At 41.4% G+C, this 72,089-nt stretch overlaps 1 protein-coding gene and 2 long non-coding RNA genes across 3 annotated transcripts; all 3 read right to left on the reverse strand.

Annotated features, from left to right (window-relative positions):
* Positions 1 to 3,630: 3,630 nt before the first annotated feature.
* LOC308335004 lies at positions 3,631 to 11,524 on the reverse strand. The gene is made up of 4 exons (XR_013965953.1): positions 11,436 to 11,524; positions 5,704 to 5,788; positions 4,199 to 4,258; positions 3,631 to 3,757 (listed from the first exon to the last, which is right to left on the reverse strand). It is a non-coding gene; the product is annotated as an uncharacterized lncRNA (long non-coding RNA).
* A 29,478-nt stretch (positions 11,525 to 41,002) lies between these two features.
* Positions 41,003 to 58,858, reverse strand: LOC308335874 (origin recognition complex subunit 4-like; the record flags this gene model as incomplete). The annotated part of the gene is made up of 13 exons (XM_080793093.1): positions 58,778 to 58,858; positions 54,503 to 54,627; positions 53,956 to 54,032; positions 53,330 to 53,420; positions 53,128 to 53,203; positions 52,796 to 52,881; positions 52,095 to 52,143; positions 51,684 to 51,835; positions 49,952 to 50,125; positions 49,665 to 49,751; positions 47,424 to 47,603; positions 47,161 to 47,321; positions 41,003 to 41,063 (listed from the first exon to the last, which is right to left on the reverse strand). Exons 2-13 carry the CDS (start codon positions 54,563 to 54,565, stop codon positions 41,003 to 41,005), a joined length of 1,257 nt encoding a protein of 418 aa, XP_080649219.1. The 5' UTR covers positions 54,566 to 54,627; positions 58,778 to 58,858.
* A 10,386-nt stretch (positions 58,859 to 69,244) lies between these two features.
* On the reverse strand, positions 69,245 to 71,687 carry LOC308334924. Its single transcript, XR_013965937.1, has 3 exons — positions 71,601 to 71,687; positions 69,818 to 69,877; positions 69,245 to 69,371 (listed from the first exon to the last, which is right to left on the reverse strand). It is a non-coding gene; the product is annotated as an uncharacterized lncRNA (long non-coding RNA).
* Between the last annotated feature and the right edge of the window lie 402 nt (positions 71,688 to 72,089).

A 72,089-nucleotide genomic window follows, 5' to 3' on the forward strand; every position in this document is an offset into this window, starting at 1 on the left:
CCCCAGCCACTGCAGCGAATATCGAACGTGCATGGTCAGTTGGTCACGGACGGACTACAGTGATAGAGAGAGACAGACAGACAGGACAGGATCAGAGCACCTATGCAAAACAGCAGCGTGTGTGTGCCTAGCGAGAGGAGAAACAGACAGCTTTATTTAATTCATGCAGGTTTATTTATTTAAGATACAACAAGTTGCGTGTGCGTGCGTGTGTGTGTGTGTGTGTGTGTGTGTGTGTCTGCACCCATAATGTTTATGTCCTTGTATGCATTTTTCCTTTTAAAGTGTGGACCAAATAAAATAATTAAAATGTGTGTGTGTGTGTGTGTGTGTGTGTGTGTGAGGTCAGTATCTCTTGTCCTGCAAGAAACACAGACAGACAGAAATTATTATAAAGAGGTGTCCAATATTAAAGTCTTTTTCCCCCTGCTGTCATTTTAACATCTGACTTCTGTGTTGCTTGATTCAATATTTAGATATTTGATATTAACTTTACCTTCCTATATAAACCAATTGTAACTTCACACACGTCTCTGCTTCTGGTGACTGATATTGTCCTTCTAATGAATGTTAGACTGGTTGAAAACACACGTCTCTGCTTCTGGTGGCTGATATTGTCCTTCTAATGAACGTTAGACTGGTTGAAAACACATGTCTCTGCTTCTGGTGGCTGATATTGTCCTTCTAATGAATGTTAGACTGGTTGAAAACACACGTCTCTGCTTCTGGAGACTGATATTGTCCTTCTAATGAATGTTAGACTGGTTGAAAACACACGTCTCTGCTTCTGGTGACTGATATTGTCCTTCTAATGAATGTTAGACTGGTTGAAAACACACGTCTCTGCTTCTGGAGACTGATATTGTCCTTCTAATGAATGTTAGGTCGCATTCTCACCAGAGAGCTTTGCTGCGATTAAAACGAATCCTGCTGCGCATTTTCAGAAAGTGCGCTTCGTTTGGCAGGTGTGAAGGCTCTTTCGAATCCTAATGCGCAGCAAAGAACCGCATTTTACTCCGAGCAAAAACGGGGGTTTCGCTTCGCTTCCAAGCGCACTTGACTACGATTCGGTGCAGGTGTGAATGCAATCCGCAGCAAATAAAGGAAATGAAGCAAACAATGTGGCGGGTGAGGAGCTGAACACAGTTGGAGACGGAGAAGGCATATTTTACGCAGCACAAAGATGTCCCGTTACCGTGGATAGACGTGGTCGAATGAGGAGAGTGGAGACTGAAGCCCTGATCGAAATGAGGACGAGTACATTAATCAATTGCTTAAGAAAACACAAACACTGCAGTGCAGTGTAATAGTATTATAGCCTACAGAATATTCTGTCTGTCTGTGCGTGCCGTAAACATGGAGTGCTGTCACTGTGTGGGGACTAGTGGGGAGTAGGAACTTTCATCTCGATAAACTTGTAAACATTTTGCGCTGCTGTCTGTTATATCAGTGCACTCAGCGCTGTGCCTCCATGCCCAAAAGAACAGTGCGTGGCTGCGTGCTATATAGTGAGAGAGCGAGAGAGAGGGGGGGGGGGGGGGGGGGGGCAGTCCCAGACGGCACGACACATATGCACGTTATGAGTATAATTTTATCACCATAGATTTATCATTTCACTGTGTAGGCTAGTTTATGAATGGAACACATTGATAAAGGTCCCCCCTGCTGCGTTTCCAATTGCTGCGGATCATGACAGTGTGAAGGCAAACCGTAGCCAATTAAATATCCCATAATCCCATTTCTCCGCCCATACGCATTCGAGTCTACCGAAGTATTAGGTGAGAATGCGACCTTAGACTGGTTGAAAACACACGTCTCTGCTTCTGGTGACTGATATTGTCCTTCTAATGAATGTTAGACTGGTTGAAAACACACGTCTCTGCTTCTGGTGACTGATATTGTCCTTCTAATGAATGTTAGACTGGTTGAAAACACACGTCTCTCTCTCGATTTAGGTGGCAGAATAAGAGCAGTCAAAATGGTAATTTTGCCCAGACTATTATGCCTTTTTTTGTCACTGCCAGTAGAAATACCTTTAAAACAATTCAGGAAATGGAATAAACATATCTCACGTTTTATTTGGGATAAAAAAAAAGGCCAAGGGTGAAATTTTCTACCCTACAACTGCTCCGAGAGAGAGGAGGCATGTCTCTCCCATCTTTAAGGGACTATTATCTAGCAGCTCAGCTAAGACCCTTGGTATATTGGTGTAACCGACCCTACATTGCAAAATGGAAAAGCATAGAGTTATCCCTGATGGATGTACCAATACAGTCACTATTAGGTTGCACTGACAGAGAGAAAGGAATGTTTCAGACAAGGAGTCAGTGGGTAAATTTATCGTTCAAAATATGGCTGGAAGTTGTTAAACGCTTCCAGCTTCAGAGGGAGGCAAAACTTTTAAGTTGGCCAGCATATGACCCTGACTTCATACCAGCAGTATTAGACAATAGGTATAAACAATGGCACCACAATGGCATCACTTCTATATGTACTATGATTAAAAATGGAAATATTGACAGTTTTGAAAACCTAAAGCAGAAATATGGGTTGGCTAACCAGGACTTCTTCAGATACTTACAAGTAAGGGATTGTTTTAGTAAAAAGGTAAAAGGGTCTACTCCAGGTATTAAACAGGGGTCTTGTGAGTAAACTATATAATGGACTTATGTCGTTGAAAAAGGACTCTACGATATATGTGAAAGAGCGATGGGAAAAAGAGTTGGGAATTGATATAAGTGAATAAGTATGGATGAATATATAAGAAAAGCAATCAACGACCACTAATTCCTTGACTTGGAGAGACTTTTGTTGGAAAAACCAGATTCGCTTCTTTATTACTCCAAAACAGAAGTCCAAACAGACTGGCAACCATATGGACTGTTGGAGAGAATGTGGAGATACAGTGGTTGATCATGCACATGTCTTTTGGTCTTGTCCTGTAATTCAGCCATTTTGGAAGGAAGTGACCACACTTATCTCAAACATTATGGGTTTTAGAATAGATGATTCATTCACATCTTTGTACCTAGGATAACTCCCAGATGGGCTAAACCGGGATGACTCCTACTTACCGGTACTTAAGATTCTACTTGTAGCAAGTAAAAAATCTATTACAAGAAACTGGTTACAAAAGAACTGTCCTACTGCCGACCTTTTTATCAACATTGTGAAACAACTGCATCACCTAGAACAGATGACCTATTCGTTAAGACTGCAAAAAGAGCTGGGTGAAAGAAGATGGGAGAAATGGACAGAGTACTTAGCTGGGGGTGGATGTGGAGTGAATATGGGTGGTGTCTTTCCGGTTGTCATTTAATGTAAGGAACCCAAAAATCTATAATATGTATTATATTGCTGCTGCTGTACATTGTAATATATTGCTGCTGTTGTACATCCCATGACCTCTTGTTTTTTTTTGTAGTTTGTTTTTATTTACTGTTGATGTTTCTGTCCTATTGTATGTCTTGTATTGTTTGTCTTTTTTGTTTGTCTTGCATATTAAAAAATCCTAAAATAAAGAGTAAAAAAAAAAAAAAGTAAAAGTATAATCACGTTAACCCACACCCTCGAATGTAATATTGCAATTCTACCACAGACTGACAGTCACCCTTAAAACAAAGAAAATCACCTTCTCCTTCAGGCCTTCCACCTCTGCCTGGAGGCTCTCAGCTCGCTCCTCGGCCATCTCTTCCACCTCTGCCTCTGCCTCGTCCAGCGTGGCGTCCGCTGTGTCCACCATCTCATGTAGGGTTATCTAGGGTTAGGGTCATCTGGGGTTAGGGTTATCTGGGCTATGTTGTTCCAGGTACCCCCCATCTGAAACTATACATGTTGTTCCAGGTACCCCCCATCTGAAACTATACATGTTGTTCCAGGTACCCCCCATCTGAAACTATACATGTTTAGGGACCCCCAGAAGCAAAGATTTGAGTTAAAAACGTGAACTGACAGCCCTATCGGCTATTTTACCGTTTGTGAGGACGCACACATGAGCGCGTTATTACGTGGCGGAGCAAATTGTTATTTATAATGTGTGTGAAATACCGTGATAATACAGTAGCTAGACTGGATCCATTGGAACACACATTCTTTTATGTCTTAAAAGTAATACTTTTAGACAAGGTTCATGTCTGACAGTGACAATATTCAGGTTAAAGGACCACCCCCCCTGCAAACTGGGCAAAGCCAAACGTACCTCAACTGCGGCCTGAAGTCTTCGCGCCTTCGTGCGAACGACCTGCAAGTGATTTGTTATCTTCATTACCAGAAAAGGAAAAAGGAAAAAAACAATTAAACCAAAGAGTACAAAGTGGATTACACATCAGGGTTGAAAACACTTGAAGGGAGATAAGCCCTACTATAGAAGCATCTCAAGCCACACATCAACCTTACAGCCAACAAAGCATTACACTGTCTGTTGTTGTCACTTAAGTGAACTGATTAAGGAGGATGCAGGCCCCTTTAGCACACATTAACAGAGCGCAGATGTGATCTGCTGTGTACTGAATGAAAATTGGCCAGTCTAGTATTCTTTGGGGGGGATCTGGATATAAGGCATTTCACTGGCCAAGTTTGCCTTGAACATTCATATAGTCCGAAAACATTTCATGTTCCTCATAAGATGAAATATTCATCAGTGCAGATTGTAGAATGGTAGTGTGTGTTCGTAGGTGTGTGTGTGTTCCTTCTGCCCTACATGACTGGATATTGCATTGTGTATTTGCATTTCTTTGGTGGAGTGGATTCATTTTCTGTAGTGGTTTTAATCAAGCAAATCACCCCCATGTCGTAAAGAAGCTTGCGTGTGTGTGTGTGTGTGTGTGTGTGTGTGTGTGTGTGTGTGTGTGTGTGTGTGTGTGTGTGTGTGTGTGTGTGTGTGTGTGTGTGTGTGAGTGTGTGTGCAGCTGGGCGCACGCGTGTGTGTGCGTGCGTGCTTGCGTGTGTGTAAAGTGGGTAATTGGCAAATATCAGTGCAGATCACCAATCAAATGGCCACTGCAGGTAAGGTCTTTGAAAGTAGGGAAATTTTCTTGTTATTATTATTATTATTATTATTATTATTAAGTTTATTATTCACCTGGGGCCTATTTCACGAATCTTGGATTAACTAATCCAGGATATAGGCCAAAGCGAGGCTTTTTAAATACTGATCTTTACAGCCTGGTTTATTCCGTTCCACTAAAGCCAAGCGAGGCTCAGAATTGGCGGATTTGGCGAGCCGGGCTCAGCAAGCCTCGCTTACAAGCGCGTGCACGCATTCCTTGAAAAGCCATGATGCCGATCATAGATTTCTTGAGCGAGACCAATCATGAGCGAGGCGAGCAAATATGCAGGGAGAGCTGCGGCTTTCACCGATGAGGAGCAAGAAAATCTTATGATATACTACGAGGAATGATGAGTGAATGATTTATTACTTTTTTGAGGCAGGTCTGATAAGAGCGCCCCTCACTTCACACGGGTGTGATTATTTTGCAGAACAATTGGATTTGATCAAAATCCTTCAAAATGTTGGAACTACAAGCCTACAACAAGCTTACAATGTGCCAAATTGTATAAGCTTGTAGATCGGCTAGTTTCAAATAGCTGATGATGCTGATAAAATGGGGCTTTTAAGTGGTTTTTAAGTGGTTAAGCACATGGCCAGTGGCACACAAATAAACACAGAATAGAGATGACACACAGCAGGCCTATAACACTTACCATGGGTCATATCCATGGCCTCCTCAAATACGCGCTCCATCTCTTCGGTCCAGAACAGGCGTTTTGCCCTCCCAGCCATGATGTTCTGTTGAGTATCAAACAAAGTCACATCCTGTGTGTTCAATACTGGTACCTTATTATATACCTTTATTTAAGGATATTCACCTCACCTGAGGAGGAAAAGACAGGGTTCAATAATGACCTTTATTTAAGGATATTCATCTTCACAGTTTGACTCCATAAAACACTTTACCCACATTTTAACCCGTTCTGACCTGAGATCAGATTCTAAAAATGTCTTCTTCTACATCCTGACACCAAAATGGGTTCCCGCCCAAAATGGGTTAATCAAATATTCTACGCTGGCGAGATTGTTTTATTACCTTTGCAGCATAACGCGGAAAGAATTTGCGCTTTAGATATGTGAAAAAACGCTAGTAAACACTAAACACTGCCCGCATCGGTTATTGAGCCGATAAAAAAAAGCCACTTCCTTGATCCGGGTCACAGACAAAGAGCAAAGCCCTAGCAGCAGCCCAGATGATGACTTGATTTCCAGGTTTCGTCGTCATAACGCGACGGCCTCGTCATCAGGTCCCGGAAAAATCTGCCGTTTCTTTTTAATTATTTTAAAACGGCTAATTAAACGCATTAAACACATGTGTGGCCCTCAGGTTAATATCGGAGTTTAATTACTTCAGTCTAAATTAGTAGCTTAATGAATAGCATAAAATTGTTATTGACCTTTTTTATGTCCGATGTATGTGTATTTAGTTCTTAAAGTTAACATAACTATAATTGAAGGCATTTGAAATTAAATTAAAATGTAACTTTTCAGGATTGCAATTTAAAAAAATCGCCAAAGAAATATTCAGGATTTAAATTCAAATATAGCACAAATAAAATAACTGATCTACAAGGTTGTAGATCTGCTATTTTTGCTATGAAAGTAATATGCAATGTGGCCCTCTGGAGTGAGTGTGGAACTATAGTGGCCCTCTGGAGTGAGTGTGGAACTATAGTGGCCCTCTGGAGTGAGTGTGGAACTATAGTGGCCCTCTGGAGTGAGTTTGGAACTATAGTGGCCCTCTGGAGTGAGTGTGGAACTATAGTGGCCTTCTCCATCGTCAAAGTTGCCCACCTCTGATATGGTATGTGAAGAGTCTGCCTGTGCTATTAACTCATTTTGGATTAAAACATAAATTAAATGCTGTTTTTCAAATCTGGTCACATAATTATCTGAGCAGGTCAAAGGTCACAACAGAGGCATGAGACGAGAAGAGAGCATTGGAAATTATTTCTGGAAGAGATGCCATTCGATAAAAGACAATACAATGTCCATCGTAGATAACATTCTTTTGAACGATACTTTGACAAACCACAACAGAAAGATGGAAGGAAGTGAAATGTCAACCAGTTAATTTAGGGCTGAGAACAGATTCTATAAATGTTCTTCTACATCCTGACAGTTTTCATTCTGACCTGAGAACAGGTTCTATAAATGTTCTTCTACATCCTGACAGTTTTCATTCTGACCTGAGATCAGATTCTATAAATGTTCTACATCCTGACAGTTTTCTGAAAAAGCTATGTTTCTATGTCAGTCGTTCTTTGATTTTTCAAAAATAGCAGATCTACAAAGCTCATAGCGCGTCACCGAGTGGCGCGCTATGAGCTTGTAGATCTGCTATTTTTCAATAGCTGAAGTATAACATAATGCTTCGTTAAAACACCAAAAGGGGTTCCCGTCTAGAATGGGTTAATTTAGCGTCAAACATTTTGCAGGTGTGGAGGATGCACGTGTTCCATTCAGTGTTGTTTTCGGCGACTAAAACTAAGACGAAAAATGTTTCTCGACTACCTTTTTTCACTGAGGAAAGCCAAATGGAAACTAAATTAAAGCTAAGCTATGATGACTAAAACTAAGACTAAATGTTTGACAATTGCGTCAACAGATGAAAACTAGACTAAAATGAAAGGAAGGGACTAGTGGACAAGGGATCCAGTGTAAGTCATTTTAGACTTGGTTGCATGCTGAAAATAGCAGATCTACAAACTCACAACGCATCAGCAGTCATTACAACGGCGTCAAGGCACGCCAAAATACATTTTAGTTGACTAAATCAACTGTAGATTTAGTCGACTAAATTCTTATGACATTTAGTCAACTAAAACTAGACAATAAAACATTCCAGGTAAAATGTGACTAATGACTAAAACCAAAATCAAAATGTGCTGCTGGTTCCATTCAACTAAGCACTCAGGCTGTTTTCTCTTCATGTGATACACAGTCATAGATCACCACCTTGTGGCCTTTTTGAGTATTGCAACCTGCAGCTACCAACCTGACTTGTGCCAACTCTCACACAAAGCCATTCATTCATTGCACTACAGATTATAGATGTGAGAACGGTTTTGTATTCTTAAAATATGTGACCGCATCTGACCGAGGCTAAGTCATTGACATTTATTTTTATTTTTCGTTTTTTAATTAATGTCATGTGATAGCTTCAAATTGACATTATTGGTGGTTCAGTTTGACCCACCAGTTTAGGAGATTTGGCTTATAGAGTAATATAATGTCTAGCAGAGAAACAGCGAGTTGAGAAAACAGGCTTGAAAGGTTCACTTCTGTGGTTTACACCTAGCTACATGTTTAAGCATTTATTTCATATTTACATGTCTTCTGTGGTCTCTAACATTACACCTAGCTACATGTTTAAGCATTTATTTCATATTTACATGTCTTCTGTGGTCTCTAACATTACACCTAGCTACACGTTTAAGCATTTATTTCATATTTACATGTCTTCTGTGGTCTCTAACATTACACCTAGCTACACGTTTAAGCATTTATTTCATATTTACATGTCTTCTGTGGTCTCTAACATTACACCTAGCTACATGTTTAAGCATTTATTTCATATTTATAACATGTCTTCTGTGGTCTCTAACATTACACCTATAGCTACATGTTTAAGCATTTATTTCATATTTACATGTCTTCTGTGGTCTCTAACATTACACCTAGCTACATGTTTAAGCATTTATTTCATATTTACATGTCTTCTGTGGTCTCTAACATTACACCTATAGCTACATGTTTAAGCATTTATTTCATATTTACATGTCTTCTGTGGTCTCTAACATTACACCTAGCTACATGTTTAAGCATTTATTTCATATTTACATTTCAATTTCAGCTCTAACATTTATTCCAGACATGCTCTAGTATGTGAAGAGTCTGCCTGTGCTATTAACTCATTTTGGATTAAAAAATAAAAAAATAAATCAGTGTTTCTTCTCTCCTGTTAAGTCTTCCCGATATGACTGTCTCTGTATCATAAAGAGTCACATATTTGTCAAGTGCAATAGGCTATGTTTATTCGGTGTGATTTTTAAAACCATAAACTAGTAGCCAAAATGTGATTTTTATATGAAACTGAATCAAGTGTTGTTATCAGTATTTTAACCCATTTTGGGCGGGACCCCCTTTTGGTGTTTTAGCATTACGTTATACTTTAGCTATTGAAAAATAGCAGATCTACAAGCTCATAGCACGGCACCGAGTGCCGCACTATAAACTTGTAGGTCTACTATTTTTGAAAAATCGTGAAAATGTGCCTCAAATCATTGAATATATATTCTTTGAGTGAAAGTTTTTAACTCAAATCTTTGCTTCTGGGGGGGTTCCTGGAACAACATGTTTTCAGATGGGGGTCGGCGACCAATTACAGATAATGTCCTTGACATGAAATATTGAGCACCACTGATATAGAAACATGAGGTATTTCAGAAAACTGTTTTTTAGAATCGGTCTCAGGTCTAAATGGGTTAAACATTATAAACCTACTAGTCTAGTCCTTCCCCAGAAGTCCAGTAGAACTAATAGAGCACCGAAGTCCTGACGTAACTCGCTCATCCCGACGATTCCCCTGGTTCGCGGAAGTAATTTATCTATGGAGAATAACATGGGGTGATCTTAATATCGTCTACTATAAGCGTTGTGGTCCAAAAATAAACAAGCTGTCTCAGCGTTATTGTTAGGGAGGTGTCTCTGTATCGTTATATTGTCAGGGAGGTGTCTCTGTATCGTTATATTGTTAGGGATGTGTCTCTGTATCGTTATATTGTTAGGGAGGTGTCTCTGTATCGTTATATTGTTAGGGAGGTGTCTCTGTATCGTTATATTGTTAGGGAGGTGTCTCTGTATCGTTATATTGTTAGGGAGGTGTCTCTGTATCGTTATATTGTTAGGGAGGTGTCTCTGTATCGTTATATTGTTAGGGAGGTGTCTATGTATCGTTATATTGTTAGGGAGGTGTCTCTGTATCGTTATATTGTTAGGGAGGTGTCTATGTATCGTTATATTGTTAGGGAGGTGTCTCTGTATCGTTATATTGTCAGGGAGGTGTCTCCGTATCGGGGTCATACCTATGTTCCCTCAGCCCTATGTTCCCTCAGAAGGAGCATTGGTCCGAGGTGCGCTGGGGGTCGGGAGGGGGTGGGTGGTTAGGTTTAGGTGTCTGCCCCGGGGGAGGTTAGGGTGAGGGTTTGAGGTAGGTTGTCGATCGGACCGTCGGCATATTGACGCGGACCCGATGGAACATAGGTACGGTCCCTCTGTATCGTTATATTGTCAGGGAGGTGTCTCTGTATAGTTTGCAACAGTCAGTCACTCATATATGATACAGTCTGCTTCTAGCGAAAATCTAACTAATTCAGCAGCAGTAACATTAGCGTTTTCTCTCAGTCAGTTGATTCTTCATATCCATATGAGTGAAGCGGCCGGGGTGACATGTTTATTTTTCAAACACAGTTGTTATATGAGGCGATCTAAAATCGCCTTAATGGGGATTTCAATGCAACTAAACAAATCCATGAACCTGGGGACTGACGCCCTCTACTGAAAGTGACGTCAGACTTCGGTGCTCTATTGGGACCACCAGTCCAGAGTTAGTGAAGACTGTAAAGGCTGCAGTTCAAAAGGAACTAAATAATGTGAATTGTGGAGAAAACTAAATTAACTTGTGTGCAAGTTGGTAACTTTGGCAACGGCAAGATTTTCGAACTAGCGAACAAATTAATTTGTATAGGATTTATTGTTATTATGATATTGATTCATTCTTTATGATGATATTAAATAATATGAATTGCGGGAAAAAGTACATTTACTTGTGTGCAAGTTGCCAATACAACGGTAACTTAGTTGCAACTCCAAGATTTTCGAACTAGCGAACAAATGTAGAATATTTTTGAAACATTGTATCACAAATGTGGCACGGGGGTCCCTGGGACAACGGGGGGGGGGGGGGGGGGTCCAAATACATACATCATTTGGGGGTCCTTGAAATGAAAATGTGTTTCAATGTTTCAGAGTTTTAAACAGCATTAGGAAGGAATGAAAAATATTATACAAGAAATATAAGCCCAAAGCCACTTACTAACACAGCCACATTTTCTGAAAAACCTTGTGTTTCTATATCAGTGGTTCTCAATATTTCACCCCAGAAATGATATGTAATATGCCACCGACACCCATCTGAAAATGTGTTGTTCCAGAGACCCCCCCCAGAAGCAAAGATTTTAGTTAAAAACGTTCACTCTGAAAGAATATATATTCAAAGATTTGAGGCACATTTTAACGATTAAAAACAAATAGCAAACCTACAAGCTCGTAGCGCGGCACCTCTCCCACACTGTCCTCCAATAGGATGCTGTATTGAACCCACCTCTCCAGCACTGTCCTCCAATAGGATGCTGTATTGAACTGCTCCGAACGCCACCGACACCCCAGCGGCCGCTGCTGCCGATAGGACCTGGTCAGAGACACATACAGCGTTTTAACGTTTGGCTGCCTCTGATTGGACCTGTTCAGAGACACATACAGCGGTTTAACGTTTGGCTGCTTCTGATTGGACCTGGTCAGAGACACATACAGCGGTTTAACGTTTGGCTGCTTCTGATTGGACCTGGTCAGAGACACATACAGCGGTTTAACGTTTGGCTGCTTCTGATTGGACCTGGTCAGAGACACATACAGCGGTTTAACGTTTGGCTGCTTCTGATTGGACCTGGTCAGAGACACATACAGCGGTTTAACGTTTGGCTGCTTCTGATTGGACCTGGTCAGAGACACATACAGCGGTTTAACGTTTGGCTGCTTCTGATTGGACCTGGTCAGAGACACATACAGCGTTTTAACGTTTGGCTGCCTCTGATTGGACCTGGTCAGAGACACATACAGCGTTCATGTTTGGTTACAAAACTCGCCCGAACACTTTTATTAATAATGTGCATTCCTCCATCATCCATCACACCTATTTTACACATTTGCAAAAAACGTAGTCAACGTATGTTGACTACTGTTCTTCACTGAGGAAAACTGAATCAAAACTAAGCTCACATATGTATAGTTTATATGTATAGTTTATTAGTTTCATTATATAGATATTCCACTGTTACGTTCTTAGCTTACGCATGTTTCATGGTAAATGCTTTTTATGTGATGTATTCCCATGCTTTTTTGTTCTTGCTTAACCTAAGTCTGTGTCTCATAGGAGGGCTGTGGACAGGTCAGAAACCCAATCCACCAGTGACCCGTCTGGACCTCTGCTCACCTCAGGGATCCTGTACTGCTCACCTCAGGGATCCACCTGCATGCTAACAGACACACACAGACCAAACAGATCAGCTGTTAAAGTAATAGTAGTATAGTAGTAGACCACAGCTGACTTTTAGCCTCTCTTTGGGAGAAATGACAGTAAATCAAGTCACTTTGTGTTGGCTTACGGCTCTGCTGGCAGCTAAATAAAACACTAAGGGTTGCCCACCTGCCCCTGGCAGCTAAATAAAACACTAAGGGTTTCCCACCTGCCCCTGGCAGCTAAATAAAACACTAAGGGTTGCCCACCTGCCCCTGGCAGCTAAATAAAACACTAAGGGGTGCCCACCTGCCCCTGGCAGCTAAATAAAACACTAATGGTTTCCCACCTGTACTGGCAGCTAAATAAAACACTAAGGGTTGCCCACCTGCCCCTGGCAGCTACATAAAACACTAAGGGGTGCCCACCTGCCCCTGGCAGCTAAATAAAACACTAATGGTTTCCCACCTGTACTGGCAGCTACATAAAACACTAATGGTTTCCCACCTGTACTGGCAGCTAAATAAAACACTAAGGGGTGCCCACCTGCCCCTGGCAGCTAAATAAAACACTAATGGTTTCCCACCTGTACTGGCAGCTACATAAAACACTAATGGTTTCCCACCTGTACTGGCAGCTAAATAAAACACTAAGGGGTGCCCACCTGCCCCTGGCAGCTAAATAAAACACTAATGGTTTCCCACCTGTACTGGCAGCTACATAAAACACTAATGGTTTCCCACCTGTACTGGCAGCTAAATAAAACACTAAGGGGTGCCCACCTGCCCCTGGCAGCTAAATAAACACTAAGGGTTTCCCACCTGTACTGGCAGCTAAATAAAACACTAAGGGTTGCCCACCTGCCCCATGGTGCTAAATAAAACACTAAGGGTCGCTCACCTGCCCCTGGCAGCTAAATAAAACACTAAGGGTTGCCCACCTGCCCCTGGCAGCTGGTCAGAGACACATACAGCGTTTTAACGTTTGGCTGCCTCTGATTGGACCTGGTCAGAGACACATACAGCGTTCATGTTTGGTTACAAAACATGATGTTTGATGTTGGGTCGACATTTTCGGAATTCTGAAAAAGTAGAAAAACACGTACCGGTATTCATTATTATTACTAGTCCATACCATATACATACATACCATGCACACTCATAGTATTTGCAGACTTTGGGTTATGCGCTGTGTACACATGCATTGCATTTGTATTGCTGAACATCCCTAAACAAAGTAATAGTACCACCAACTATTAGCAGCATTCAGGTGAATGATTTATTACTTTTTTGAGGCAGGTCTGATAAGAGCGCCCCTCACTTCACACGGGTGTGATTATTTTGCAGAACAATTGGATTTGATCAAAATCCTTCAAAATGTTGGAACTACAAGCCTACAACAAGCTTACAATGTGCCAAATTGTATAAGCTTGTAGATCGGCTAGTTTCAAATAGCTGATGATGCTGATAAAATGGGGCTTTTAAGTGGTTTTTAAGTGGTTAAGCACATGGCCAGTGGCACACAAATAAACACAGAATAGAGATGACACACCTATAACACTTACCATGTGGCATATCCATGGCCTCTGCAAACACCCGTTCCATCTCTGGGGTCCATCTCTGCCGCCTTGCCTGCCCAGCCATGATGTTCTGTTTGCAACCGAAAAATTTGCGGTTATTTTTAAGCTGTTTTTGTATTAGCATATTATGCATATGACATATTCGAATTGTCACAATGCAGGAGGCAGCAGCACTACCCATTAATTAAAAACAAGCGCTTCCAAACAGAAAGTAGCTCAACGCCACTTACAAAACGTCTACGGTGTATTTTTATGAAACAAATGCTTTGCAGATTGAGAGGCTATAATTCAAGCTTGCCCTACAGCTGCAACGTTGGGGAGTTTAGCATTGTTTAATACAAGCAGATTGTAAATTCAATGTTGAGATGAGCTCGGAGCTACAGAATGAGGGTAGGGACCGAGGAAACATATTGGGGCTATGCCTGGATACTACATTTAGCATGTAAAGCGTGTTGGCTTACTGTTAGCCCCATATGTGCCCTCTCCCTACGCTCATTCTGTAGCTCCGAGATGAGCTCGGAGCTACAGAATGAGCGTAGGGAGAGGGCACATAGCTCCGGAGAGTCCCAACGTGGGTAGCCTATACTGTAGCCTAATCTACAGCAGGCCGATGTCTTTCTGGAGTTACGGTATGTGCAATCTAATAAACCTGACGTGTCGCTCGAATGCCAAATGTACCGTGCCAGGCTGCCAGCGCAAGTGGGAACTGCATCGGAGATATAGGTATAGGCTACCCAGCCAGCCCACCACCACCAGTGCCAGGCTGCCAGCCACATGAGGCTATATACGGTTTTGGCTGCACTTCATATAATGACAGTTGACAGCCCAGCCACTGCAGCGAATATCGAACGTGCATGGTCAGTTGGTCACGGACGGACTACAGTGAGAGAGAGACAGACAGACAGGACAGGATCAGAGCACCTATGCAAAACAGCAGCGTGTGTGTGCCTATTTGTTATTTAATTCATGGTTCACAGGTTCAGGTTTTCATTCACTAATATATCTTGTTGTATATTAAATTAAAAATACTTTAATAATTTAATATACAACCAACAACACAGTGAAAGTTGCTTGCAAATTGCGATATGTGCGTGCGTGCGGGGGGTGAGGCGGACAGCAAGGGAAGCGAAGCGAGAGGAGAAACAGACAGCTTTATTTAATTCATGCAGGTTTATTTATTTAAGATACAACAAGTTGCAAGTTGCGTGTGCGTCTGTGTGTGTGTGTGTGTGTGTGTGTGTGTGTGTGTGTGTGTGTGTGTGAGAAAGGGGCAGCAAGGCAAGCTGTGCGCTGTGTGCGTGCGTGCATCTTACCTGTATTGGACAGGGCACTCTGATCCATCAGGTTCCTGGGGCTCTTCAGGGGCCATGATGAAGACTGTATGTTCTCCTCATAGAGCACCGAAGTCTGACGTCACTTTGAGTAGAGGGTGTGGTTTCTGGGAGAATAACAATATGTAAACTGTCCTATTAAAGAGTATTGTAGAGGGTGAAGGTGTGGTTTCTGGGAGAAGAACAATATGTAAACTGTCCCATTAAAGAGTATTGTAGAGGGTGAAGGTGTGGTTTCTGGGAGAAGAACAATATGTAAACTGTCCCATTAAAGAGTATTGTAGAGGGTGAAGGTGTGGTTTCTGGGAGAAGAACAATATGTAAACTGTCCTATTAAAGAGTATTGTAGAGGGTGAAGGTGTGGTTTCTGGGAGAAGAACAATATAAACTTGGCACCAGACCTGAAGTCCGCTCCCAGAGAGGCAGCGGTAGCATTCAGTTCACTCTGCATCTTGACTAGCCACGCCACGCCAGCCAGCCAGGGCTCCAGCTTCCTTTTCCTGCACCTATTCATGACATTTAGAAATGAATACATTAAATGTTTGTTTTTCATGGACCAACTCAGACAAAGGATTACTTTCATGTTTGACCCATTGAGTTACATAAGACACAGCATTATCATTTGATGGTTTATATATTAAGGGGTTTATCCTCTCTAAAAAAAAGCTACTCTCTCTCTAGCGCAGGGGTAGACAACCTTAGGCACGGGTACCAACATTGGCACAGGGGAGATCACTGGCACACGGACACGTAAAATATATTTAAATAGAGTAGTGCTGTCGCCTCACAGTTAGAAGGTCCTGGGTTCGATTCACGCTGGGGGCTTGTTCCCTCCTCCGTCATCAGTGCCCATACACGAGGTGGGGTTGGCGAAAGGGCCTTTCTGTGTGGAGTTTGCATGTTCTCCCCGTGTCCCCTAGGGTAGGTACCCTCACATGTTCTCCCCGTGTCCCCTAGGGTAGGTACCCTCACATGTTCTTCCCCTGTCCCCTAGGGTAGGTACCCTCACATGTTCTCCCCGTGTCCCCTAGGGTATAGGTACCCTCACATGTTCTCCCTGTGTCCCCTAGGGTAGGTACCCTCACATGTTCTCCCCGTGTCCCCTAGGGTAGGTACCCTCACATGTTCTCCCCGTGTCCCCTAGGGTATAGGTACCCTCACATGTTCTCCCCGTGTCCCCTAGGGTAGGTACCCTCACATGTTCTCCCCGTGTCCCCTAGGGTAGGTACCCTCACATCTCCCAGATGTAAGTGCCCTTACATCTGTATGGATATTAAATCCTACAAATAATTCTACATTCATTCAAACTTTGAACTCTGACGGTCTAACTTATACTGTAGGCCATCTTTGAGAGTGTGTGTGTGTGTGTGTGTGTGTGTGTGTGTGTGTGTGTGTGTGTGTGTGCCACTGGGTACTTTGTGAGGTTGATTAGGTGAGTCTTCTCTTGAATTTAGGGGGACGTGTTCTAGCGTGCACGCAGCACCGTTTCGTTCTGTCCCTGCGTGTGCACGTCAAGAAATGACTGGCACCACGGCGTGGTACTGCGTTCTACGAGCATGACACCACTGTGTGTGCGTGTGTGTGTGTGTGTGGGTGGGTGTGCATGTGTGTATGTGTGTGTGTGTGCGTGTACCTCCAGCGCTGTGGTCTTGTTGAACTGGGGACTGGCGATCAAAGCCTGCATGGCTGCAGCGTGGCGGTTGCTGTTGGGCAGAGCCGCAGAACTACCTCCATCTTTCTGGTGAGCAGATCGCTCAGCGGAGTCTACACCTTCCCCCCGGCTTAGACGCTCTCTCTCTCTCTCTCTCTCTCCAGCAGTTCCAACGCATCCTAGAACAGAAAAGGGACATCCTAGTATCCTACGCATTAATCCATTTTGACCTGAGGCCGATTCAAAAAAATGTTTCCGTCAGTGGTGCTCAAACTATTTCACATCAAGGACCCCAAGAATATATACGTAACATTTTGAGTAATACTGCAATTGCACTGCAATTTAAATAACTGACTCACACACACACACACACGAACAGAGTGCAAAACATACTCTCTCCCCATGCCTTCGGCCTGGTGGAGATAATTACAAAGAGAGACACTTAACACTAGAAGGTCTGAGAGGTCATTTTGACCGTTCTTTTCAACAATAACAGACTACTGATAAGGAAGGAGTAAAGGCCTATTCATATTCTGGTGAGGTGACCACCGGAGCTGTAATAACGTGGAGCGGTGGCGAGTAAAAACAGAGAGAAGGGCTGGGGAGAGCGGTGGTTTGCTCTTCACTGCGGCTCTGTGACGTCATGTTGTAGTTCGGTGGTCACCTCAGTGACGTCATGTTGTAGTTCGGTGGTCACCTCACCACCGAAAATATTAGACTATGAATAACGCTTAACTTATTTAGGTAATGACGTGTCAATTGGGCGACTTATCTTTTCACAGAGCACTTCCTGAATATGCAATTATAATGAATAATTATATGCAATAATTAATTAACAATCTATAAAATGGTGTGGGGAAATAATTGCTATTTTAGGCCTAAGTAGATTTAGTTTTTTTGAAAATTTACATTTCAATAATGTATTTACTATTTAGTCATGATTTGTGATATGCTGCAATTTGTAGTTATATTTGTACTTTACTTTACTACTTTCAAATTTAAAAAACTCTTACTTGAAGTTACTTCTACTCCACTACATCTCAGAGGCAAATATTGTACTTCTACTCCACTACATCTCAGAGGCAAATATTGTACTTTTACTCCAGTACAATTATTTGAAAACATTAGTTACTAGTTACTTTGTATATTTTGATTGTTACTACAAAACGTACATAAACCACTTCAGCCCTATATACAATTCAATTATATTCTAAGGAGCTTTATTGGCATGAAAAACATATCTTTACATTGCCAAAGCAAGTGTCAAAATATAGTTAAAAAAACCCAGTTGAAAATGGAGAAAGTATATACAGTTGGAGGGTACAGCAGCATTTTGTAAACATGTCCCATTGCATGGTTATATGTGTTAACATATACAGGGTATAAAGTATATACAGTTGGAGGGTACAGCAGCATTTTTGCGAACGCAGTGAGCACTTACTATGAGACCTAGCAGATCATGTCTGTCTGTGTGTCTGTCTGTCTGTCCCGCTATACGTCCAAATATGGAGTGTGTTGCATCAGCAATCACTCAGCTCCATATATGGGCACAAAAGGGGCCAGGTCCACATATACAGTAACAGCGGGACAGACACACAGACAGACAGACAGACATGATCTGCAGGGTCTCAGCTGCGTTCGCTTCCCGCGTTTGCGCGTCTTACTGGTGTAAACATGTCCCATTGCATGGTTATATGTGTTAACATATACAGGGTATAAAGCTTTTGTTTAAACAAATAGCAATTATTTGCCGTCACTTTTAGACAAATAGCAGCATTTTCATCAAGACTATATAGTATACAAAAATAAATCACACTTCCTTATATACATTTCAATGTAGCAGATCTACAAGCTCACAAAGTGTTGCATTGTGAGCTTGTAGATCTGCTGTTTTCAAAGTATTTTTTATATTTGAAAACTTGAAATGAGACATTCTGCATAATGAGTATAACCTACTTTTACTTATTGGTACTTTAAGTACATTTTATGTCACTACTTTTGTACTTTTACTCAAATGTGAATAATTTTATCCACCACTGCCGGGCGAGGTCACGTGTACTGGCCATATATGGAGTGTTTTGATTGATTGATTGAAATCTTTATTAACAGTTTGCAGAATTACAGTACATTTCAAGCACAAACTCAATACAAAGACTGTTAACTGTGAGTGGACGACCCAATTAAGCCTTACACTTGTTTACAACAGGGTCCACATTGTTCAATTCATCAAAACATTTAGAGACAAACAAATAGACACTTCTATGTAGTTAAAGAACAGAACAGGAATTCATCATATAGGAAGCGAAAAGGGAAAAAAAGTATATATACAGTGAGGGGAACAGGGGGATAAAAGAAAAGAAAACGAAAGACAGAGTGTAGGGCGCCTGCACACAACACCATGCGTTGATGCCATGTGTGCATATGTGCAGGCACCCAACACCACGTCCATACAAAAACATAGTACAATCCATAGTACAAAGACAGAGTGTAGGGCGCCTGCACACAACACCATGCGTTGATGCCATGTGTGCATATGTGCAGGCACCCAACACCACGTCCACACAAAAACATAGTACAATCCAGATACAAATTCAGCTTTTACAGAGGCCAGTTTCGAATTGCAGCCATCCGTAGGTGCCCTTTGAGAGCAGTTTTGAAGGAGCCAAGGGATTCACATGTCTTAATGACTGTTGGTAGGGCGTTCCACATTTTGGTCGCATAGGAGCGAAAAGAATTTAGTCCCTTGTTTGTGCCGAATCTGGGTTGTACATGGTTTGTTGCACTCCCTCTGGTGTTGTGGGTGTGGACTTCGTTTACATTAAGGAAGTATTTAGACAGGTACATGGGTATCTTGGTGGTGTATCTAATCTTGTGGACCAGACCCATTGCAAGATGCTGTACTCTGTCGTCGACCCTAAGCCATCCCAGCCTGTCAAAGTGGGCAGGGGTGAGGTGGGTTCGGGGGGTGAGGCCAAGTAGGAGCCTGACCAGTTTGTTTTGGGAGGTCTGGAGCCTTGTTTTAAGGGCCTTTGAGGTGCTGTGGTACCAGGAGGTGGATGCATAGTCAAAGAAACCTTGTACAAGGGCTCCTGTTAAGGTCTTCAAGGTGTTTTTGTCGACCAGTGAGGAGATCCTGTAGAGGAATCTTGTTCTTTGATTGACTTTTTTGATTACGTTGGTGGCCATCTTATCACCGGAAAGATTGGCCTCCAGGATGGAACCTAGGTAGGTAATTTGATCCTTCCGTGTGATAATATCATCACCAACTCTAACCAAGAAGCCATCTGCCTTTTTGAGATTACTATTTGATCCGAAGAGAATGGATTCAGTTTTTCCCAGGTGTAAGGATAGTTTGTTATCAGCGAGCCAGGTGCAGATTCTACCGAGTTCAGAGCTGAGGGTCTTTTCAACCTGCAGTTTGTTCCTGTCCGAGACCAGCAGTGCTGAGTCGTCTGCGAACAGGAACAAGTTGCAGTCACAAGCTGAAGTCATGTCGTTTACATATATTAGGAACAGTAAAGGCCCTAGTATGCTTCCTTGTGGGACGCCACAGCTCACTGGGAGGGGGGGGGACAGTGTTCCGTTCACTTCCACCATCTGTTCTCTCCCCTCCAGGTAGGATTGCATCCAGCTCACTGATGTGCTATCAAAACCAATAGCTTTAAGCTTGTTAACCAGTATGGAGTGGTTCACGGTGTCAAAAGCCTTTTGGAGGTCCAGCATGACCATGCCGCAGTATTTTCCAGCATCCACCTCGTGTTTGATGTGGTCGCTCAAATAGAGAAGGCATGTGTCAGTGGAGTGGGATGTTCTGAAACCAGTGTGAGTGTACAGGGTTTGATGAGGGACCAGGTAGGGGGGCCCTTAATTTGCCTGTTGAGAACGCTTTCAATGGGATGGGTTCGATGGGCCAGGTTTGATTTATTGATTGGTTGATGCATTTATTAACAGATTGGAGAATCACAGTACATTTAAAGCACAACTCAATACAAAACCTGGTAACTGTGGACGACAACATAAAGCATTACACTTGTTTACAATAGGGGCCCACTTATCCTACCTTAAACATGTGCAATTCAATGAGAATCATTAACAGAGTAATTAACATGTGTAATTAAATCATTATTTGAGTACCTGGTGATTTCAGAGCTGGATTGAAGACAGAAACATCCGCAGATGGAGATTAATTTCTCCTAAAAGTTCCATCTCTGTCCTCACATGTAGCCTCAGTCTGACACCATGACACTAGGATGTATCAAAACGTTAATAAAGTAATATTTATGATCATATATTCATTAAACAGCTACGTTAACGTTAACACACAGCCGCCATCTTTGACATTATAGGAAAACATCCGGTGTGCAGCCGTTAAAAAGTCTGGAACAAACAATTTAATTAACAGATCAGTTCCGTCTCTAACCGTTCCTACGCCACTGTGTGCTTTTGTCTACATGTTTGGAGTCTGGACTACATGTAGTGTGAAGTGGGTATTAACCGCAATCTGGTGGTGGAATTTCACTGACAGAGGTAGAATTATACTTCTTCCGTACAACAGTGTTTTACAGTCAGTCAGTCCGTCAAGTCGATGTTTAGTCAATTTATGCGAACGCATTTCCGGAAGCTTTCAAATTAAGAGGAAGTTCTACTCGTCAAGTTCAAGCATCAAAATTCTGACGTTAAACGCTGCATTTCCGCTTTCTCTTCAAAATAAAACGTGAGCTCCGAAAATAGCTTTAGCTACTGTTAGGTTTTTATTTCCATGGCTATTATTACGAGTCACGTGTTTTATTGTTGTTCTAAAGGACAGAACATTAATTAACACAAACTGTCGATTAAATAAATAATGTTTTAAAACAAATAAAGTCTTGTTTCTAACTAATAGAGTGAGGACATTAATAACAATAGGTTAGCTTTAGCTATCGATAGCTTTATGCTATCTTCATGGGTATTAATACGTGTCTAAGTGTTTTATTGTTGTTCTAAAAAATAGAAGATTATTTAACACAAACTGTCGATTCAAATAAAGAAAGTTTTACAACAAATAAAGTGTCGTTTTTACGTCATGAAGACACACAGCTACTAGCTAGCGGCTAGCTGGCTAGCTAGTCTTCTGTGACTCGGCACTGCGGCTGCGCAGTCGGCGAAAACAGCCGAAGTACGAACCCTAAACATCGGCTGTTTTCGACGCGCGTCACCGTCGTACGGATGAAATACACGCTGCCGCATACTGCAGTTGTCTGTTGTTACCACCAGGTCCATTTGGTTCCATTTCTATTTTCTACACTCTCAGTGTTAAATTAACATTGATTATTTGATTTTACAATATAAATTGGGGGTCCCAGAGATAGAAATGCCATTAAATGGGAGTCCGACTAATGCAGATCAAACTGGCCCCGGGGTGTCATTGAAATTAATCACTGCTAGAGCTGTCACAATCTTCTCTTATGGGGGTCCCTAGCATATCTATTCAAATGGGGGTCCCTAGCATATCTATTCAAATGGGGGTCCGCGGGCTAATTAGTGTCAATTTGGGGTTCCTTGACAAAGTTGACATGGACAAGTTTGGGAACCACTGCATGTTTTAGGAACAATATGGAGCCTAAATAAATGTACTCGAATGGCCAGTTCACACTAACCTTTTAACAGGTAGTTGTAAAATAAACTTTATTCTCAATGTGTTTTTATATTTATTGGTTAAATAAAATATATGCTAAGAATTCACCTAATTGTTTACTTTAAATGAAGGTAGTTATTTAACTACCATTATTGAATGGATGTGAATTAAACTAGTCGTTATTTAATTTATAACTATTAATAATGAATGGATGTGAATTAAACTAGTCGTTATTTAATTTATAACTATTAATAAAGAATTGATGTGAATTAAACTATAGTTGTTTATTTCATTTATAACTATTAATAATGAATGGATGTGAATTAAACTAGTCGTTATTTAATTTATAACTACTAATAATGAATTGATGTGAATTAAACTATAGTTGTTTATTTCATTTATAACTATTAATAATGAATTGCATTTTGTTTATATAGCGCTTTTCCAAGTGCTCAAAGCGCTTTACAATGGTTCATTCATTCATACATAATAATGAATGGATGTGAATTAAACTATAGTTGTTTATTTCAATTATAACTACTAATGGATGTGAATTAAACTAGTTATTTCATTTATATAAACTTGGTTACCTGATGTGTTTTATTATTTATATAAACTTGATTGATGTGTTTTATGTATATAAATTTGATTACATGATGGCGACGCCCCCCTGTCAATCACCACACGCCCCCAAGGCTCGCATCAGCGTGTCACCGTCTACCCAGAAACAGGAGTATTTCAACCTGAGAGATTTCGCCTTTTAGAAATAGAAATGATATACATCTGTATGGTAAAGTATCCTGATATAATATAACTATCACAACGGTGGCGGTTTGACTGGTTTCCCTTTTTCTATTGAGAACTGTAGACACTGTTCAGTTAACAGTACTTACGTAGGTGACAAGATATTGCCTGATGCTCAAAGTGCAATATCACACAAGCCCAAGTGGGAATTCTGTCTTATTACTCAGCATATAGATTGTTGATATAACATATAGAAGAACATGACTACAGGACTACTGCAAACTTTGCAAAGTCATCTGCTAAGTATGAAAAAGCAAATTGATTTTAAATTCACAAACTTTGAGACAAAGTAATCTTCTAATCCACTGCTAGCCAGTAGCCACTGTTTGCTCTTAAATCAGTGTGTTATCGTGGACCTTTTTGACAAACATTACACAGTAAAAAGTTCGATAATCTTTTTAATTGGGAATGGGAATAGACATGGACAATATAAAATCCACACTTCAAATGCAATCAGAATCACACACAAACGTATATTAGGTTTATGCTTCAGCAGAGGTAAATCTCCACAGGTTCCATTTTCAACCTCTCATAATTATGGTCTGTTCAAAAAAAAAAAAGTTGACACAGTGGAAAAAGAAGGCTCAACATTTAGCTCAACATATTGACCAGCAGACTTCACCTTGAAAGAAATATAAGTCTTATCAACCTTAAACTAGTTTGTAATCTATTTTTCTTAACCAGACATATTTGAAGAAGAATAAATACAAAGCTTCAGCTCTGTGGTTTGTATCCATAGCCAACTAATATAATATAGCATAATGATATTCTAACTGCAGCTCAAGAATATTAATATATCATACTATATTATCCCCTGGGCCTGTGCAGAGATCCAGTTCTGGTTGGATACTTTCAGTTCTGATTTTGTATTGTAACGTTAATCATGTGATTTTTATAAGACACGCAGGTGTATATAAAACATTCATACGATAGCTGATGTGTTACTGGTATGTTTATAACAATCGCAGTACTTTGCAGGGAGATAACTATTTATGACAGAATACACAGTGACATTAAATGGAGCAAGGTGCATTATTGAAGCACATGTATTGTTATTTGGTTATCCTTATAATGTATATTTGCACACAACAAGAAATGAGGAAGCCTCAACTGGTCCAGGACGGGTTGAGGATCAGAGCTGCACAAAAACACAGCTTCACGAAAAGCAAACGAATAGAACAAGTTAACAACAGCTAGGGGAGTGAGAAGTCCAAACAAAGAAATTATTTAAGTTAAAAAGGGAGAAGATACTTTATTGACCCATTTAGGCCTGACGTCGAAATAAAAATAGAGTCTTCTGAAAGAATATATACCGGTATTCAAAGATTTGTGCCGCATTTTCACGATTTTTCAAAAATGCGCGCTATGAGCTATTTCTCAATAGCTAAAGTATAACATATTGCTTAGTTCCCGCCCAGAATGGATTAGTATTAAACCAACAAAATGGAACATGAAACAACGGTAAACTCATACATCACTGCCTAATTCAAATAGCAATGCAATATGGCAACATAAAACCATAAAGCTTAATAATATCTCTGGAGGAAGGACCACTTGTTTCAATGAAAGTTGCTCACCCAGTGCATCGTCCCTATAAGGACACCCTACTGTACTTCCAGGTAATAGTTACTGTAAGTCACTGACTGAGGACAAAAACATGCTCAGTAGTGTCTGTCCATTATGCGTCCACGTCAAGAATTAAACTACCTCCATACGCCAGCCTGTGAGTGGAGCCCATTGGTTGAGCCCTTTTCGCTCGCTGATGTATTGGACCCAAGAGCTTTGCTTCAAAAAGGCCTGCGGTCTTGCAATGGACAATAACTGAAGGTTATACCCTGAAGCATGCTGGGAAGTCTGTCTTTGTCACATTGGCTGCTGGGGGGGGGGACACACTACACAACCCCCACCTGAGGGGTTTCACTGTCCCTCCCTATAGTGCCCAACACACCTCCAAATGTCCTGGAAGTTCTGAGGCACACGTATACGTATTATGTACGTCTCCTTAGCTCATCCGGCCCTGGAGACACGCCGGTGGCCTTGGAGGTTCGGGGTCCCAGTGTGAAGGTCATTGTGATGGGGAGCGGGGAGGACTATCCCCCCTGACATCAGAAACATGGACTCACCATATTTCAATCTCACCTCAAAACCCACCTGTTTAGGAAGGCTTATGACTCTGTGTGACCTCTGTGTCTTCTGCTGCAAGCTGTGCCCTAGTTTTGTTCTGCTTTTAACTGTGATCTTGTACTGTTTTTAACCTGTACGGCGACCTTTGAGCACTTGGAAAAGCGCTATAAAAATGCAATTCATATATTATTATTATTATTAACACATCCAAGCCTTTGTGATTCTTGGAACTGTGAGAGAGTCTTACGTTGGACAAGAACTACTGCTCAAAGGGTCTGACTCTGAGCAGAAATGCAGTAAATAGTAAATACCGTCCACGAAAACGTACTTTGAGGCTGTGCAGATCCGTTTATATTCCATAGACATGAGCACCGTGTCACGATTGATCGAAAAAAAAAGACAGCCTCCCGGGGAAATACATACAACAAAGTCAACAATTTCACCTTAGTTCTTTACCAGGGTTTCCTCCTTGTCAGATGAGAAGAAAAAGTCTGGAAACAAGGTTAATGAGGGCTTGGCACCGACTGGACGCCATTCAGGTCCCAGGTCAAGTGTAGCCCTTCAGCTTTAGTACTAGGTGGTCAGTGGAAGGGCTAGAAAGGTTCACTGTGTCACTACACAGTTTACGTTGGTATGGTCGTTTAATACCGGTGAGGGTAGAAGTCGAAGTTGGAGGACGGAGGCTGCTGGGCGGGGCGTGTACGTGTACCTACATAGGGGTGCAGAGGGTCATAAATATTGAATCAAACAACTTAAAACCTGTCTGGGGTGCACACAAAAGGGCCTGAGTAAACCCCAAACATGTCTGAAAGTGAAATATCCCTTCAAGACATTATTAAAGATAATCAGTGTTTTCTTTCATATATGATAAATAAATAAGAATACAGAAATAAAATAAATCAGTGTTGTTACAATGACACTGTGATGTTACATTTAGTGTTTTCTCATTTAGATCATGCCAAAGTCAAGATTAAATGTATCCCTAGAGGCATGCAGGAAAGCTCTTTAGCACAATGGTTAAAAAGATTATAATAATAAAAAAAAACTAACACAGGAAAACAGATTCAAATCCAGGGTAGAAGAGGAATTATATAAACATGTGATTGTTGTGGTTCTCAACCTTTTTCATGTCAAGGACCCCCAGAATTATCTGTATTTGGCCGCCGACCCCCCATCTGAAAATATGTTGTTGCAGGGACCTGGGGCAGTGGTGGCTATATGTAAAGTTTATACGTATAAATTTCATTATATAGATATTCCACTGTTACTTTCTTAGCTTACGCATGTTTCATGATGAATGTTTTTATGTGATGTATTCCCATGCTTTTGTTCTTGCTTAATGTAAATCGCTCTGGATTAAGAGCGTCTGCTAAATGCCTAAATTGTAAATTGTAAATTGTAAATTGTGGCCGAAGGGTTTGCGGAGCGGTCTTGATATCGGAAGGTCGCTAGTTCGTATCCCCGGACCGGCACGTTAAAATGACCACCGCTGAAGTGCCCTTTATGGACAAGGCATTGAACCTCTACCATGAAATGTTCTATGAGAAGGGCCTGGCCGTAAACAAGTTCTTGAGCTTAGTCCAGTTACCCTGGGTAAATATAGTAACTTTGCTTTGCTTTGCTTTACCTCCCCAGAAGCAAAGATTTGAGTTAAAAACGTTCACTCTGAAAGAATATATATTCAAAAATTTGCGCCACATTTTCATGATTTCTTTCAAAAATACAAGCTCGTAGCGTGGCACTAGGTGCCGCGCTACGAGCTTGTAGATCTGCTATTTTTCAATAGCTAAAGTAGCCTATAAAATAACGCTTAAAACACCAAAAGGGGTTCCCGTTTTGAATGGGTTAATCTCTCACTCACATCAGAGTCTGCCAGGCTGGAAGGTCCACTGGGAGCTTCACTCATGGTTTCAACTCCCGAAGAGGACGACGTTGGTCCGGGGTCATACCTATGTTCCCTCAGCCCTATGTTCCCTCAGCCCTATGTTCCCTCAGAAGGAGCATTGGTCCGAGGTGCGCTGGGGGTCGGGAGAGGGTGGGTGGTTAGGTTTAGGTGTCTGCCCCGGGGGAGGTTAGGGTTAGGGTGAGGGTTTGAGGTAGGTTGTCGATCGGACCGTCGGCATATTGACGCGAACCCGAGGGAACATAGGGCTGAGGGAACATAGGTACGGTCCCGTTGGTCCATGATGTCTCTTTAGCCAATCAGGAACCTCGTTAGGTGAAGCGTGGTACGAACTTCCCGTTTCAGATGGCGTTCCCCCACTCACTGCACAGAAGAACACAGACAAACAAGACCTTTACAATGATGATAAAGCAAGAAGAAATGATTTTACCGGTATATAAATGTTATCTTCTTTCCTCAGTTCACATGCTATATTATATTATATATTAGATTACTGACAGCGCGGAATCGTAAAGGGCCGCTTCACCCATTTTCAACCTATCTTCGTGAAATTGCTCCGACTCCTCACTAAAGGCCTATCCGTAGTCTGGATTTTCGGTGGTGAGGTGACCACCGGAGCTGAAATAACGTTGAGCGGTGGTGAGTAAAAACAGAGAGAAGGGCTGGAGCGGTGGTTTGCTCTTCACCGCGGCTCGTGACGCATGTTGTAGTTCGGTGGTCACCTAACCACCGTAAATCCAGACTATGTATAAGCCTTAATGCTCATTATAAGATGGCAGCTCTTTTGTCAATAGTCCAAATAGTACAAACAGACAAAATAGACAATCTACAAGCTCACAACAGTTCAAACTTCATATAATGCAACCAGTTTTGCGCTTGTAGATCTGCAGTTGTATTAAAACAATATTGTAAATGATTTAGTTCTTTTTTTAAATAATTTTGAAGATTTCTAACATTATATTTTCATATGGGGGTCCCTGGCGCAAAATATTGTCAGATACATATAGTATACATATAGATACATACAGTAACATAATGTGACAAAAAAAGACACATAGGAAAGAGGCCCTTAAGTTTGGACACACTCCGGTCCACACTTCATATGGACAGTGGCGTGCACAGATAGATGCTATATATTACCTTTCTATAATGTTTCTATATGTTACCTTTCTTAGTACACAATTGAAATGTACACAAAGTACTCAGTACTCAAAGTACTCGTATACATTACCTTTCTATACATTAAGTTTCTGTATCCATTGAGCCATTTGTCATGTATCCATTGAGCCATTTGTATTAAGAACAACACCACAAAGTATTTTCAACTTTTGAGTGAGGTTTCCTGTCCATTTTATATATTATGCATACCCTTTACCCCTAGACTAATCGGTGCGTAACAGCATATGTAAGTAAAGTAGGCTAATATGTTCTTAAACACAGTAGAGCCCAGGCCTTAATTCCCCCTTCATATTACTGTTGATCAATTGTACTTTTATCACAATTCACATTATTAAACAGTAATAATGATGTTAGTCAAGTAGGTATGGAGACATGAGAAGACCTCTGTTACTGAACAAACAATATATCAATTACAGCACCTTTAACATTTCACAAAGGCAGTTCTGTAGTTCTGCTTGAACTCCTCAGAGTCAAAGAGGTGTAAAATGGTCTCAGTTCATCCATAATGTGATCATTAACAGGTGATCTGTCCAATGCCAGACAACCAGTGACCATCAACACGTTTAAACCCTGCATTTGAATGCATTGTTTACAGTGACTGAAGCAGCAGCCATCATCATTAGTCTGTTTACATTTTAACCTGTGGGAATAATGTGAGTTTTGTTCATTATTTAGCATTTGAAAAAACATTGAATAAAATCACAACCCTATTGAAACTCAGAGCAACACAACCTGAACAATGACTTAAAGTTGTCCAGGTTTCCCAGGTTTACACAAATACAGTTTTTGCTGTTATTGTGTCTGTTGTTAATAACAATGTAATCATGGATATGATTATTATAAGGATGTAATGACTTATCCTGCTCATGAATTAAGTATCTGTGCTAATTCAGTATTTTTTCTATATAATTTAATGCATGTATTATTTAGTTTGTTTTGCTTAGTTGGTTTGTTTACAGCCATTATTTTTGTTGCAGATAGAGCTTTTGTTTTGAAGGTGATGGGCAGTTCACAGCTGAGTCTATTTAATTAAGAGAGCACACAGGGAGTGAGAGAGCACTGGGAAGGTCCATGGTTTTTTACCAGCAGGTTAAATATATTAGTGAACGAAAACCTGAACCTGAACCATAATTAAATAACAAATAGGCACACACACGAACGGTGACACGCTGCTGTTTTGCAGGTGCTCCTCCTGTCCTGTCCTGTCTGTCTGTCTCTCTCTATCACTGTGGTCCGTCCGTGACCAACTGCATGCACGTTCGACAGTCTATTTAGATTGCCTCGCAGTCGCTGCAGTGGCTGCAGGACTGTCAACTGTCAATTATATTAATGTGCAGCCAAAATATATGGTACTGGTGGTGGTGGGCTGACTGGCTGGGTTAGCCTATACCTATCGCCGATGCGGTTCCCATGCATTTGCGCTGGGCTGGCACGGCACATTTGACATTCCAGTGACACGTCAGGTTTATTAAACGAGGAGGAGATTGCATATACCGTAACTCCAGAAAGACAAGTGCTGTTGGCCTGCTGTAGATTACAGTATATAGGCTACCCATGCATGTTGGGACTCTTCGCAGCTGCATTGCACTATAGGCTACTTTCCAACGTCATGGAAATATTCCAGCACAGACAGCCCAAATCCGCATGTATGCGCTCATGCAAAACACTGTTTAAATGGCTTAAATCAAGCGCGATTTTAATTGTAAAGTTGGAAAGCTCCTACAAATTTCATATGACACAAAGACACATCTTGTATGTCTATTCCTTTTTCTTTTCTTTTTTTTCTTTTACATGTGTAGCCCATATACATACAGTTTTATATTAACATTTTAGGAGTGAATACATATGTTTCATGCCTTTGGCAGCCTCTCAGCTGGTCAAACAATGCTGCTCCGCCGTTCTACGACAGAAAAACAAGCGTAAGCAAGCAAATCGTACTTTTAATGCGCTATATTTAAAATCGGACACCTCGTTACTCGCTACAAATTAAATAATAAAATCTTATATTTGTCTTACTGGAGGAATGCGCAGTTGAGAATTGAACAGGGCTGCTCCACTCTCAGATAATAGGGGGGCGGAGTTGTGTTCTGCTGCCTGGCCTGCTTTGAAGACGGCAAGACGCACACACTGTGTTTTGTCACACGCATTCAACATGGATGACCGAGACACAGTCTTAGCAGAAGGATTTTTTATTTTTGTCCTTATTTATTTTCCCCCCCATGTGATTATAGTACAGCAGTGTTTCTCAAAGTGATGTCCGGAGACCACTTTGTCCGGAGACATGTTTCGTTCAAACCCAAATGCATTAAAGTTGCACATTGCATAAACAACAATGCAGAGGTTCAACTATAGCAATGGGGAACTGGGTGCCCCAGTGCTGGTTGAACCTCTGCATGGTCTGTTTGGCAAGGCAACGTGGAGGTCTTGTGTTAATTATGCATGTTATTGGGGGTCCTGTATGTTATTGATGTTGTACCCGAACGCGTTCAAAGAACGATCGTTCACGAACTCGTTCATATTTAGGGTGAACGTGAAGTGAACGTACTGTATTTCTGTTTGATGAACGTCATTGTGAACACGTTCATTTCTGGCGTGTGTGACTTTCGTTCAAGAGTGAGTGTTTCAATAGAGCCTTCCAGGCGAAATCCCCGGCACTAAAACACACCCTAAACATGCCTTAATATTTAGCGGAAAACCAACCAATAAGTCCCTATCCGACACAAATTAACTAATCTTTCTCAGCCGTCACTGGAGCGCGCATCTAGCTACTGCATGATGATCATGCACGCTGACAGACAGCAGACACTGTCCCAACTCCTAACACAAACACTGAGGGAACTTGTTGTTGTACACACATAATGTGCCACGAAAAATAGCTTCCAATAGCTTAGTTGGTTATTATCGCTTCGAGGAGGTACGTGTCCATAATATCGCCACGAACGGCCAACAAAAGACATCTCTCTTCCACAGTGAATGAAGCGCAGTGATGCCTAATTTATTCTTCGCCGTACAAAGTGTTCCGTGCTGAAAATAGCTGATATACAAGCTCACAACTCGTCGCGTCCGGACACGTTGTGAGCTTGTAGATCAGCCAACCCCAGCATGCGGAGATGCAGGCTCTGAGAACGTTCAGAAACTTTTGCCTTCACAATAAAAGCATGCAAAAGCCCATATAGAGAAGGAAAAATAATTCGGTGGCATTTCACATTGCAAAAGAGCAATTTTTGTAAAATGTAAAAAATATATAAAAATTAAAGCAAAAAAAGAACGAAAAAGAACTATAATAGTTCAATTTTCAAACGATGAACTTTAGTTCAAAATTTGGAATGATGAACTATGAACGGAACTAGTTCATTTAAAAAATGTTGAACTGTGAACTGAACTATAGTTCCTAAAAAAAAAGAACTTTCCCAACACGATGTATGCTGTTGGGGGTTCTGTATTTTCAGTATTTGTATGCTATTTATTTTTTTGGAATAAAGCCACTTTTGACAGGATGACAATTTTGGAAATTCATTTCTTTGTATTCATTTTGAAAATAATTTTGTATTTTGTACTAAGTACATTTTACGCCGGGTACATTTTTGTACTTAAGTACATTTTATTTGAGGTACTTTTATACTTTTACTTAAGTAACTTTCTTAATGGGCACTTTGTACTTTTACTTAAGTAATTTTCAAGTAGAGAATCAGTACTTCTACTTAAGTAAAATATTTTTGTACTTTTTCCACCACTGGGTTTCATTTATAGTTTTTCACGGTGAGGTAAATAAAGAGCCCTTGTGAACATCAGTTAGAGCGTTGTCTATTCTGCATCAAATGAAGATTGTTTAGGAGGAGTTTATTTATCATTTATTTGTGGTGGTACTTGCATTTGTAGGTGGCGGTTTCCATGCGGACAGAGAGCAGGGCTGCACAAGGCAATCGAGTCTAGATCGGCAGACACTCTTGAGGGCTTCATAAGCCACTTCCACTCAAGGCTGCTTGGTTTCGGACGACACTTAATTTGAACGTTGTGCGTGATCTCATCCAGGTCTATCAGCTTCACGTCCACCTGCATGCTAACAGACACACACAGACCAAACAGATCAGCTGTTATAGTAGTAGACCACAGCTGACTTTTAGCCTCTTTTTGGGAGAAATGACAGCAAATCAAGTCACTTTGTGTTGGCTTACGGCTCTGCTGGCAGGTAAATGAATCCCCTGGCAGGTAAATAAAACACTAAGGGTTGCCCACCTGCCCCTGGCAGCTAAATAAAACACTAAGGGTTGCCCACCTGCCCCTGGCAGCTAAATAAAACACTAAGGGTTGCCCACCTGCCCCTGGCAGCTAAATAAAACACTAAGGGTTGCCCACCTGCCCCTGGCAGCTAAATAAAACACTAAGCATTGCCCACCTGCCCCTGGCAGCTAAATAAAACACTAAGGGTTGCCCACCTGCCCCTGGCAGCTAAATAAAACACTAAGGGTTGCCCACCTGCCCCTGGCAGCTAAATAAAACACTAAGGGTTGCCCACCTGCCCCTGCCAGCTAAATAAAACACTAAGGGTTGCCCACCTGCCCCTGGCAGCTAAATAAAACACTAAGCGTTGCCCACCTGCCCCTGGCAGCTAAATAAAACACTAAGCATTGCCCACCTGCCCCTGGCAGCTAAATAAAACACTAAGGGTTGCCCACCTGCCCCTGGCAGCTAAATAAAACACTAAGCATTGCCCACCTGCCCCTGGCACGTAAATAAATAAGTGTAGTGTAGTGTAGTGTAGTGTAGTGTACAGTACAGTGTACGTACCAGACAGTGAGTATAATACTCTCAGAGTAGTGGTACATCAGAGACAGAACCAGACAGAGGATCAGTCCAGTCAGAGCCAACAGAACCGTCCCTACGGCCAGGTGAGGAAACGGGACCCTGATGAGAGGACGGTCCCTCTCCAGCCCGATGTACCCCGCGTGTACCATCCTGGAGTACACACATATACACATGTATTTATACACATACAGTATATGTGTACAGTATAAATACTTCACTAAGATCAATATGTCAGTTTGTCACATTCAATAGATCCTGTGATCTTTTCAGATGAAACAACAATTTAATTGAACATGGTGGACCCTCTTGTAAACAAGTGTAATACTTAATGGTGTCGTCCACTCATATAGTAGCCTAACGGTCTTTGTATTGAGTTGTGCTTGAAAGGTACTGTAATTCTGAAAACTGTTAATACATACTTCAATCATCAATAATAATAATGTTATAATTATAACAGATAAGTGCTCTTACCTTCAACCTAGTAGTAACAGTAGTAGTAGTAGCAGTAGTAGTATTATAAACGTACGTTAAACTTTAAGGTGGTTCCAGGTTGTTGCTGAGCGGCGGTGAATCCAGATCCTCCAAACAGAGAAGCCGTCGCTCCACCGAACGGCTGTGGCGGTCCCGAAATCTATAAACACATTAATATAATATACACACCATCAGCTCTGTCTACAAAACAATACGACACACCATCAGCTCTGAGAGCTGCACTGTGTTGCAGAATCCATGGAAAAGTGGGTATTAACGCCATCTGTCGGTGGAATTTCACTGACAGAGGTGGAATTATACTTCTCCGTCCAACAGTGTTTCACAACAATGTTGTCAAAGGCGCGTGCTCTTCCACCCACTTCCGGTGAAAGGTTTACAAAATAAAAGTTACTGCGACGTGTCAAGTTAATTCGTCAAAAGTCCGACGTGTTTCCGCTTTCCTTTCAAAATACAACCGCAACGCCGGGAAACAGCCGATCTACGCTGCTCGGCCGCTCGGAACTGAGCATGCGCACTGTGCGTTAATAAAACGAAATAATAATAATAATAATAAAATGTATTTATTTATTTGTAGCACCTTTCATGAAATGAAATGCAGCTCAAAGTTGGCGAAAAAAAGAAAAGAAAAGCAGGAATAAAACATTAAAATAATAGCAGTAAATAATAGAGTGAGGACATTAATAACAATAGGTTTATACTGACCTGCAGACAACAGAGCATGTTACTCCATAGCCCCTCTCGGAACCCTACATAAAGCTTTTATGAAATTTGATGTCGCTTTAGGTAGGGTCCCTGGTCATGCTAAGATTTTCCAATGCGATTGTTGGAACGCGGATATACACAAACTCATCGTTTAGTCGATCGGCGCGGTATTACCACGCTTTTTCTTGTGTTCGTTTACGAATGTGCGAACTATAAGTACCTTACATACCTCTGATAAAATCTCCTGTGTCGCGGAAGCCGTTAAGTATTTTTAATCCATGTTTGATTAAAAATGCGCTTTGATTTCTTCTTGTTTATTTACCGTTTATTGTACCGCCTCCCGATGTGCGGTTGGCTTTGCGGGCTATGTCCCTGCCTCTGATCTGCTCCGTCATAGCTGTAGCACCACTAGCTAGCCAGATAGGCGGTACAATGAGGTGTCAATAAACAAGGTAGGAAGAAGCGACATTTTTAATCAATCATGGATTAAAAATACTTAACGGCTTCCGCGACACAGGAGATGTGTCGGTATGGTATGTAAGGTACTTATAGTTCGCACATCCGTAAGTCAATACATGAATAAACATGGTAAAAGCGCGCAGAAGTCCGTCTCATGGCGTGTTTACATTGTATTTGTGTGTGCGTAACTGGCGGCAGCCCAACGTGAAACAGGACCCAATGGGTAAAGTCATAAAAGTGTCAGAAACTTTACTACATTCGGGTTCTGCTTGCGGGGCTAGTTACTCCATAGAGACATGAGTATTATTATTATTATTATATAGTATTAGATCCTTACTGACCTGCAGACAACAGAGCATGTTACTCCATAGAGACATGAGTAATATTATTATAGTATTATTATTATTATTATATAGTATTATATCCTTACTGACCTGCAGACAACAGAGCATGTTACTCCATAGAGACATGAGTATTATTATTATTATTATTATATAGTATTATATCCTTACTGACCTGCAGACAACAGAGCATGTCTGGCCATGTTGTGATTCCTTGTTTCACTGACTGGACAGAGCTTAAGAGTATGAATATTATACTCTAAGGGACAAACAGAGAAATCACTGTAATTCTTATTATTCTCACGTCTCAAACTCACTGAGTAACAAAGTTAACAGACTACACTACTAACTCACTGAGTAACAAACATCCGCAGATGTCGTACAGATATCTATACTTTAATTATAGCAACAAACACTAAACTAGTAAAACATTGGGCTGTGATTGTTGTGGAGGACGCCATGATTGTATAGTCCGTTTCAGAATTAGGTCCGGCTGGAAACAAGTTACGATGGTTGTTACAATACAACGTTCCGGATGTTGCGGTCTAATCTATGGGTTAGGCCTACTATGTCTACTAATACTAGTAGACTCGCTGGGCTTCAAGGGGTTGATTTCATAGAAAGAACCATGTTTGTAAAAAAAAAAATGACTGTATGAAACTTCACCACTCACTGCCTTAAAACTATAAAAATGAATCACACATTCCTGTTATATGAATAGAGTTGTGCTTTTGTGTTTTTGTCGTGAATGCTTGCATTTTCACAGATGGCGCACACACACATGGCTTGTAATTAGATTTGTAAAAGGAGTGTATTGAATATATAAATATAATTAGATTTGTAAAGGGAGTGTATTGAATATATAAATATAATTATATTTGCAAAGGGAGTGTATTGAATATATAAATATAATTATATTTGTAAAGGGAGTGTATTAAATATATAAATATAATTCATTTGTAAAGGGAGTGTATTAAATAAATATAATTAGATTTGTAAAGGGAGTGTATTGAATATATAAATATAATTCATTTGTAAAGGGAGTGTATTAAATAAATATAATTAGATTTGTAAAGGGAGTGCATTAAGCTATTTACGCCATGAAGTGTGGCTGGGCTTTTGAATTTGGATTGCTTGTGCATAAACGAATGAGAGTTTTGACCGCTAGATGGCACTGGTTGCCTACTGATGAATGCGTGCAGGCTGGAGCTGATGAGAAGGACGGTAGGTCAGTGTGGTTCACAATCTCTTTCATGTCAAGGACCCCCAAATTGACACTAATTACTTAATTAGCCCCGCGGACCCCCATTTGAAAAGACATGCCAGGGACCCCCATAATAAAAAATATTTCTTCGGCTCCTGCAGTGGTTCTCAACCCGTTTAATTTCAAGGACCCCCAGTTTTAGTCTACGGATGCCCGTTTAATGACATTTCTGTCTCTCTGGGACCCCCGATTTAATGATCTTCTTTGATTTTGTAAAATCAATGTTAATTTAACTCTGTGTACAAATGGACCATTTGGTTCCATTTGTACGCTCTCAGAGTTACAGACCCATAAGGTCTATTTGGTTCCATTCCTTCCTTTCACCTTGCTTCCTTCCTTCCTTCCTTCCTTCCTTCCTTCCTTGCTTCCTTCCTTCCTCCCTCCCCTCTCCTACCTGCTCTCCTCTCTTTCTCCCTCCCCTCTCCTACCTGCTCTCCTCTCTTTCTCCCTCCCCTCACCTATCTGCTCTCCTCTCTCTCACCCTCCCCTCACCTATCTGCTCTCCTCTCTTTCTCCCTCCCCTCTCCTACCTGCTCTCCTCTCTTTCTCCCTCCCCTCACCTACCTGCTCTCCTCTCTTTCTACCTCCTTCCTTGCTTGCTTCCTTCCTTGCTTCCTTGCTTCCTTCCTTCTTTCCTTACACACACACACACACACACACACACACACACACACACACACACACACACATACACACACACACTGTATTGCACATGTAAACAGAGCTGCTAAATAAATCGGAGGTGTTTTTGTAGCTATAATATTGAGGAAGAAATACTGCTATTTCCTCCAACAAATTTGTCTCAAAACAGCTACTTATACCCGGTTTAACGATGTAATCTCTGACTCTGTACCAACAGAGTCTCTGTCCAACAGTATGTTTCCCAGAGGTTATTTTCTCAAGGCAATAAATCTCCTTTGAATTGAATGCGGTACGCGTGCGTGTGTGTGTGTGCGCGTGCGTGTGTGTTGTGTACACGCAGGTCTGTTGTAATGCACTGGGATGTAACTAATTATTTTAAGTATTTTAAAAATCACTAATTACATAACAATTTTGTCCTTTGCTTTGTTGAGTTTTGTGTTTTTATATTATAGCACTATTTGGGAATCATATTTGAAGAAAATAATTAGTATCTGCTAATATACTTACTTAATGTACCTGATTTTATTAGGCACCACTCCAAGTTCCTGCCATACCTGGAGAACTTGTATAAACGTCGGGAGAGTTGGGCACTCAGCTACAGACAGAGCTTGCCAACATGTGGTAATAATACCAACAATTTTGTGGAGGCAGCAATGCACGTCATGAAAGACATCTTCTTCAAGCGGACTGTTGCCTTCAACCTCCCACAGCTCTTTGACCTACTGACCTCCAACCTGGAGTTGTACTACAACGCTCCATTGACCAGTGTTGCTCTTGGGCAGCCGACATTTGTCCAGCGATCACGGCGCCGCCCAGATATAAAATACTTTGACGTTCGTCAGGTAATATCTTTTCCATAATGTGTCCTTTTTGTAATGGTTGGGTTTCATTACATATTGTGTTTTGGAGGATCCTGATGTAAACAAGTCTTAGTGCTTTTTCTGATTTTATCCTCGTATCAGCTTTTGCATTGACCTGTACCTTCGTTGAACTGTACCCATTCTACAAACTGTGAATAACATAACATAATCAATCAATCATTTTCTAATACCTTTTACAGATCAGTGACAGATGTTTTGAGGTGAGACTCACCACTACAGGAAGCTCAGGAAAGACCTACTCAGTAGACATGACATCGGAGGTGTGCAGTTGTCCAGCAGGTGTTACAGGGGCACCATGCAAGCACCAGGCTGCAGTGATAAAAAGGTATAAACATTGCCTTTCCACCAACTTCCTGCCCATCACAACAGATGAAAGAAGGGCTCTGCTGAACCTGACACCAGGAGGTAAGTAAATGTATTACCTGTGAGAATGTATTTTTTTATTCTCAGCTACAGGCCAAACCAGCTTTTGGATAGAGAAAGAATGAGTTTACATGGCAACTATTTTATTAACAAATATGAAATTATCTCTTTCAGGTGCAACATCCCTCGACCTTCTGCTGCAGCCTTTGGTGCCAGTGAAGGACCTGAATGGAGAGGGTAAGTTCAAAGTCACCCCATTCTGTGTTGCCTAGAACTGGAGGTCTGAAAAAAATGTAGTAACAGTAACAAGTACATCTCAGTGACATCAGAAAGCTGTACTTACTTCATATTGTTACTGTTTTTTGTCAGACCTCCAGTTCTAGGCAACACAAAATGGGGTGACTTTTTATTATTAGTATTATTATAGGAATGGGACACAAAGGGGAGGTCTACGCTGCTGTATTTTAACATCAGTTATTATAGGAATGGAACACAAAGGGCAGGTCTACGCTGCTGTATTTTAACATCAGTTATTATAGGAATGGAACACAAAAGGCAGGTCTACGCTGCTGTATTTTAACATCAGTTATTATAGGAATGGAACACAAAGGGCAGGTCTACGCTGCTGTATTTTAACATCAGTTATTATAGGAATGGAACAGCTAATCCACGCCTTTGTTTTTTCTTGGCTTGACTACTGCAATGCACTTTTTTCTGGACTGCCTAAGAAAACAACTGACAGATTACAACTTGTCCAAAATGCAGCAGCCAGAGTTTTAACTAGAACTAAAATGAGAGAACATATTACTCCAGTTTTGGCTTCACTGCACTGGCTTCCGGTTGTTTTTAGGATCGATTTTAAAATGATTTTACTTGTGTATAAAGCTCTCAATGGTCTCACACCTTCCTACCTACATGACTGCCTGCCTAAATATGTCCCAAACCGCCCCCTAAGGTCTTCCACTGCTGGCCTGCTCGCTTTGCCTAAAAAAATGGCAACTAAAAAATACGGGGAAGCAGCTTTTTGCTTCTACGGGCCGACGGCATGGAACAAACTCCCACTGTACCTTCGTCAGGCAGACATTTTTAAAGCACAGCTCAAGACCCACTTCTACAACATTGCTTTTAATTGATCTTATCAAGTCCTTTTTTAATGTCTTTGCCTTGCTTTAAATTTTTTAATCCATTGCTCTGTAAAGCACTTTGAGCTGCATTTCATGTCATGAAAGGTACTATACAAATAAAGTTTTATTATTAGTATTATTATAGGAATGGGACACAAAGGGGAGGTCTATGCTGCTGTATTTTAACATCAGTTATTATAGGAATGGAACATAAAGGGCAGGTCTACGCTGCTGTATTTTAACATCAGTTATTATAGGAATGGAACACAAAGGGCAGGTCTACGCTGCTGTATTTTAACATCAGTTATTATAGGAATGGAACATAAAGGGCAGGTCTACGCTGCTGTATTTTAACATCAGTTATTATAGGAATGGAACATAAAGGGCAGGTCTACGCTGCTGTATTTTAACATCAGTTATTATAGGAATGGAACACAAAGGGCAGGTCTACGCTGCTGTATTTTAACATCAGTTATTATTAGAGCTGGGACTCGATTAAAAAAATTAATCTAATTAATCAGAGGCTTTGTAGTTAATTAATCTAGATTAATCGCATTTTAATCGCATATCAATATTCAACCTGAGAACAGCGAGAAACCTGTTTTTTAATGTTTTTTGGTATCCCAGTGAATCAATGAATAGTGACTACAGGATACCACTCATTTTCAACATTTTATTGTCATTAATATACCTGTTGTGGAAATAATAATAAAAAGTCACCCCATTCTGTGTTGCCTAGAACTGGAGGTCTGAAAAAAATGTAGTAACAGTAACAAGTACATCTCAGTGATATCAGAAAGCTGTACTTACTTCATATTGTTACCGTTTTTTGTCAGACCTCCAGTTCTAGGCAACACAAAATGGGGTGACTTTTTATTATTAGTATTATTATAGGAATGGGACACAAAGGGGAGGTCTATGCTGCTGTATTTTAACATCAGTTATTATAGGAATGGAACACAAAGGGCAGGTCTACGCTGCTGTATTTTAACATCAGTTATTATAGGAATGGAACATAAAGGGCAGGTCTACGCTGCTGTATTTTAACATCAGTTATTATAGGAATGGAACATAAAGGGCAGGTCTACGCTGCTGTATTTTAACATCAGTTATTATAGGAATGGAACATAAAGGGCAGGTCTACGCTGCTGTATTTTAACATCAGTTATTATAGGAATGGAACACAAAGGGCAGGTCTACGCTGCTGTATTTTAACATCAGTTATTATTAGAGCTGGGACTCGATTAATTTTTTTTATCTAATTGTAGGAGCCATTAGAAGAGAGGCATTATTTGTATTATTATTATTACCAGTATTATTTTTGACCACCAAGTGGCGGGCTTTAGAAACACAGATGATAGAAGGTGAGCACTTATAAAGGTGACACACAGGGGCACTAGCCAGGAACTAGACACAGGGTATGGTGGGAGCACACCGTTCTTACCATGCAGCCACAGCTTACCATGCAGCCAGAATAACAGGATAATCGCTATATTGGTATGTTCATTTCAACTGCAACAACTTCAATAAATACAGGCAAACTAAGCTCTACGACTGGACATCCATCTTTCATGTTTCTGTGTGCACTGCTGCGTACGACCACTTTCACCACCTGTGAAGTAATGGGCAACAAAATGATGAAGGGAAGGATTGCCATTACACTAATTAATCAGAGGCTTTGTAGTTAATTAATCTAGATTAATCGCATTTTAATCGCATATCAATATTCAACCTGAGAACAGCGAGAAACCTTTTTTTTTAATGTTTTTTGGTATCCCAGTGAATCAATGAATAGTGACTACAGGATACCACTAATTTTCAACATTTTATTGTCATTAATATACCTGTTGTGGAAATAATAATAAAAAGTCACCCCATTCTGTGTTGCCTAGAACTGGAGGTCTGAAAAAAATGTAGTAACAGTAACAAGTACATCTCAGTGACATCACAAAGCTGTACTTACTTCATATTGTTACTGTTTTTTGTCAGACCTCCAGTTCTAGGCAACACAAAATGGGGTGACTTTTTATTATTAGTATTATTATAGGAATGGGACACAAAGGGGAGGTCTATGCTGCTGTATTTTAACATCAGTTATTATAGGAATGGAACACAAAGGGAAGGTCTACGCTGCTGTATTTTAACATCAGTTATTATAGGAATGGAACACAAAGGGCAGGTCTATGCTGCTGTATTTTAACATCAGTTATTATAGGAATGGAACACAAAGGGCAGGTCTACGCTGCTGTATTTTAACATCAGTTATTATAGGAATGGAACACAAAGGGCAGGTCTACGCTGCTGTATTTTAACATGAGTTATTATAGGAACGGAACACAAAAGGCAGGTCTACGCTGCTGTATTTTAACATCAGTTATTATAGGAATGGAACACAAAGGGCAGGTCTACGCTGCTGTATTTTAACATCAGTTATTATAGGAATGGAACAGCTAATCCACGCCTTTGTTTTTTCTTGGCTTGACTACTGCAATGCACTTTTTTCTGGACTGCCTAAGAAAACAACTGACAGATTACAACTTGTCCAAAATGCAGCAGCCAGAGTTTTAACTAGAACTAAGATGAGAGAACATATTACTCCAGTTTTGGCTTCACTGCACTGGCTTCCGGTTGTTTTTAGGATTGATTTTAAAATGATTTTACTTGTGTATAAAGCTCTCAATGGTCTCACACCTTCCTACCTACATGACTGCCTGCCTAAATATGTCCCAAACCGCCCCCTAAGGTCTTCCACTGCTGGCCTGCTCGCTTTGCCTAAAAAAATGGCAACTAAGAAATACGGGGAAGCAGCTTTTTGCTTCTACGGGCCGACGGCATTGAACAAACTCCCACTGTACCTTCGTCAGGCAGACTCTGTAGACATTTTTAAAGCACAGCTCAAGACCCACTTCTACAACATTGCTTTTAATTGATCTTATCAAGTCCTTTTTTAATGTCTTTGCCTTGCTTTTAATTTTTTAATCCATTGCTCTGTAAAGCACTTTGAGCTGCATTTCATGTCATGAAAGGTGCTATACAAATAAAGTTTTATTATTAGTATTATTATAGGAATGGGACACAAAGGGGAGGTCTATGCTGCTGTATTTTAACATCAGTTATTATAGGAATGGAACACAAAGGGCAGGTCTACGCTGCTGTATTTTAACATCAGTTATTATAGGAATGGAACAAAAAGGGAAAGTCTACGCTGCTGTATTTTAACATCAGTTATTATAGGAATGGAACACAAAGGGCAGGTCTACGCTGCTGTATTTTAACATCAGTTATTATAGGAATGGAACACAAAGGGCAGGTCTACGCTGCTGTATTTTAACATCAGTTATTATAGGAATGGAACACAAAGGGCAGGTCTACGCTGCTGTATTTTAACATCAGTTATTATAGGAATGGAACACAAAGGGCAGGTCTACGCTGCTGTATTTTAACATCAGTTATTATTAGAGCTGGGACTCGATTAAAAAAAATAATCTAATTAATCAGAGGCTTTGTAGTTAATTAATCTAGATTAATCGCATTTTAATCGCATATCAATATTCAACCTGAGAACAGCGAGAAACCTTTTTTTTAATGTTTTTTGGTATCCCAGTGAATCAATGAATAGTGACTACAGGATACCACTCATTTTCAACATTTTATTGTCATTAATATACCTGTTGTGGAAATAATAATAAAAAGTCACCCCATTCTGTGTTGCCTAGAACTGGAGGTCTGAAAAAAATGTAGTAACAGTAACAAGTACATCTCAGTGACATCAGAAAGCTGTACTTACTTCATATTGTTATTGTTTTTTGTCAGACCTCCAGTTCTAGGCAACACAAAATGGGGTGACTTTTTATTATTAGTATTATTATAGGAATGGGACACAAAGGGGAGGTCTATGCTGCTGTATTTTAACATCAGTTATTATAGGAATGGAACACAAAGGGCAGGTCTACGCTGCTGTATTTTAACATCAGTTATTATAGGAATGGAACACAAAGGGCAGGTCTACGCTGCTGTATTTTAACATCAGTTATTATAGGAATGGAACACAAAGGGCAGGTCTACGCTGCTGTATTTTAACATCAGTTATTATAGGAATGGAACACAAAGGGCAGGTCTACGCTGCTGTATTTTAACATCAGTTATTATAGGAATGGAACACAAAAGGCAGGTCTACGCTGCTGTATTTTAACATCAGTTATTATAGGAATGGAACACAAAAGGCAGGTCTACGCTGCTGTATTTTAACATCAGTTATTATAGGAATGGAACACAAAAGGCAGGTCTACGCTGCTGTATTTTAACATCAGTTATTATAGGAATGGAACACAAAGGGCAGGTCTACGCTGCTGTATTTTAACATCAGTTATTATAGGAATGGAACAGCTAATCCACGCCTTTGTTTTTTCTTGGCTTGACTACTGCAATGCACTTTTTTTCTGGACTGCCTAAGAAAACAACTGACAGATTACAACTTGTCCAAAATGCAGCAGCCAGAGTTTTAACTAGAACTAAGAGGAGAGAACATATTACTCCAGTTTTGGCTTCACTGCACAGGCTTCCGGTTGTTTTTAGGATTGATTTTAAAATGATTTTACTTGTGTATAAAGCTCTCAATGGTCTCACACCTTCCTACCTACATGACTGCCTGCCTAAATATGTCCCAAACCGCCCCCTAAGGTCTTCCACTGCTGGCCTGCTCGCTTTGCCTAAAAAAATGGCAACTAAAAAATACGGGGAAGCAGCTTTTTGCTTCTACGGGCCGACGGCATGGAACAAACTCCCACTGTACCTTCGTCAGGCAGACTCTGTAGACATTTTTAAAGCACAGCTCAAGACCCACTTCTACAACATTGCTTTTAATTGATCTTATCAAGTCCTTTTTTAATGTCTTTGCCTTGCTTTTAATTTTTTTAATCCATTGCTCTGTAAAGCACTTTGAGCTGCATTTCATGTCATGAAAGGTACTATACAAATAAAGTTTTATTATTAGTATTATTATAGGAATGGGACACAAAGGGCAGGTCTACGCTGCTGTATTTTAACATCAGTTATTATAGGAATGGAACACAAAGGGCAGGTCTACGCTGCTGTATTTTAACATCAGTTATTATAGGAATGGAACATAAAGGGCAGGTCTACGCTGCTGTATTTTAACATCAGTTATTATAGGAATGGAACACAAAGGGCAGGTCTACGCTGCTGTATTTTAACATCAGTTATTATTAGAGCTGGGACTCGATTAAAAAAATTAATCTAATTAATCAGAGGCTTTGTAGTTAATTAATCTAGATTAATCGCATTTTAATCGCATATCAATATTCAACCTGAGAACAGCGAGAAACCTTTTTTTTAATGTTTTTTGGTATCCCAATGAATCAATGAATAGTGACTACAGGATACCACTCATTTTCAACATTTTATTGTCATTAATATACCTGTTGTGGAAATAATAATAAAAAGTCACCCCATTCTGTGTTGCCTAGAACTGGAGGTCTGAAAAAAATGTAGTAACAGTAACAAGTACATCTCAGTGACATCAGAAAGCTGTACTTACTTCATATTGTTACTGTTTTTTGTCAGACCTCCAGTTCTAGGCAACACAAAATGGGGTGACTTTTTATTATTAGTATTATTATAGGAATGGGACACAAAGGGGAGGTCTATGCTGCTGTATTTTAACATCAGTTATTATAGGAATGGAACACAAAGGGCAGGTCTACGCTGCTGTATTTTAACATCAGTTATTATAGGAATGGAACACAAAAGGCAGGTCTACGCTGCTGTATTTTAACATCAGTTATTATAGGAATGGAACACAAAGGGCAGGTCTACGCTGCTGTATTTTAACATCAGTTATTATAGGAATGGAACACAAAAGGCAGGTCTACGCTGCTGTATTTTAACATCAGTTATTATAGGAATGGAACACAAAGGGCAGGTCTACGCTGCTGTATTTTAACATCAGTTATTATAGGAATGGAACAGCTAATCCACGCCTTTGTTTTTTCTTGGCTTGACTACTGCAATGCACTTTTTTCTGGACTGCCTAAGAAAACAACTGACAGATTACAACTTGTCCAAAATGCAGCAGCCAGAGTTTTAACTAGAACTAAGAGGAGAGAACATATTACTCCAGTTTTGGCTTCACTGCACAGGCTTCCGGTTGTTTTTAGGATTGATTTTAAAATGATTTTACTTGTGTATAAAGCTCTCAATGGTCTCACACCTTCCTACCTACATGACTGCCTGCCTAAATATGTCCCAAACCGCCCCCTAAGGTCTTCCACTGCTGGCCTGCTCGCTTTGCCTAAAAAAATGGCAACTAAAAAATACGGGGAAGCAGCTTTTTGCTTCTACGGGCCGATGGCATGGAACAAACTCCCACTGTACCTTCGTCAGGCAGACTCTGTAGACATTTTTAAAGCACAGCTCAAGACCCACTTCTACAACATTGCTTTTAATTGATCTTATCAAGTCCTTTTTTAATGTCTTTGCCTTGCTTTTAATTTTTTTAATCCATTGCTCTGTAAAGCACTTTGAGCTGCATTTCATGTCATGAAAGGTGCTATACAAATAAAGTTTTATTATTAGTATTATTATAGGAATGGGACACAAAGGGCAGGTCTATGCTGCTGTATTTTAACATCAGTTATTATAGGAATAGAACACAAAGGGCAGGTCTACGCTGCTGTATTTTAACATCAGTTATTATAGGAATGGAACACAAAGGGCAGGTCTACGCTGCTGTATTTTAACATCAGTTATTATAGGAATGGAACATAAAGGGCAGGTCTACGCTGCTGTATTTTAACATCAGTTAATATAGGAATGGAACACAAAGGGCAGGTCTACGCTGCTGTATTTTAACATCAGTTATTATTAGAGCTGGGACTCGATTAAAAAAATTAATCTAATTAATCAGAGGCTTTGTAGTTAATTAATCTAGATTAATCGCATTTTAATCGCATATCAATATTCAGCCTGAGAACAGCGAGAAACCTTTTTTTTTTTAATGTTTTTTGGTATCCCAGTGAATCAATGAATAGTGACTACAGGATACCACTCAGCAGCTTTTTGCTTCTACGGGCCGACGGCATGGAACAAACTCCCACTGTACCTTCGACAGGCAGCCTCTGTAGACATTTTTAAAGCACAGCTCAAGACCCACTTCTACAACATTGCTTTTAATTGATCTTATCATGTCCTCACTGTATTGCATTACATTACTGCCTTGCTTTTCTTCTTTTTTTCTCCATTGCTCTGTAAAGCACTTTGAGCTGCATTTCATGTCATGAAAGGTGCTATACAAATAGTCAAGTAGTCTGTCTTTAAATAATCATACGACTACTTTATTTGCATTTCACCTCAGACAATACTTTCAAGTTACTAATTACTTTTATACTTAATACAAATATAGGTAAATGTCAAGACTTGTCCCATCATATCTTTCCCCTGAAAGAAGATTCATATACCTATTTCAAACTAGTGTTTGCATGAGTGTGTGTGTGTGTGTGTGTGTGTGTGTGTGTGTGTGTGTGTGTGTTTAAGTACCATTCTCCAAACTTCTCTGTGATGTGAGAACACAAAATACGGACGAGGCAACGTCTCTGTATAATAGTTATGGATGGGTTCCTCGCATCCAGGCTCTTTGCATCAAGGGTCGCCAGGATCAGCTGGCCTTCAGTCGCGCTTATGAGAACCTGGAGAATATTCTGAGGAAATTGAAAGAAGGGACCACATTGCAGATATTGTTTATTACTCTTCAGTGTTGATTAAATAAAAAGTTACACCCAAGTCTTAAAAGTGGAACTTACAAATTGTGGAATGATATGCAGACTTTGGGGCATGACTTGCATCTGAGCCACAGGTGCCATTCGGACCTCCATGGAAGGTGTTGACGTTCCTTCGTCTATGGGTGGTGGAATTTCTTCTTCATCCATGGGGGATGGAGGTGTGGCAATTGGTTGCACATCATGTGGCACAGCAAGTTCAATCTGAACAGAAAACACAGGTTAATGTACCAAATAGTGACACCCAGCCACGTAGAATTGCCAGATGACCATCAGTAATGTAAATTAGTGCGCCACACGCCCACACCCAAGTAGCGAACTCAGAAGACTGCAGAGTATGTATGCAGAGTATGTATGCATGTTTGTGAGAGATGTGTACCAGAAAGGACATTCTCATGGCCAAAGTTTAGATAAATTGTGAAAGTAGTAAAGGATTTGTGTGCACATGGTGCCCCTATTCAGACAACAAAACACTTTGAAGCCCTTCACCTGAGTGTCAACTCTTGGTTGCATTCTTGGATCATGCAGACCTGTGGCAAATTGAAAAATATGTTTTGTGTACTGTGTACACAATACTGTATATCACTGACAGGTGGAAACAGTGCATCTCCACAATAGTTCTGTTATTACTTTTACAATTTTTTAACAGCCGATCAACAAGCTCACAACACGTCACATCGTGACACATTGAGAGCTTTCAGATCTGCTATTTTTTGTACAACACTGACAAAGTAGGAAATTCATTTACAAAAGCTTAATATGGAGATACACACGCTTCTGCCTGACAGCAACGATATGTAGACACATGGGAGATGTGGGAAAAAAACACTTAATGTACAATTTATCACATCCCAGTAGTCATTTTACAGAAACATCCCGTAACTGCATCGCATCCCTGTAGTCCATCCTCTCATTTATCAAACACATATTGATCATCCTCAAGGCATGCAAAGGCACCTTTTAAGCAGCATTTAAAAAAGAAACACTATACAAATTGGAAAGATTGGCTTGCAACAAAAAAGCAACAAGTAGCAACACAACTGTCGTGTTAGTGAATAACATACGCGAGTCCGACTGTACTTAACGTGGATAGTATTTATTAACTGTCTCATAACATGTAAACAACCTGTCTGTCTGTTCCTGTCTCCAAGCCCATCTCCCGCCCGGTCGCTCCCCGTGATGTCATCACCTCTCGACTCTGTAGTCTTTCCCCTCATACCACAATCACACCACATCTCCCCTTTCTAGAATCAATGGGTAGACTGCCAATGATTCCACAGACCTTGAGGATTATTCTGCCTCGTGGGTGGAAGGTCTGCTCCTATCTGAGCCTGAACCAGACAGTCAAACACACACATAAAATATAGCCTTAGCCAGAACAAATCCACTTCAAAATCAATACTCAAACATCCATCCTATACTAATACTGTACTGTCCTCACTCTTAGGCCCTGCAACTGACTTAACATTTTCACAGTACAATAAAGCAATAACACAAACAGTTAGTTAGGTTTATAACTGGCTATTTGAGTACATTAAGGTTCTAACTAGGGTAGGTATTAGTTAGGTTTATAACTGGCTATTTGAGTACATTAAGGTTCTAACTAGGGTAGGTATTAGTTAGGTTTATAACTGGCTATTTGAGTACATTTAGGCTACACATGTTGCCCTATGAATGCTTCCTAAAAAATGCATTCTAAACATACAACGCAGCACTACAGCAGAATGTAGTCTCTGATGCCACCTGGTGGTGATAACCGACAACTGCAGGATGCGGCAGCGTGTATTTCCATCCGTACGAGAGGTGACGCGCGTCGAAAACAGCCAATGTTTGGCTCCGTCTAATCGGCAAATTTAGGAATTCCGGTTTGAGAGGGCTCCGTCTAATGAGCAAATTTAAAATTTCCTGTTTGAGAGCTAGCAAATTTAAGACATCCGGTTGCGTGTGCAGGGAGTGGTTCAGTGGTACGTGTACCAGTAATAGATTACTCTTACCAGTAACATGTGCAGGGAGTGGTTCAGTGGTACCAGTAATAGATTACTCTTACCAGTAGCGTGTGCAGGGAGTGGTTCAGTGGTACGTGTACCAGTAATAGATTACTCTTACCAGTAACATGTGCAGGGAGTGGTTCAGTGGTACCAGTAATAGATTACTCTTACCAGTAACATGTGCAGGGAGTGGTTCAGTGGTACCAGTAATAGATTACTCTTACCAGTAGGGTGTGCAGGGAGTGGTTGAGTGGTACCAGTAATAGATTACTCTTACCAGTAGGGTGTTCTGGGATCTGTAGTCTTTGCTGGAGTTGTAGTGTCGTCGTAAAACATCCTCTATGGATTTATCTTCACACAACGTCTATGGCCAGAAACATACAGAAGTCTATGGATTTATCTTCACACAACGTCTATGGCCAGAAACATGCAAAAGTCAACTTCAAACAGCAATATGGCAAACAATGGTAACCGGAACGCTCGCCCCTAACGGACTAACTAACTAACTAACTAACTAACGTACCAAATACACAGTTATAGACTCATGACTCGCCCCATCCTCACCTTGAGCGAGGCGTTCCACTCCTGACAGAACCCGGCATCAGGGAAGTCCTGGGGCAGACTGAGCAGGCACTGGACTCGGCTCCGGTACTGGCTGAACGTGTGGCCGTTCAGCAGGTGGATCTGACGGTGAGAGAAACGAGACTTCACGCGTTTCTCAAACAACTCCAGAACATCCTAGATGGACGGGGAGGGGGAGAGAGGGAGAGGGAGAGGGAGAGGGAGAGGGAGAGGGAGAGAGAGAGAGAGAGGTATGGATGGATCATTTCTCTATATTGTAATAGTAATCATTGTTATAGAGTGTTTGTTCAATAACAGTGTCTGCCTGTCTCTCCAGCTCTTTTGCAAAAATAAAAAATGAAATAAGATTTTCATGGAATTAGAGAACCCAGGAGAAAACAATCATTCGTCTTAAATCTAACAACCCATCAACTCAGGGGTGGTCATTCATTCATGCCCACTTATCCCAAACACAAATCGTTCCATTGTGAAATGATGAGGTAACATTCAACCGACTCCTGCATGTTACTGATATCACAACAACGACAACAACACGCCACATCCCCCGCCTGCTCCTTCAACCCATCCATAACTGCAGAGTGGCTACATGTCACTTTGAGAAGCCCAGTAACGAGTGCCACCTGCCTGTCGGGCACTCGTTCGTGTATTTGCATTGACTTTGTGTGTAACCGCGCGGCTCTAAACCGTCCAAGTCTGAACGCACCATGAGGTGGTGCAGTTGAGGGTTACCAGTCTGCATGTGGATGTATTCTAAGGAGGGAAGGTTACCAGTCTGCATGTGGATATATTCTAAGGAGGGAAGGTGGGAGGGTTACCAGTCTGCATGTGAATATATTCTAAGGAGGGAAGGTGGGAGGGTTACCAGTCTGCATGTGGATATATTCTAAGGAGGGAAGGAGAGAGGGTTACCAGTCTGCATGTGGATATATTCTAAAGGAGGGAAGGAGAGAGGGTTACCAGTCTGCATGTGGATATATTCTAAGGAGGGAAGGAGAGAGGGTTACCAGTCTGCATGTGGATATATTCTACGGAGGGAAGGTGGGAGGGTTACCAGTCTGCATGTGGATATATTCTAAAGGAGGGAAGGAGAGAGGGTTACCAGTCTGCATGTGGATATATTCTAAGGAGGGAAGGAGAGAGGGTTACCAGTCTGCATGTGGATATATTGTAAGGAGGGAAGGAGAGAGGGTTACCAGTCTGCATGTGGATATATTCTAAAGGAGGGAAGGAGAGAGGGTTACCAGTCTGCATGTGGATATATTCTAAAGGAGGGAAGGAGAGAGGGTTACCAGTCTGCATGTGGATATATTCTAAGGAGGGAAGGAGAGAGGGTTACCAGTCTGCATGTGGATATATTCTAAAGGAGGGAAGGAGAGAGGGTTACCAGTCTGCATGTGGATATATTCTAAGGAGGGAAGGAGAGAGGGTTACCAGTCTGCATGTGGATATATTGTAAGGAGGGAAGGAGAGAGGGTTACCAGTCTGCATGTGGATATATTCTAAAGGAGGGAAGGAGAGAGGGTTACCAGTCTGCATGTGGATATATTCTAAGGAGAGAAGGAGAGAGGGTTACCAGTCTGCATGTGGATATATTCTAAGGAGGGAAGGTGGGAGGGTTACCAGTCTGCATGTGGATATATTCTAAGGAGGGAAGGTGGGAGGGTTACCAGTCTGCATGTGGATATATTCTACGGAGGGAAGGGGGGAGGGTTACCAGTCTGCATGTGAGGCCCAGAACGGCGATGGGAGCCTGGGCAGACTGGGAGACGTCCAGCAGGTTGTAGAGGAGGGTCTGGTTCTTGTGGTGGGCGAACAGGTCAAACTCATCCAGGACGAAAAGCACGGGACGACTGCTGCTCCTGTCCCCTGTCAACGACAACAAGCACACCCAGTCTGTCAACAACAACAAGCACACCCAAACTCACCCAGTCTGTCCCCTGTCAACGACAACAAGCACACCCAGTCTGTCCCCTGTCAACGACAACAAGCACACCCAGTCTGTCCCCTGTCAACGACAACAAGCACACCCAGTCTGTCAACGACAACAAGCACACCCAAACTCACCCAGTCTGTCCCCCTGCTGAGACCCGACACCAGATTTAGGAGGAAGCCCAGATTCACCTACCTTTCTTCAACGCCTCTAGCAGGAAGCCCAGATTTTCTGCAAAGCTCCCCTGAAACCAACAGAGACATCATGATCAGTTTATCTGCCCATTTTCAACTTATTGTTTTTATACTAAAAAAATATATGTTGAAACATTGAAGGAAGCATGAGCTCAGTTCATGGCTCTCCCCAGGCTGGCAGAGGGTGAGTACTAGTGCCCAGGATTACAGTTTAGGGCAACTGGCACCGTTGAGAAATGGGATACATTTTTAACCGGAACCCTGTAAGATGGTGAGTTCATTTTAAATGGATTCAGGAACCCTGTAAGATGGTGAGTTCATTTTAAATGGATTCAGGAACCCTGTAAGATGGTGAGTTCATTTGAATGGATTCAGGAACCCTGTAAGATGGTGAGTTCATTTGAAGGGATTCAGGAACCCTGTAAGATGGTGAGTTCATTTGAATGGATTAATAAAATCGCCTTGAATCACCTTTCCGAGTTGACTTTGATTTTAAATTCTTATTTTTGTGTGTTTTATTGCTTTTAATTCCTAATAAAGTATTTTTTTGTCACCATGAAGCGGCTTTGAGAACTTAGAGAAGAGCCACAGTGTATACAGTACATTCCAGGTATTAGTATTATTAAATGAAGGACACGGTTATAATTATGACGACAATATTTGCATTATTAAAATGAAGGATAAAATAACGACAACACTCACAAACACTTTGTCACCCACGACATTCTCCAGGTTCAGCTGTCTGGTGATCTCCTTCAGAGCAACTCTGTCATCTGTCTGCAGGAGACCTGCACACACACACACACACACACACACACACACACACACACACACACACACACACACACACACACACGTGAACGACTGACATAGAAACACAGCTTTTTCAGAAAAACTGTCAGGATGTAGAGAAGACATTTTTAGAATCTGATCTCAGGTCAGAATGAAAACTGTCAGGACGTAGAAGACATTTTTAGAATCTGATCTCAGGTCAGAATGACTTTAATGGGTTAACAGCAGACGTGAGCACCAACCGTTGAGATGAACCTGCAGCAGGTTCTTCTTCACTTCCTCGTTGTCCAGCAGCTCTCTCAACACACACTTCAGCAACTACAGAATGATGTCATACAGCACATTAGCATGGTCTACTACGAGGTATTTAATGATGTCATACAGATACAGTACATTAGCATGGTCTACTACGCATGTAATGATGTCATACAGTAAGTACAGTACCATGGTCTTCCCCGCTCCTCTCGGTCCAACGATGAGCACAGAGTTACTCTCTCCATGAACTGCTGTTCTCCTCAACAACTCCAACAGGTGCCTACAAACACACAGAACTACATTACCCATGAGCACCGAGTTACCCTCTATATGAACTGCTGTTCTCCTCAACAACTCCAACAGGTGCCTACAAACACACAGAACTACATTACCCATAAGCACCGAGTTACCCTCTATAATGAACTGCTGTTCATAATAGTTGGATGAAATTTGTAACCCACTTGAAAATCTATGATCTGTTTGGTAAAGATTTGGTAAAGATTAGCAACGATTAGGGCGACTGTGGCTCAGGAGGTAGAGCAGGTCGTCCAATGATCCATGGGTCGGCGGTTCGAATCCCGGCTCCTCCCTGTCTGCATGTCGAAGTGTCCTTGGGCAAAGACACTGAACCCCAAATTGCTCCCGATGTGCTGGTTGGTGCCTTGCATGGTTTCCGCCGCAATCAGTGTGTGAATGGGTGAATGTAATGCACAATCTATGTAAAGTGCCTTGGATAAAGGCGCTATATAAATTTACCATTTTACCATTATACTATGGCAGCCCCTGTAGAACATTGGCAGGCCAGTGGAACCTACTTGTGTTGAGACTCCAGACCCTCGGGCTGCTCTGGAAGCTGCTGGTGACAGAGTCGTCTCCTCAGTATCGCCTGTGTCTGCAGTGGAGAAGATATACAAGCAACACTTCACATTATATTAGCCTTTTCATGTCACGCACCCCCTAGAAGGAGCTCACAGCACGCACCTGCTGGTCTAGACAATCCAACCTGTGTCTGTCTGTCTGTCTGACAGACAGACAGACCTGTGAGATGCATTCTCCTACAGACAGACAGACAGACCTGTGAGATGCATTCCCCTACAGACAGACAGACAGACAGACCTGTGAGATGCATTCCCCTACAGACAGACAGACCTGTGAGATGCATTCTCCTACAGACAGACAGACAGACAGACAGACAGACAGACAGACCTGTGAGATGCATTCTCCTACAGACAGACAGACAGACAGACCTGTGAGATGCATTCTCCTACAGACAGACAGACAGACCTGTGAGATGCATTCTCCTACAGACAGACAGACAGACAGACCTGTGAGATGCATTCTCCTACAGACAGACAGACAGACCTGTGAGATGCATTCTCCTACAGACAGAGAGGTGTCCTTCCCTTTCCGTTTAGCGCTGCTCATTATGACGATGATGATCCACCTGTACAATACTGTACAGTACTGTACTGATCACGATGATCCACCTGTGCAGGGCAATAAAACAAGCGCGTTACAGTGACATGACGTGCACATCGTTTATCCAAAAGCAACAACGATAACTGTACATATCGTTGCTGTCGTGCAGAAACAGCTGTCGGCTCCATAACTTCACTTTTATGTGTGTTTTTTGTAAATGAAGTATACTTGAAGTAGCCCTGGTGTTGGAGAGAACTCTCGCCATTGCTCTGGATGTAGCCCTGGTGTTGGAGAGAACTCACTTAAGTACACCTGAGGTATTTGTATTTTACTTGAGTATTTCCAATTTAATACCAATACTTTTTTCTCCCTAGTATCCATTACATATCAGATCCAAACATTGTACTTTTGCTCCACAAGAACCTTTAGTTTACTACAGTTACTTTGTAGAGTAGTGATTATTATTGCACGAACATACATTAACCTTTTCAGCACTACGTTTCAGCCACTATAATATATTATAATAATAATATATGTGAGCTGCTATACTTTCAAAATAAATAAACTAAAAGGAGATCCAAGGCACTCTGTAACTGTTCCAGTGAAGTTTAAAAAGATTTTATTGTAATAGCATCAGCTAGGAGAAAAAACCCCAAAAAACTTTTGCTTGTAACATTGATTGATTGATTGATTGAAATATGTATAAACAGTTTGCAGAATTACAGTACATTTCAAGCACAACTCAATACATACACTGTTAACTGTGAGTGGACGACCCAATAAACAAGCATTAATTATACACTTGTTTACAAGAGGGTACACCTTGTTCAATTCATTAAAAAAAACAGTATTTCTACAAATAGGCAGTATTGATAGTTTTACAAAACTAAAGACATTCAGTAGTTTTCCCACCACTGCACAAAAGTAGCAGATCAGCCGTTTTACTTTTGGACATAAATGAATGAGCATTTATTCCACCCTACATGAAAATGTCGCGTGCAGATGACAGTGATGCGAATGCAAAGGAGACCGGGGGCACAGACCCAAGAAGTTACATGCAAAGTAAACACAGACACTAAACTACTCATTCACACACAGCCTACGTAAACGTTATGATATCAGTCACCGTCTGAGTAGGATTGTCATTATGAACAGTGATAAATCAATTACCTGATGTTGTTTAATCAACTCTTCTGTTGAATATGATGTGAATCATAATAATCATAATATTCTCTACTCGCGGGAATATTTTCGCTCCGTCGGCACTGTCTAGTGAGCTAATCTAGTGAGCTAATTTAAGACTTGCGGTGGACGATCTCTTCAAAATAAGAGTACCCTCTAGAGCGTTGAAAAAAAGTTTAATTTGCACATTAGAACTACAAATTAAGCATTTAAATGATGCTATAAGACACACATTATGTTTCTGTGTAAAAACAAGTAATTAAATAATAATAATAATAATAATAAAGTTATCTAAATGGATAAATGCTATTCACTGGAGTGCATGGACTTTATAAAGTGGACACTGGACAAAAGACGGCTCCGCGAGGCAACTATCTGGACATACCCACGCGTCCGGGGAGATGTCCTCTACCACCCCACAGTCTCCGCTAAGCGGGAGAGGTGTAAAATTCAGAGCAGCAGACCTTCTATTGGGGTCAACACTCAAAAAAGTGCCGTTTCCAGACCCAGAATGGACACTGGACAAAGAGGCCTCCGCGAGGCAACTATCTGGACATACCCACGCGTCCGGGGAGATGTCCTCTACCACCCCACAGTCTCCGCTAAGCGGGAGAGGTGTAAAATTCAGAGCAGCAGACCTTCTATTGGGGTCAACACTCAAAAAAGTGCCGTTTCCAGACCCAGAATGGACACTGGACAAAGAGGCCTCCGCGAGGCAACTATCTGGACATACCCACGCGTCCGGGGAGATGTCCTCTACCACCCCACAGTCTCCGCTAAGCGGGAGAGGTGTAAAATTCACAGCAGCAGAGCTTCTACTGGGGTCAATGCAAAAAAATGTACCGTTTCCGGACCCAGACTGGACACTGGACAAAAGACGGCTCCGCGAGGCAACTATCTGGACATACCCACGCGTCCGGGGAGATGTCCTCTACCACACCCCACTCTCCGCTAAGCGGGAGAGGTGTAAAATTCACAGCAGCAGAGCTTCTACTGGGGTCAATGCAAAAAAAAATACCGTTTCCGGACCCAGACTGGACACTGGACAAAAGACGGCTCCGCGAGGCAACTATCTGGACATACCCACGCGTTCGGGGAGATGTCCTCTACCACACCCCACTCTCCGCTAAGCGGGAGAGGTGTAAAATTCACAGCAGCAGAGCTTCTACTGGGGTCAATGCAAAAAAAAATACCGTTTCCGGACCCAGACTGGACACTGGACAAAAGACGGCTCCGCGAGGCAACTATCTGGACATACCCACGCGTTCGGGGAGATGTCCTCTACCACCCCACAGTCTCCGCTAAGCGGGAGAGGTGTAAAATTCAGAGCAGCAGACCTTCTATTGGGGTCAACACTCAAAAAAGTGCCGTTTCCAGACCCAGAATGGACACTGGACAAAGAGGCCTCCGCGAGGCAACTATCTGGACATACCCACGCGTCCGGGGAGATGTCCTCTACCACCCCACAGTCTCCGCTAAGCGGGAGAGGTGTAAAATTCACAGCAGCAGAGCTTCTACTGGGGTCAATGCAAAAAAATGTACCGTTTCCGGACCCAGACTGGACACTGGACAAAAGACGGCTCCGCGAGGCAACTATCTGGACATACCCACGCGTCCGGGGAGATGTCCTCTACCACACCCCACTCTCCGCTAAGCGGGAGAGGTGTAAAATTCACAGCAGCAGAGCTTCTACTGGGGTCAATGCAAAAAAATGTACCGTTTACCGTTTTTATATACTGAAAAGAATAGCAGTGTTCATGTGCAGGAAGACAGCACTAGTGTAGATGAATCACATTTAAATCAAACCAGCAGTGTTCATGTGCCTATAAAGCCAGTTGTTGTGCACCACGCATTTCATGAGAGCACTGTACATAATCAGTCTGTACAGACTCTGAGTCTAGATGCTGTAGAAATAGATCACTCGTATAGCACTGTACATAATCAGTCTGTACAGACTCTGAGTCTAGATGATGGTACTGTTCAGAGTGTCATGGGACTATCTAGTGCTACATTAGGACCCTTCAAACACAGTGCCATTGAACCTACTACCTTTACTTTGAAGTCTTCAGAATGGGACACTGTAAACTCCTTAAGAGTCAAAGGAAATAAATATTTTAAGATGTATGAATGGCAAGAGCTGTTTGCCAGCAAAGTCAAGGAATCGAATCCATATTGTATAATCCGTTTTGTTAATCACTACTTTTCTACCGCTGTCGTTAGAAAATCAAGCAAGCCATGTCTGACAATCATCATGGGATGCCACAGGGGGGATCATTAAGACTAAACTAACAGAGAAAAGGATTTTGTATTATGAAATTATAGTAAGTTCATTTAATTCATCAACTCCTGTTGCATTCATGATCTCTGAAGAACATACTCAATCGGCTATAGAGGAACTACTCACACAATTGAGATGCAAAGAGAAGGAGATATTTGGTACAAACACAACACCGATTCAGATTAATAGTGACAGGTCCATAGTGCTTTTAAAAGCCAGTATGCGTATCTTCAATCAAGATAGCATGAGTATGTACTTGTTACGCTGCTGGAGAATAGTGGTAGGAAAGGCAGATAACAAAGATTTAGATTTCTGTACCATAAGGGCATGTAAAAGTCATTTGATGAAACAGGCAAGTCACATTTGCAAACAACAATACATACACAGAGATAAGAGGTATAATTTGGCTATGTACATCTTCAGCACTTTAGTTAATGCCAAAACACTACAACAAACAAGTACAATAGTACAAGCTGCTTGTATTGTACTTGGTAGTAAAAGGAACTCTAGCGTGGTGCAAGCCAGTCTTGACACCATCATGTCTGAGACACAGAAACTAGCGCCACAGAAAGAAAATGTTGATACAAAGCATGATCGACAAGACAGTCCATATGACACTGTGATTGATCATGACTTCTTTGGTGATTTTGAGGATGTCAGTGAAAGTACATCTCCCTTCAATTTTTTTTTTTGAAACAGTAAGGACTGAAGCCAATAAAGCAATGAAAACCACCAATGACACAGGTGAAAATACCTACCATGGGGAACTGATTTTAAACAAGCTGTTCAAGATGCTCTCAACTATTCCAATATGGTCAGATCTCCTCTCAGGTGATTTGCAGAGATTCTCTGGAGCCTATGCTGCACAAATAAACCTGTGTAAGAAAAGCACAGCTATTTCTGAAGCCACATTCAAAAACACAAAAGTGTTGCTTTTACGAAATGAGAAACACAGACTTGACGAATGTGTACAGCACATGCGCTTATTTTACAACCAGTCAGCCATAGATTTCTGTGACAAAGCAGCATACAGAACAACACAGGTAGAGTGCGTAAACCCAGCACCATGCACCTGTAGAAAATTGGAACAAAAAACGAAAATTGCCTAAACATCTTAGGGGCTCTTATCAACACCGGCCATCCCCACATTCAAAGATGTTCTTACAAAATCAAAGCTCAGCAAGTGTGCCAGACAAAACAAAGCCACAAATCAGAGGCACAGAGACAGGATTTTGCAATAGTATATGCAGGTTTGCAAATAATGAAAATAATTGTTGGCTAAATGCAACTCTACAATCTATACTGCAGTAGAAGCTCTGCTGCTGTGAATTTTACACCTCTCCCGCTTAGCGGAGAGTGGGGTGTGGTAGAGGACATCTCCCCGGACGCGTGGGTATGTCCAGATAGTTGCCTCGCGGAGCCGTCTTTTGTCCAGTGTCCAGTCTGGGTCCGGAAACGGTATTATTTTTTGCATTGACCCCATTAGAAGCTCTGCTGCTGTGAATTTTACACCTCTCCCGCTTAGCGGAGACTGTGGGGTGGTAGAGGACATCTCCCCGGACGCGTGGGTATGTCCAGATAGTTGCCTCGCGTAGGCCTCTTTGTCCAGTGTCCATTCTGGGTCTGGAAACGGCACTTTTTTGAGTGTTGACCCCAATAGAAGGTCTGCTGCTGTGAATTTCACACCTCTCCCGCTTAGCGGAGAGTGGGGTGTGGTAGAGGACATCTCCCCGGACGCGTGGGTATGTCCAGATAGTTGCCTCGCGGAGCCGTCTTTTGTCCAGTGTCCAGTCTGGGTCCGGAAACGGTATTTTTTTTTGCATTGACCCCAGTAGAAGCTCTGCTGCTGTGAATTTTACACCTCTCCCGCTTAGCGGAGAGTGGGGTGTGGTAGAGGACATCTCCCCGGACGCGTGGGTATGTCCAGATAGTTGCCTCGCGGAGCCGTCTTTTGTCCAGTGTCCAGTCTGGGTCCGGAAACGGTAATTTTTTTTGCATTGACCCCAGTAGAAGCTCTGCTGCTGTGAATTTTACACCTCTCCCGCTTAGTGGAGAGTGGGGTGTGGTAGAGGACATCTCCCCGGACGCGTGGGTATGTCCAGATAGTTGCCTCGCGGAGGCCTCTTTGTCCAGTGTCCATTCTGGGTCTGGAAACGGCACTTTTTTGAGTGTTGACCCCAATAGAAGGTCTGCTGCTCTGAATTTTACACCTCTCCCGCTTAGCGGAGACTGTGGGGTGGTAGAGGACATCTCCCCGGACGTGTGGGTATGTCCAGATAGTTGCCTCGCGGAGGCCTCTTTGTCCAGTGTCCATTCTGGGTCCGGAAACGGTACATTTTTTTGCATTGACCCCAGTAGAAGCTCTGCTGCTGTGAATTTTACACCTCTCCTGCTTAGCGGAGACTGTGGGGTGGTAGAGGACATCTTCCCGAACGCGTGGGTATGTCCAGATAGTTGCCTCGCGGAGCCGTCTTTTGTCCAGTGTCCACTTTATAAAGTCCATGCACTCCAGTGAATAGCATTTATCCATTTAGATAACTTTTTTATGTTATTTAATTACTTATTTTTACACAGAAACATAATGTGTGTCTTTACAATAACTGTAATGTAATAAAAATACTAATAATGTAATGTAATAATTATTTAAATAACGAATTAAATATCCTTATTTTATTCTGAAGGCAACCGGATGTCTTAAATTAGCTAGCTCTCAGACAGGAAGTTCTAAATTAGCTCATAAGACGGAGCCCGCTCCGTCCACACCACACAATCACTTCCGGGTAGCCCTGGTGGTGTATCTGCTTCTCTGATTGGCTGCAGCGCTGGCACTCCTCCGGTGACGTCGGTAGAATATGACCAATAGGAACGACTGACAGTTTCAGGACTACATTTCCCATATGACTACCAATAGATCCATAGAACATGGGGATGGACCGTTAGAATAGATCTATAAATCATAGGGATGGGCCTGTAAAACTACATCCAAGGACTACATTTCCCAAAAACCATGGCGACGACGGCACAGCCGCAGTACAGAGTCATTCTACATTCTACATTCTACATGATACGTTGCAAAGAGACGTCCATACGACGTCCATACGACGTCACACAGACCGCTCTGTAAACCACCAACCCCAAAGCGTCCCGTCCTAGTCGCCGTCCCAGCCAGACGTCCATACGACGTCCATACGACGTGGTCGAAACGACCTGACAGTCAAACTCATACGACAAGGATACGTTGCAAAAAGACGTCCATACGACGTCCATACGACGTGGTCGATACGACCAGCTACGCTACGCTGAGAGAGAGAGAGCAGCAGAATGTAGTCTCTGATGCCACCTGGTGGTGATAACCGACAACTGCAGGATGCGGCAGCGTGTATTTCCATCCGTACGAGATGTGACGCGCGTCGAAAACAGCCAATGTTTGGCTCCGTCTAATCGGCAAATTTAGGAATTCCGGTTTGAGAGGGCTCCGTCTAATGAGCAAATTTAAAATTTCCTGTTTGAGAGCTAGCAAATTTAAGACATCCGGTTGCCTTCAGAATAAAATTGTTTGGCTCCGTCTAATCGGCAAATTTAGGACTTCCGGTTTGAGAGGGCTCCGTCTAATGAGCAAATTTAAACTTCCTGTTTGAGAGCTAGCAAATTTAAGACATCCGGTTGCCTTCAGAATAGAATTATGTTTGGCTCCGTCTAATCGGCAAATTTAGGACTTCCGGTTTGAAAGGGCTCCGTCTTTTGAGCAAATTTAATACTTCCTGTTTGAGAGCTAGGAAATGTAAGACATCCGGTTGCCTTCAGAATAAAATTAGGGTTATTTAATTAGACAGTGCCGTGACGGGCCTAGCTAGGCGCTAGCCGCTAGCTGACCAGCTAGCTGTGTGTCTTCACTCTTCATGACCTAAAAACGACACTTTATTTGATGTAAAACTTTCTTTTTTTGAATCGACAGTTTGTGTTAAATAATCTTCAATTTTTTAGAACAACAATGAAACACTTAAACGCGTATTAATATAATATCCATGAAGATAGCATAAAGCTAACGATAGCTAAAGCTAACATAAGCTTTAGTTGATCTTTTAAATGTCCTCCTTTTTAGCTTTAGCTATCGATAGCTTTATGCTATCTTCATGGGTATTAATACGTGTCTAAGTGTTTTATTGTTGTTCTAAAAAATAGAAGATTATTTAACACAAACTATCGATTCAAATAAAGAAAGTTTTACAACAAATAAAGTGTCGTTTTTACGTCATGAAGACACACAGCTACTAGCTAGCGGCTAGCGGCTAGCTGGCTAGCTAGTCTTCTGTGACTCGGCACTGCGGCTGCGCAGTCGGCGAAAACAGCCGAAGTACGAACCCTAAACATCGGCTGTTTTCGACGCGCGTCACCGTCGTACGGATGAAATACACGCTGCCGCATACTGCAGTTGTCTGTTGTTACCACCAGGTGGCATCAGAGACTACATTCTGCTGTATCTGTGCTGTGTGGAACCAAATGGACCCTTATGGGTCTGTAACTCTGTGGACAGATGGAACCAAATGGACCCGTTATGGAACCAAATGGGTCCATTTGGTTCCATTTCTATTTTCTACACTCTCAGTGTTAAATTAACATTGATTATTTGATTTTACAATATAAATTGGGGGTCCCAGAGATAGAAATGCCATTAAATGGGAGTCCGACTAATGCAGATCAAACTGGCCCCGGGGTGTCATTGAAATTAATCACTGCTAGAGCTGTCACAATCTTCTCTTATGGGGGTCCCTAGCATATCTATTCAAATGGGGGTCCCTAGCATATCTATTCAAATGGGGGTCCCTAGCATATCTATTCAAATGGGGGTCCGCGGGCTAATTAGTGTCAATTTGGGGTTCCTTGACATGGACAAGTTTGGGAACCACTGCATGTTTTAGGAACAATATGGAGCCTAAATAAATGTACTCGAATGGCCAGTTCACACTAACCTTTTAACAGGTAGTTGTAAAATAAACTTTATTCTCAATGTGTTTTTATATTTATTGGTTAAATAAAATATATGCTAAGAATTCACCTAATTGTTTACTTTAAATGAAGGTAGTTATTTAACTACCATTATTGAATGGATGTGAATTAAACTAGTCGTTATTTAATTTATAACTATTAATAATGAATGGATGTGAATTAAACTAGTCGTTATTTAATTTATAACTATTAATAAAGAATTGATGTGAATTAAACTATAGTTGTTTATTTCATTTATAACTATTAATAATGAATGGATGTGAATTAAACTATAGTTGTTTATTTCAATTATAACTACTAATGGATGTGAATTAAACTAGTTGTTATTTCATTTATATAAACTTGGTTACCTGATGTGTTTTATTATTTATATAAACTTGATTGATGTGTTTTATGTATATAAATTTGATTACATGATGATTGTCAGTAAAGTAAGCAATACAACTTACTCTTCGTCTTCTTTAATATTTCATCATGACTTTTCACAAAAAAACTAAAATTGATATCATGGAGGGGCAAAATCGGTGAAAAACATGCATTCCCCCCCCCCCCCTAAAACAAAAGAATATTCCTAAAAATGTCATTGTGGGTGTTTTTTTTTCTAGCTTCGTAGGTGTGAACGAAGCTTAAGGTATATTAATGACATAGTAAAATGTTGGAAATGAGTGGTAACACTGGTAACACAATCAAAGAACAAATAATATAGTAATGATTTAGGAATGAGAAACATGTTTAAGACTCAAACACAAGCGTCTAGATGGTTTGTTTCAAAATTATCTTTTTATTGTCCGTCCAGAATATCAAATATAACAGACCATAACCATAGTAACCGTACAGTCAGCAGTATTATAACATATGTACATACTGTATGTTTTACTATAGTAAAACATACTAGTTTTCTTAGTTTCACAACACAAGATCACCAACTTGCTTTTAAACTGTTGTTTTACAGTAAATGTAATAATAATAATATAAACTGTCGTTATACATACATTAAACATATAAATAATACAAGTTAATTAACTAACTAACTAACTAATTAACTAATTCATTCATTCGTTAACTCTTGAAGTCATTCATTCAGTCAGATTGTCTTTGTCAGTGGTTTTCAACCAGTGGTCCTTGAGGGGGTTCCAGAGTTGGTAACCAAATGGACCCTTATTTATAGATCTTTAACTCTTGATTCACGGGTCCATTTGGTTTCATTTTACACTCTCAAGAGTTAAATTATTGTTAAAATCTGTATTACTTAATTTACAAGAAGTCTACACTATTAGAGAATGTAGAAGAATTGTTATTTTGATCAACGTTTGCCTCTTATCTCTCCTAATGATACTAACATCAATACAGCATGGAGCTGTGGACACAATCTGATCCAACAACAACAAAATATTCTTTAGTTTTGGGTCTGAGGGGCTAAATGTCATCAAACGGTGGTCCGTGGCTCAGATGGGTCTGAGAGGCTAAATGTCATCAGACGGTGGTCCGTGGCTCAGATGGGTCTGAGAGGCTAAATGTCATCAAACGGTGGTCCGTGGCCCAGATGGGTCTGAGAGGCTAAATGTCATCAAATGGAGGCCCATGACTCGATGTGAAAATGGTTGAAAACCAACTGGTCTTTGGAATCAATAGAACCATCATGGAATGTGTTGTGCTGTGTGTGTTCTGGTTCCGTGTGTGTGTGTGTGTGTGTGTGTGTGTGTGCGTGCGAGTGCATGTGTGTGCATATATCTAAATGACGGAGCGGTTGCGCAAAGACCCGCCCGGCTGAAGTGTGTTAAATACTTTTTGTTGAATTACTCATGACAAAGTTGTATGTATATCCATAACATAAACATCACTAGTTCTTTGTTTCAATCATTTTATTATTATTATTTTTCACAATTATATTACCTGATCATCTTCTTCTTAAATAATACAATTATTGAAAGACAGAACTAGTGTATTGTCTGCGCGTGCTGCTTGCTTATTTTATGGATATACATACTGTTACAACTTTGTCATGAGTAATTCAACAAAAAAATACTAATAACTCGCACAAATAAATTGCATTAAACAGTGCTGCCAGGCGGGTCTTTGCGCAAACCGCTCCATCATTTAGATATATGCGTGTGTGTGTGTGCGCGCACGCACAGCAATGGTGGCACGGTGGAAACGCCGGTGGACGCCAACTTTGCTTGTTCTTTAAAATCTAACAAACGCACCCGTTCTAACTACGATCGTTAATGTAGTGGGTACAGCTTTTGGAACTTTTGCAACTCCTGTGGCGGTGGCTGTGTGTCAGGATATCACGTCAAGATGTACCCATGCAGCGACGTAGTCTACTACCGGCGACCACGCTGCCTGTTGGTCCCTCCCGTGAACACTAACAGGTGCCGGGAGGAGAGGCAGTGGACCCGGTGACTTCCCCGCGGTGTGTCGGTCCGCCATCGGGGCAGCGGTGTGTGGACTTCCAGGCCCATGAGAGCGGCTGTGGAGTGTGGAGGGTGCAGCGTCACCGGGAGAAACCCGGTGAGTCGGCAACTTCCCTACGGCAGGCGGACGCCGCGTGTTGTCACCGGGCGGCGGTGTGAGACTGCTGGCGTTCTCTCTGATGGTCCAGCCTGGGACAGTTGTGGGAGTGGGAGTGTCCAGAGGATGAGGCAGAAGGACTTGCGAGGTGTTGTACTGTCCCTGTTGTACTGTCTATGCCACCATATGAGACTAAGCCTAGTCCTGAGCACCGTCGTGTGAACGAATATGGCTATCAGAGACGCTGCTGAGTGACATTCTTGTTGTATCATGATTCCAAACATGTGTCATAGGCTTGTGATTGTAACATAACTGCACCCATAATGTTTATGTCCTTGTATGCATTTTTCCTTTTAAAGTGTGGACCAAATAAAATAATTCAAATGTGTGTGTGTGTGTGTGTGTGTGTGTGTGTGTGTGTGAGGTCAGTATCTCTTGTCCTGCAAGAAACACAGACAGACAGAAATTATTATAAAGAGGTGTCCAATATTAAAGTATTTTTCCCCCTGCTGTCATTTTAACATCTGACTTCTGTGTTGCTTGATTCAATATTTAGATATTAACTTTACCTTCCTATATAAACCAATTGTAACTTCACACACGTCTCTGCTTCTGGTGACTGATATTGTCCTTCTAATGAATGTTAGACTGGTTGAAAACACACGTCTCTGCTTCTGGTGGCTGATATTGTCCTTCTAATGAACGTTAGACTGGTTGAAAACACACGTCTCTGCTTCTGGTGGCTGATATTGTCCTTCTAATGAATGTTAGACTGGTTGAAAACACACGTCTCTGCTTCTGGAGACTGATATTGTCCTTCTAATGAATGTTAGACTGGTTGAAAACACACGTCTCTGCTTCTGGTGACTGATATTGTCCTTCTAATGAATGTTAGACTGGTTGAAAACACACGTCTCTGCTTCTGGAGACTGATATTGTCCTTCTAATGAATGTTAGGTCGCATTCTCACCAGAGAGCTTTGCTGCGATTAAAACGAATCCTGCTGCGCATTTTCAGAAAGTGCGCTTCGTTTGGCAGGTGTGAAGGCTCTTTCGAATCCTAATGCGCAGCAAAGAACCGCATTTTACTCCGAGCAAAAACGGGGGTTTCGCTTCGCTTCCAAGCGCACTTGACTACGATTCGGTGCAGGTGTGAATGCAATCCGCAGCAAATAAAGGAAATGAAGCAAACAATGTGGCGGGTGAGGAGCTGAACACAGTTGGAGACGGAGAAGGCATATTTTACGCAGCACAAAGATGTCCCGTTACCGTGGATAGACGTGGTCGAATGAGGAGAGTGGAGACTGAAGCCCTGATCGAAATGAGGACGAGTACATTAATCAATTGCTTAAGAAAACACAAACACTGCAGTGCAGTGTAATAGTATTATAGCCTACAGAATATTCTGTCTGTCTGTGAGTGCCGTAAACATGGAGTGCTGTCACTGTGTGGGGACTAGTGGGGAGTAGGAACTTTCATCTCGATAAACTTGTAAACATTTTGCGCTGCTGTCTGTTATATCAGTGCACTCAGCGCTGTGCCTCCATGCCCAAAAGAACAGTGCGTGGCTGCGTGCTATATAGTGAGAGCGAGAGAGAGGGGGGGGCAGTCCCAGACGGCACGACACATATGCACGTTGAGTATAATTTTATCACCATAGATTTATCATTTCACTGTGTAGGCTAGTTTATGAATGGAACACATTGATAAAGGTCCCCCCTGCTGCGTTTCCAATTGCTGCGGATCATGACAGTGTGAAGGCAAACCGTAGCCAATTAAATATGCAAGAATCCCATTTCTCCGCCCATACGCATTCGAGTCTACCGAAGTATTAGGTGAGAATGCGACCTTAGACTGGTTGAAAACACACGTCTCTGCTTCTGGTGACTGATATTGTCCTTCTAATGAATGTTAGACTGGTTGAAAACACACGTCTCTGCTTCTGGTGACTGATATTGTCCTTCTAATGAATGTTAGACTGGTTGAAAACACACGTCTCTCTCTCGATTTAGGTGGCAGAATAAGAGCAGTCAAAATGGTAATTTTGCCCAGACTATTATGCCTTTTTTTGTCACTGCCAGTAGAAATACCTTTAAAACAATTCAGGAAATGGAATAAACATATCTCACGTTTTATTTGGGATAAAAAAAAAAGGCCAAGGGTGAAATTTTCTACCCTACAACTGCTCCGAGAGAGAGGAGGCATGTCTCTCCCATCTTTAAGGGACTATTATCTAGCAGCTCAGCTAAGACCCTTGGTATATTGGTGTAACCGACCCTACATTGCAAAATGGAAAAGCATAGAGTTATCCCTGATGGATGTACCAATACAGTCACTATTAGGTTGCACTGACAGAGAGAAAGGAATGTTTCAGACAAGGAGTCAGTGGGTAAATTTATCGTTCAAAATATGGCTGGAAGTTGTTAAACGCTTCCAGCTTCAGAGGGAGGCAAAACTTTTAAGTTGGCCAGCATATGACCCTGACTTCATACCAGCAGTATTAGACAATAGGTATAAACAATGGCACCACAATGGCATCACTTCTATATGTACTATGATTAAAAATGGAAATATTGACAGTTTTGAAAACCTAAAGCAGAAATATGGGTTGGCTAACCAGGACTTCTTCAGATACTTACAAGTAAGGGATTGTTTTAGTAAAAAGGTAAAAGGGTCTACTCCAGGTATTAAACAGGGGTCTTGTGAGTAAACTATATAATGGACTTATGTCGTTGAAAAAGGACTCTACGATATATGTGAAAGAGCGATGGGAAAAAGAGTTGGGAATTGATATAAGTGAATAAGTATGGATGAATATATAAGAAAAGCAATCAACGACCACTAATTCCTTGACTTGGCGAGACTTTTGTTGGAAAAACCAGATTCGCTTCTTTATTACTCCAAAACAGAAGTCCAAACAGACTGGCAACCATATGGACTGTTGGAGAGAATGTGGAGATACAGTGGTTGATCATGCACATGTCTTTTGGTCTTGTCCTGTAATTCAGCCATTTTGGAAGGAAGTGACCACACTTATCTCAAACATTATGGGTTTTAGAATAGATGATTCATTCACATCTTTGTACCTAGGATAACTCCCAGATGGGCTAAACCGGGATGACTCCTACTTACCGGTACTTAAGATTCTACTTGTAGCAAGTAAAAAATCTATTACAAGAAACTGGTTACAAAAGAACTGTCCTACTGCCGACCTTTTTATCAACATTGTGAAACAACTGCATCACCTAGAACAGATGACCTATTCGTTAAGACTGCAAAAAGAGCTGGGTGAAAGAAGATGGGAGAAATGGACAGAGTACTTAGCTGGGGGTGGATGTGGAGTGAATATGGGTGGTGTCTTTCCGGTTGTCATTTAATGTAAGGAACCCAAAAATCTATAATATGTATTATATTGCTGCTGCTGTACATTGTAATATATTGCTGCTGTTGTACATCCCATGACCTCTTGTTTTTTTTTGTATTTTGTTTTTACCCAGTTTATTTTTATTTTTATTTACTGTTGATGTTTCTGTCCTATTGTATGTCTTGTATTGTTTGTCTTTTTTGTTTGTCTTGCATATTAAAAAATCCTAAAATAAAGAGTTAAAAAAAAAAAAGTAAAAGTATAATCACGTTAACCCACACCCTCGAATGTAATATTGCAATTCTACCACAGACTGACAGTCACCCTTAAAACAAAGAAAATCACCTTCTCCTTCAGGCCTTCCACCTCTGCCTGGAGGCTCTCAGCTCGCTCCTCGGCCATCTCTTCCACCTCTGCCTCTGCCTCGTCCAGCGTGGCGTCCGCTGTGTCCACCATCTCATGTAGGGTTATCTAGGGTTAGGGTCATCTGGGGTTAGGGTTATCTGGGCTATGTTGTTCCAGGTACCCCCCATCTGAAACTATACATGTTGTTCCAGGTACCCCCCATCTGAAACTATACATGTTGTTGTCCCCCCCCCCCCCCCCCATCTAAAACGATGTTCCAGGGACCCCCAGAAGCAAAGATTTGAGTTAAAAACGTGAACTGACAGCCCTATCGGCTATTTTACCGTTTGTGAGGACGCACACATGAGCGCGCGTTATTACGTGGCGGAGCAAATTGTTATTTATAATGTGTGTGAAATACCGTGATAATACAGTAGCTAGACTGGATCCATTGGAACACACATTCTTTTATGTCTTAAAAGTAATACTTTTAGACAAGGTTCATGTCTGACAGTGACAATATTCAGGTTAAAGGACCACCCCCCCTGCAAACTGGGCAAAGCCAAACGTACCTCAACTGCGGCCTGAAGTCTTCGCGCCTTCGTGCGAACGACCTGCAAGTGATTTGTTATCTTCATTACCAGAAAAGGAAAAAAACAATTAAACCAAAGAGTACAAAGTGGATTACACATCAGGGTTGAAAACACTTGAAGGGAGATAAGCCCTACTATAGAAGCATCTCAAGCCACACATCAACCTTACAGCCAACAAAGCATTACACTGTCTGTTGTTGTCACTTAATCCATTCTGGGCGGGAACCCCTTTTGGTGTTAGCATTATGTTATGCTTTAGCTATTGAAAAATAGCAGATCTACAAGCTCATAGCGCTCCACCGAGACAGAGTGGCGCGCTACGAGCTAAAATGTGGTGCAAATCTTTGAATATATATTTCCAAGCAAACATTTTTAACTAAAATATTTTCTTCTGGGGGTCCCTGGAACTACATCTTTTGAGATGGGGGTCCGTGGCCCAATAGAGATAATTCTGGGGGTCCTTGACATGAAAAAGGTTGAGCACCACTGACAGAGAAACATGGGTTTTTCAGAAAAATGTTAGGATTTAGAAGCCTTTTTCTTAATCGACCTCAGTCCAAAATGGGTTAAGTGAACTGATTAAGGAGGATGCAGGCCCCTTTAGCACACATTAACAGAGCGCAGATGTGATCTGCTGTGTACTGAATGAAAATTGGCCAGTCTAGTATTCTTTGGGGGGGATCTGGATATAAGGCATTTCACTGGCCAAGTTTGCCTTGAACATTCATATAGTCCGAAAACATTTCATGTTCCTCATAAGATGAAATATTCATCAGTGCAGATTGTAGAATGGTAGTGTGTGTTCGTAGGTGTGTGTGTGTTCCTTCTGCCCTACATGACTGGATATTGCATTGTGTATTTGCATTTCTTTGGTGGAGTGGATTCATTTTCTGTAGTGGTTTTAATCAAGCAAATCACCCCCATGTCAAAGAAGCTTGCGTGTGTGTGTGTGTGTGTGTGTGTGTGTGAGTGTGTGTGCAGCTGGGCACACGCGTGTGTGTGCGTGCGTGCTTGCGTGTGTGTAAAGTGGGTAATTGGCAAATATCAGTGCAGATCACCAATCAAATGGCCACTGCAGGTAAGGTCTTTGAAAGTAGGGAACTTTTCTTGTTATTATTATTATTAAGTTTATTATTCACCTGGGGCCTATTTCACAAATCTTGGATTAACTAATCCAGGATATAGGCCAAAGCGAGGCTTTTTAAATACTGGTCTTTACAGCCTGGTTTATTCCGTTCCACTAAAGCCAAGCGAGGCTCAGAATTGGCGGATTTGGCGAGCCGGGCTCAGCAAGCCTCGCTTACAAGCGCGTGCACGCATTCCTTGAAAAGCCATGATGCCGATCATAGATTTCTTGAGCGAGACCAATCATGAGCGAGGCGAGCAAATATGCAGGGAGAGCTGCGGCTTTCACAGATGAGGAGCAAGAAAATCTTATGATATACTACGAGGAATGATGAGTGAATGATTTATTACTTTTTTGAGGCAGGTCTGATAAGAGCGCCCCTCACTTCACACGGGTGTGATTATTTTGCAGAACAATTGGATTTGATCAAAATCCTTCAAAATGTTGGAACTACAAGCCTACAACAAGCTTACAATGTGCCAAATTGTATAAGCTTGTAGATCGGCTAGTTTCAAATAGCTGATGATGCTGATAAAATGGGGCTTTTAAGTGGTTTTTAAGTGGTTAAGCACATGGCCAGTGGCACACAAATAAACACAGAATAGAGATGACACACAGCAGGCCTATAACACTTACCATGGGTCATATCCATGGCCTCCTCAAATACGCGCTCCATCTCTTCGGTCCAGAACAGGCGTTTTGCCCTCCCAGCCATGATGTTCTGTTGAGTATCAAACAAAGTCACATCCTGTGTGTTCAATACTGGTACCTTATTATATACCTTTATTTAAGGATATTCACCTCACCTGAGGAGGAAAAGACAGGGTTCAATAATGACCTTTATTTAAGGATATTCATCTTCACAGTTTGACTCCATAAAACACTTTACCCACATTTTAACCCGTTCTGACCTGAGATCAGATTCTAAAAATGTCTTCTTCTACATCCTGACACCAAAATGGGTTCCCGCCCAAAATGGGTTAATCAAATATTCTACGCTGGCGAGATTGTTTCATTACCTTTGCAGCATAACGCTGAAAGAATTTGCGCTTTAGATATGTGAAAAACCGCTAGTAAACACTAAACACTGCCCGCATCGGTTATATTGAGCCGATAAAAAAAAGC

Source organism: Protomyctophum bolini (assembly GCF_963924005.1).
Source record: "Protomyctophum bolini genome assembly, chromosome: 20".
Classification (NCBI taxonomy): domain Eukaryota; kingdom Metazoa; phylum Chordata; class Actinopteri; order Myctophiformes; family Myctophidae; genus Protomyctophum; species Protomyctophum bolini.